Source organism: Enoplosus armatus, chromosome 9, assembly GCF_043641665.1.
Source record: "Enoplosus armatus isolate fEnoArm2 chromosome 9, fEnoArm2.hap1, whole genome shotgun sequence".
NCBI lineage: Eukaryota > Metazoa > Chordata > Actinopteri > Centrarchiformes > Enoplosidae > Enoplosus > Enoplosus armatus.
The window spans coordinates 11,030,443-11,086,863 of NC_092188.1; the positions used below are offsets into that span (position 1 = coordinate 11,030,443).

Here is a 56,421-nt window from a genome sequence, read left to right on the forward strand (position 1 = left end):
GGTGTACATTCTGTAAAAGAGGACAGGGCAGCAACTAACAGTTATTTTGATGATTGATTAATCTGTAATTGTTTTTTTTCTGGTGCACAAAAGGTTTGAAAATTGTGAAAACATTTTCATCACAACTTCCCACAGCCCAGGAAAATGAATCGACAACTATTTTGATTTTAACTGTCATTTTAAGTAGTATTTGCTCCTTTTCTTCGTCCTCTATGATAGTAAACTGACTATCTTTGGGTTTTGGACTGTTGGTTGGACAAAACAAGACGTTTTAAGACCTGTAATGGGCATTTTTTGCTATTTGCTGACATTCTGTAGACCACGCGATTAATCAATTAACTCATTAGTTAGTTGTAGCCCTAGTGATGTCTTCAGATTGATTTTTATCTTCTATCAGCAGTCCAAAAAATACACAATTTACAATTATATAAAGTGGAGAAATCTAGCAAATCCTCACTTTCAAAAAGCTGGAACCAGAATATGTTTGGTATTTTGATAAATGGTTCAAACGATTATCAAAATTACTGCCGGTTAATTTTCTGTTGATCAACAAATTGATCAATTAGTGATTTCAGCACTATAGGAGACAGTAATTCCAAGATTAATATATAAAGCTTGTCTGTCAGTAATTCTCACTCCAATTTTGACTTTAATTTTGGTGAAACAACCTGGTTCGATATTTATTCAAAAGATCAATGCCTTAATCTGGTTGTAACCAAATGATAAACAACATATTCACTCACATTTGCCCACCCAGCTACAGTATGAATCCATCTATTATATTACTGGAATGCCAGGCATTTAGTGTGCAGTTAATCCTAGTCAAATATCGGCAAAGCACTAATTGTTGAGTCTCTCACAAGTGTTTCCTTTCATTGCTGAACAACTTCCCCTACTAAATCACAACGGGATGTCAGCTGAGTGTATTAATGTGCATTATTGCTACCCTATACATATTACATAAGTGCATAATTACTTATACCATAAGATATTCCATGTGTTCCTTCACGCAGCTTTTGGATTCATCAAGTGCGTGGTTATGATATATTTCATCATGCTGACCCAGTTTTATTTCATTGTATCTGACAGGGGCTGTAAATCATCTTGGAAGATGCAATCTCAGGGGACTCCTCTGTCTTTACTTCACACATGCGCTGCCAGGACCTCGGTGTGTGCATCAGTGTGAGTGCACGTGCAAATCCAAAATCGTCCACCAAGATTTTTAGCTTTTATCTCTTACTTTTCTCTCATTCATAACCCGCTCTGTTTGCCAGCTCTGCCATCTTTATACACCTTTCTTTTTTCCGCCCTCAGTATATTCTATGTGGTGTTTCCCTTTCACTCACTGTACATTAATAATTGAGCAGTCGTGTAGGATGGCGTCATCACGAGCAGGCTCCCGAGAACACATTCAGGCCAAAGAAACTGATGAGGATGTTATTTGCCTGTAGCTCGCCCGTGCCCCAAATATCACCACACAATGTCACGAGATACACGTGCGTCCTTGAAAATGTAGTCCTGGTGTCTCTGTCTTTACCGTGTCCCCTGTTGGTGACATCACGGTGATGGGGACCACAGATGGTGGGCAGAGCGGCATCTTCAACCCCACACACATCAAGGCCCGACATCACCGTGAGCTCCAGCAAGGCAGAAATGACTTAGAAGTAGCTCAGATTTCCATCACAGGGCTGACCACTGTGCAATTTTAATGAGCATCGAGGCTGTTTTGGGACTAGTCGGCACTAATATCCCCCGAGGACTTGGGGTGAGTAAGAGCAAGTGTGTGAGTGTGCGTGTAGTTGTAAAGTCACAGTGTGGCTTCAACTCACGTGAGTTTTACTGGAGTGCAGGGAGTGAATTATGGGGGAGGGGAGTTTAGAATAAGTGAATAAGCACCTCATTGTGTCGTTCCCTTCGGTACGCACAAAGCACACGCAGCAGAACTGGACAGACACCTTTAAATCATTAACTTGTTAAAGCCAATAAGGGGATGTGAAACCACAATTAAAACCTACACAGTGAAGGATAAGAGGGGCAGTAAGTTCATTATGTGCAATCCTATTGATGCACAGACACACGTGGTCAATTAATCCAACACATGCTCGTTGTGTGAAAACAACTGAGAACATTTATGATGCAATAATAATGACTGATTTTTCTCAACCATAGGGTTAAGGATACATGTGGTGTAATATAGACTACTGTAAATTCAGCATGTTAAATTGGTAAAATAAAACTTTTTTCAAAACAAAATTGTAGAAGGCAAAATGAAAAACACATAAACACAAAACAAATGGGTGGAGCTAATGAAATTTTTTTTATTGAAAACAAGTGGGAAAAACAACAAATGTCCTTCATTCTCCCCAAAACTGAGTGAGGTCTCCTCCCTGTGCCCTCCACACATCCTCTTCCCGTCCTTTTCCGCTTGCCCCTCATTTCCATCCTCCAGAGGAGGAAGGGGGGGGTGGGGTAGTGGCGGAGGGGGGAGATGGAGGGCAAGGGCTTCTCTGCTAAAAACTGCATGGATACAAGGGGGGGTCGGTCGGGAGGGAGGCAGAGGGGAGGAGGGAGGGAGGGCGGTCTCTTGTTGTTGTAACGTAGCACAGTCAGTGTGTCAGAGACAGGCCCATCACAAAATCAGCCAGTCAGTGTGTCAGAGCGTGCGGCGGGGAGTGGCACACGCGTGTGCATCTGTGTTTATGACTGTGGGTATGTTTGTGTGTGTGGGTGTGTGTGTGTGTATGTGCGGCATGGCTGGTATCATCCTGTCTGAGCAGGGAGAAATCAAACCACACCCTCTTAAAATTTGCCACTCTTGTGTCCATGTGCATGCAGTATCCATGGATGTGATGCCGGAGAGGAGAGAAAATGGTGAATGTTTCAGCATTTTTGGAATTTGAGTCAAATGATTTAATTTAATATTTAATATTTGGTGAAATATATGAAATCACAGCTGCAACCAATTATTATTTTCATTATCAAGTAATCTGTTTTTTTGTTATTTCTTGATTAAATGATAAATCGTTTAGTCTATTAAAGGTCAGATATGGTGAAACATTTCCATTCCATCTTTCATCTTAGACCATCAGTCTAAAACCCAAAGACATTCAGTTTATAATGATATAAAACAGCAAATCCTCATATTAATGAAGCTGAAGAGTATATTTGGATTTATTTTTTAAGCAAAAACAACTTAAACAGTCACTTGATTAATCAAAATAGTTGCAGATTAATTTTCTGACTGTCTACTAATCGTTTTGACCAATGACTTACAGTATATTGCATATTCTTTTATGTTACATAATATTACAGTTAACTGGCAGATTTCATCTCTTGTGTTTTGGGTAGAAAATACACCACGATTTTTGAACTTTTATGGGCTTCAACAGGAGCACAGGACACCTTGGTGAGTGATCAGTGAGGGCAACTTTTGACTCTCACCCTTTGATATTTTTAGCAGAGATCAGACCTGAGCCCCCAGTTTGACTTCTGTCTGTTACAGTACCAGGAATGCACTAGAAACACATGGCAGGCTCTTCACTACTACCTATAGGATGTGTTCACTCGTTGTGAGCTCGTGAAATAAACAACCGACCCACATGAACACACATATAAGCTACAGTAGTGTTCGTGCTCTGTAGAAGCAGCTGGTTGGAGGATCAGCCAGCCCCCCCACTACTGCCAGTCAGATTACTGAGGCTGTAGTCTCACACCCTGCAACCCCTCCTTCCCTTCGTAAGCCCCCCCCCCCCCCCCCACACGCGCACGCACACACACACACACACACACACACACACACACACACACTTCTAAATGTACACTCTGTAAATCTGCACCCCATTGAGTCACACATCTGTTTAGTGAGAGCTGCTTTCCAAAACACAAGTCTTACTCACGTCGTTGCATTATATATGAAAAATAGAATAAAATCCAAATGTGTGAAGACCAATAAATGTACAAAAACTCAACAAAATTGAGCACAAAGATACAGGCAGACAGTTTAGTTTTCAAAAATGTGTCATTTATTAAAAGATTTTTTTCCATTTCATCATTGTTGAAAAAGTAGCCAGAGGAGTAATATTGTGTAAAGATGGGGTGAGAGAAAGACAGAGTTTAGTTTAGAAAGAAAACATACTAACGGGATTGAGGGAGATGAAGGAGAGAGGGCAAGGGCAGACGAATGCAGCAGAGTGGGGGAGGGGAGGCGAGGCGAGGGGGGGGGGGGACTACAGTCAGGTTTTATAATTTAAGAAGAAAAAAGGCAGCTAAAATAAACGAGACATATTATTTCTGACCAATCAGCAGTGGTCGCTGCAGTAGAAAACATACATGAAAAAAGGACATAAACAATAAAAAATAAGTGCAATTGGTTTCTCTGTCATACCACAACCGTATCAAAAAGGAGAGCGGTGGAGGACACCCCCAGCCTCTGATCAGCGCCTGGCACATCATACCGTCAGGATGGGGTAAGACGGTCTGACTCTGGGTCTGTGACTGAGGGTTTGAACACTCTTTGCTCCACAAACAGAGGCGGTAACATGGAGGCTGCCAGTGGCTCTGTGTTCACACGTGGTGCTTTTTGGAGGAGTCTCCGGTACATGGATATCCCTCCTCTCCATTTATGTGAATAACGGATGAACCACTCTTACCAATTTAAAAATATTTTAGTCTAAATATTTACAATACTCTTGAAATATAGGTAAATCCAATCACATCGCTAAAACCCCTCATACATTTAGAATATTGTAAGTAGATTTCCAAATAAACAGAGAGCCTCCTATCACACTTCTAAATTAGATCTGGAATTAGAATAACAATAGCAGCAGTAGAGGGTGGTACAAATAAAGATTTCCTCCCTTACAGTTTATATTTTCTCTGTTTTTTCAAGTTTTCAAGAGCACCAGCTCTAAGTGCAGTTCAGTCTGTTCCTCTGTTGATCAGAACCAAAAGAAAAGCCCCAAATGAAGGCTAAACCTTTAAACACTACATGACAAATAGTAGCCACTGCTGTTGGTGTAAAAGTTGGAGATGTGGGATGTTTGGATTAACTGTAGATGTCAGAATAGTAGAGCTGGACGCCGGGTTTTTAAGCAGTAGATAAATGGCTGATGATACTGTTGGTTTGGATGCTGTGTGGAACTTCAGAAGCAAGATGAAAATGACTAAATGTCGGCTTTCTTGATTGTAAATGTACTGGTTTTGTGAAATAAAAGCAAACAATCACAATGCCGTATGAATGCACTGAAAGCACCAAATGCTTTTCTGAACACATCCTATTTGGTAAAAGGCACAGTAGTCCAATCGTAAGATTTCACTTCCTTTGTTTTTTTTTCCTCCTTTATGATAGCAATAAAAACCACAAACAAACTGTCAACAGCATCTTCTCAATCGCCTTGAAAAATTGTAGGCCAAACTATGCGAGAGCACAGCAGGCGATATTCAGCTGCCCAATAAATAAATACAAACAATAAATAAATGCAGTGTCCGATCTACACATGAATAAATTAACTGTGGAACTCGAGAGTCATTTGTCTTTGAGTGGTCCTTGTTTTTTCCCTCCGGCTGGTCTTTTAAAAGTCTTTCTTGGATTTTCATGACACTGACCGCCCGTCAGTTTGCAGAGGAGGACCGGGCAGAGACATCTGATCCACGGCATGACAAGAAAAGTTACGTGACCTCTGATCGCTGTGATGTCACTCCTCTTGGTGCCCTGCCGCAGATCTGCCAGCCAAGTGCCCAATCAGTTCTTGGATTACATTCGTGAGTTGATGACATCGTTTTTTCCATAGTCTCCAATGACTCTCAACACACCACACGTACAGTATAATGCTGTACAATAGCTACGAGATTTTCAATGACTTCCATGCCACTTTTTTCTCTTCAAGCCAGATGCCTCAATTCTATCTACAAGTGAATGTAAGTTCAAACACGTCTCCTGCCGTAAGACTAGAAATCAAATTCATCTCACCCTGTGTTACTCATTCCGGACTCGAGTTACCTCATCACAATAAACTTTGGGGGCTGTCATTCTGAATATTGACATCAGCTTTCCCAATTTCAGATCGAGCGTGTCCCTCAAGTTAGATGTCTGTCGAAACAGTCATCCCTGAATATATTGATTGCTTTCATACTGAGGAGAAACTACTATTCGCTTCTCAAAATTCTTCAAACTCTCCCCTATGGATCATTACTCAATAAGCTGTAAATAGCCTTTCAGGTGTTCTTTCCTATCCCCCTCAACCACGACTGCTTTTGTGCACATATTTAATTATTATGTAATGGTGATTAGCGACTCTGATAGATTTGATTCATTTAAAACACATTATGTCCTGTTGTTTGAAATAGCCGTTGTATTTGTGGTCTTGAAGAGGGGTTATGTATGACCCATCATTTGTCTTCAATATCTATCACCTATAACACCCCCCCCCCCATCCCTCCTCTCTTTGATGCATCTCTCATCACTCCCTTCTTCCTCTCACAGCAGCTTTTAGCCCAGTGGTGTAACAAAGCAAGGCTGCCGGCTCTTTGCTTGATCACTGCATCAGGTCTCTAAGGGGGTGGGGCACACCCCGGGCAAGGGCTTAAGTGTGACCTGAAGAGATTGATTTTGACCCTCACAGGCCTTGATGGTCTCACTCTCACTCTGTTGTCCAGCAACAGGCTGGCTTTGGCACCGGTTTGGCTTCTTCAGATTTTTGGGGTGCTTGGAGGGTGTGGTAGAAGAGATGGAGCTGTCTTGTGTAGCTGGACTGCCCCTCCTGCTGGGTGGGAGGACGGCAGTGACAGGCTGGTTTTCAATGTTACCTGCCACTGTTGAGCCCTCATGTGAAGGGCAGGCCTTTCGGGGGGACAGGATGGGGGCAACGTGAACCCACGTCAGGCTCGGCTCAGAGCTTTGACCTGCTTTGTATTTTGGTAGCTTGCCTAGTTCCTCGCCGTCACTGTCCTTTCCCTTTGTGTCCTGATTTAGCTGGCTGTTACTGGCCACATCTGGTGAATTTTGGTTTGCATCAGATGCCAGTAATGGAGGAGGAGGGCCGCCCCTTTCATCGCGGTCTTGCTTCACCCTCTTCTCTTCTGCACTGATACGAGGGCACTTGAGAAGCACAGGGGAAGGCGTGGGGGAGTCAGTGCCTGTCCAGCTGAGTCTGCGCTTCTGGAAATTGAGCAGGAGAATAATTAACAAGTGAATATAGAGCTCAATTTGTAGTGGTGTTGGCGGGGGGAAGTAGGCTCTTGTACACACAGGAATGCGTGTGTTCTCACCTTGACGGGAATGTGTAACTGATCCCTGTGCTTGTGTGGCGGGGTGGAGCTGGAAGTGTCTTGGAGGGAGCGAGCGGGGGACGTGGCGACGCTGGAAGCTGCAGAAACCGGCTGAGTGGCGATCTGAGGAAACCAAAGCTTCAGCATCATCTCCACCTGCAGCAGAGTGTTCAGGTACTTCTCCCTACAAAAAATAGAGAAATCAAAGCAAAGATGAAATTTTAAAGCAAGGAACAGATGGCAATGCAATTGTGTCACTGCATAGGAAAACATCTGGACATTTATGGTCCTGCATACAGATCAAGATAACTTTTCTGAAGTTTGGTGTTTGTCTGCAACGCCGGTGAATGCTGTAACTCTACCTACCCCAAGGACTGTTTAATAAAACATTAAACGGGAGATGAGGCTTGAAATGGAAGACTACCTCACTGGTCCCTTCTTGTTATAACTCTAATTTAACTTCAACTAAGATGTAGTGTCAAGTGATGCAGAGGCAAGAATGAGTAACAGATAGTTAGAAACACTGAGGTTGGATGGTGCAACAATGTGGATGACATCTTACCCGCTGTTAGGTCTCTGTAAAACCCCCACAATCCTCTGGATTCGATCCATAGCAACGCTCTGCTGGAAACTACTCAAACCTGTCAATCAAAAACATAATCCCCCAGTCAGCATTCTAACACTTCATAGTCACGAATAAATGCATGCACATGTAAACACGCACAGTCTCTCTTTCTGTCTGACTCACACCACTTTCACTTTGTGATATCGGCAAACTCTCGAGAGCTGATGAGTCAGCCACAAGACTGTCGCTTCACACACACTGCACTTTGGACTACATCAATAGGCTGCGTCAATACAGACTGCTGCACAAAGGAACACTCTCTAATGCAATGGACTGAGGCCACTGAGATCATATAAACCTGTGTTCAGCATCTACAACTTTAGCAGCCAGTCTTAACACATGCTTATCTGGAAGCAGTGAAGTAAGGATGCTTACCACGTTCGAATCGGCCCCTCTTCAGTCCGTTCAGCAGCTCCAGCAGGGGCCTAACAAAACCCTGTAGCTCAGCACACTGACAGAGGAAGAGGGAGAGAAGATAGATTACTACTGAGTTTGGGTTAGGCCGCGCTGTCTGAATCAGTCTGCTGGGCTTTCCTCTGCACACACTGCGCTGTCATCCCTCTTATCATCACTCTCCTTTTCTTGGCCCTCCACCCGGTCCCTTACCTTCTGAGCAAACAGTAGGTCGCCCTGTGATTTTGGGATCTGGCTTGTGGGATCCGTCTTGTCCAAGCTGATGTGAGCCGCCTTGCTGCCGCTCCCGGACCTGTATGACTCCTCCTCTTCCTCTTTCTCGGGGAAGCCATCGCACGTCCACTGGGACCCGGGACTCTCCGATCCTCTGTCTCCACTGGCCACAGCCCCGCCCACGCCACCGATGATGACAGAGGAAGAGCCGTCTGTCAGGAAGACGTCTGTGTCGTCCTCTGCCTGCTCCGAGTCGCTGAACAAGAGGCTGTCACTGGAGCTCAGGGAATCGAAGGAGGGCTGAGAGGAAGTGCTGCCCTGGGACTGCATTGCTGTTGGGGCAGCAGCAGATGATTAGGGTTATTATGAAGAAACTAAAAAAAAGGCTTGGCTGAAAACTCAAAACCAGCATGTTTTAAAGTTGTTACTAGAGTGAGGGGCAGGCGAAAGGCACTGAAACAAAATCATCCTAACAGATCTCCTTTCCATTTGGCAACACTCCATTTTTTCCTATCTCTCTCCCAAAAATAATAACCCCAATTACTCAAAATGGTGGGTATGCCAGTGCCCTAGTTTAACATGGTGCAGAGTGGGACTGGGGGTAGGCAGTAGGCACACAATGGTAGAGCATGTCTGGCTCCCATTGAGGAGATTGGAGACTGGAGAGGAGAGTAAAATGTGAGGGGGATGGGAGCTTGTAGAGTAGTGAAATCAGAATAGGCAGTCTCTCTCTCTCTCTCTCCCACTGCCTCCGGTGCTCTCTCTAGCCCCTCCTCTCTGTCTCGGGCTTGCTCTCCATCCCCCCTTGGATTCTCACACACACACACACACACACACACACACACACACACACACACACACACACACACACAAACCCCTCTCCTTCCTCTAAAGGCTGCGTTTCTGTATGCCTCTCATTTCTCTCTGCTCTCCCTTCAGCTCATCCTGTTCGTTATGCACACAAGCCTGGTGCTCCTCTTCCCCAGACCAGCCCTCCTCCTCCTCCTCCTCCTCCTCCTCATCTTCCTCTCTTACTCACATTTTACATTCTGTATCTCTGGCCATGTGCCTCTCTCTCTCTCATCTGTCTTTCCCTTTCTTTCTCTCTCTGTGTGTAATCTTTGCTGCTGGTCTCTGATCCCACCAACACAGAAGGAAAAATTAAGAGGGGTCACAGAAATACACTCTACACACACCAACACAGCTTTTATTACTATGTGAAATAAAGTCAAAACTCGCTCACAGACAAAGGAGAGGGATACAGATTTTTGCAGTGTGCCCACACAGACGAAAAAGAGTCTACTGAGTTCACACAATGTCTCAATTTCAGGAATATAGAAACATTTTAAAGAGGACTGTCCAGTTTTTATTCACGTTTTATTTGTGTCTGATGACTGGCTTCCCTTGACGCTAGTTGCTTCCTCTTAAAACCAAATGTCACGTTGTTTACATGCATCTGCATGAGTCAAGTGAACATATAGTGGAAGAACACAATAATTGAACTGCTTCCTTAATCCTATTTTTTCCACGCACTCTGTGGTTCGGTTCACAGCCTATGTTGGATGGGATGGGGATGGAGGTAACAGAGTGGGTGGGGTGGAGGTGGTGCTGTCGGTACAGTCTGCACAGGTAGGCATGGACCATGGGGCTGCGTCTCAGGTGTTGGCTGCCTGTCTGTGTCTGCGCACCGAGATGCCCACAACCGGAACTAACACACCGCATATGTCTATACAAAATGTTCCGCACGTTTGAACCAAAACTACGTCATTTAAATATCACAAATCAATCAGGGTGACATGACAACAAGTAAATATGATATATGAGAGAAATATGATTTACCAATTTAATGTTCTGGCAATATAAAAGCAATCGCACAGCACCGAATGTTAATGGACTATTAACAAAAATAGATGGAGCAAAGCCACACGAGGAAAAAATAGCTTTTGGCTATTTTAACAAATTGTACCGGGAGCTCATACAGGATACAGCGGGACAGGAAATTCCTTTGGGCTAGCCTGCCAACTTCGGGAAACGTTAGCCATAAAACAAAAAAACCGTTGGAGATACTCACCTTCAGTAATGTGAGATCAAAACAGCAGCTGCCCGGAACAAACGTTAACGGCTCTATCTCCTGCTTTGATACGACAGATCCGTCAATACACACTCCGTAGCTGGAGCAGCATCGGGGCACCCAGCCTCAGCTCTGTCACACACACACACGCCGTTCGGCCGTTCATCGGTTTGTGTCTAGCTCTTTCTCTCGGCAGTTTACGAGCGTCAACATGTGCGAGGATCCACGTGCCCACGTTTTGCGCGTATTCTATTGGCTGCCGTCCCGGCGGTGGCGTACGCCATTGGCCGATCCTTCTAGCCAGTGATTGCTTTACTAGCCGTTGATTGGACAGCGGCCCGGGCACTCACGGTCCTGCCCACTCATGTGTCGCTCGTGTGTATGGTGTCGGGCAGGGCTGCTCTACTACAGCGATCGGGTGTAAACACACGCACGCACTACGGCGCCGGCACGAGAGATGCACAATATGTTCTATGCATCTGATGTACACAGTATTTATGACCCCGCCTCCTCACACTCACCCCCCAAAATAAAAGCACGCGCATTCTGAACGCACCAGAAAATAAGAAACCTTATGCAACCCAAATGACTTAGGTTTAATTGAATAAGTGCATGCAGAACTGACGAACAGCGGCTAAGCACAGATGACTTTACCCCTCACTGTTGAACATGACGGACCTCTAAACAGAGGAGAAGAAGCCTATAATTCAGACGGAGAAATACTTTTTTTTTTGGATTATTGGGATGTAAAATTCATGACGGCACAATAAACCACTCCTCATGTGTAGTCAACAGAAAATATAATTTAAAGACTGACATCTTTTCCAATAACTCGGTCCAGCCACACCTCACCACACAGAACATGTCACATCATCATGTCACATTATAGTGGAATTTAGCACTTTGTAGTGCAGAGTCTCAAAGCAACACCAATAACCCCCTTTTTGATTCAATGACACGATTCAACTGTCACAACCAACTGATGCTAATATACCTCCATGGCTCCCTCCTCCTTTCTTCAGCCTTTCTAATAGTAAAGTCACCAATACTTGAATATCCTATAGGAGCAAATGCCTATAGTTATAGTGCCTGTATGTTTGCTCCAGGAATAGGGGCAGGAAAATCAGAATTTGTAATGGTTGGGGGTACCCAACATTGCCAGGAATAGGTCTACTTATTATACCAACATAATTCTTTAACCCTTCCTGAGATATCTTGGTCACTGTAAATGTGTTATTGTTATATTGTTTTAGTTTTCCATCAAGAGATGTGAATTTTCCACGTTTTCTTGAGTTGTCTTACAAGTTAAACTGACAAACAGGCTCTGCGACTCCAATATTTAGTGTCACAAACATCCCTAAACATAGCATTCTCTTAAAACAAGAGTTGACATTGTTCAGGTTACACAACTCAAAAAACATGTTTAAAGTTGAAACAATTAAATGAAAACAATGTAAGAACGTAATCTTATATTCCATGTTGTGTCATTGTGGCTCTATTGTTAAATTAAGATCATTAATATATCAAAATGTAAGTCATAGGGATTTCACCATAATGCAGCAAGTCAGTTTCCAGGTCCATGAATGTGTGGCCATGTAGCAGCCTCCCCCACTCCTAGGTTACTACAAAGTGAACTCAATGACCCCCGCTTGAAACATGCAGTGCAGTATATAAATGTATAGACCACAAACACACACATTATCTGTCCCATATTCATCATATGTATTTGTATTTTCTATCCTCATAAGACTTTAATTTTAGGTCTGTTATTATGCTGGATTTACTGGTATTTTTAGATGTGAGATTCCAGGTTAAAGTATGAGGAGTGGTGGATGCCTCTAAGCGCCTTGCTTGTCAGGGTCGAAGGGGCTGCCCATCCCCCGCTATACATACAACATCCACATGAACCCACTGAACTCTCTCCTCAACACATACATACACAACAGACTGTGTCCTTGTGTGATTGACAATACCTGTCTTTGAGCCTTGTAACTATGCACTTGGTAACCTCAACACCAGGTGAGCAAGCCACCCCCTCTTATTGTCAAAACACTATAATAGTTAACCTTTGGTAATAGTAAACCAAAGGTAAGGTACTTGTTTGTGTATACTTAGCAGGGACCAGGTCGATAGAAAAAGCTTTCCACCCCCCCACAGCATTCCTCTGCAACACATGAACCCAATGAACCTCCTCTGAGTTCATGGGTGTTGAAGACCACCCCCATCATTTCCATCCTTACATCTCCCTTTCCCCGTTCGTCCCATCCCCCTCCTGGTTTCTGTGTTTTTCTCTCTCCGTGCTCTTCTACTTATGGTCCCTTATATTGACATGCTTGAGAATTCAATAGGAGTGACCATGTTAAGCCTAACCCCATGGATGGTGCTTTGGTTAGTGGGCCAAAGTGCAAAGCCTCAAATTGGTCCCTAATAACGAAAATACAGCCTTCCTCAGTTGGGTTACTCAAGGAGGAAATTGAGTAATTGCACATCTAGAATAAAATCAGTTATTTTGCCTTTGAAGTACTGAGGCTTATGTCCTTAGGTGATATGTAGGCCGGCGCAGCAGATGATCCTGTGGTTTATGTCAGGACGAGGCTGAGAGAGCTTGATCATTTTCGGCCATATTGAATATCATATTGTTAATGTTCCTTTAATAATACTTCTCTTCAAGTCTTGCCCATTGTGAAAGCACGCAGGAGTTCAGGTAGTGAAAGCATGCAGGAGTTCCTGTGAGGCCAGGTGTGGTGAGAGCGAGTCACCACAGCAGAAATCTGACCTGCCTGAGGGAAGACGGAGGTCTAAAGAGAGACTAAATTGTAAACCGTCTCCGCTCTCGTTGCAGAGGCTGAGCAACAGATCACGTTTCACCTGGAAACCAGGACAGCTGGGAAACAATTACACACTGCTGCTGTTGTGTCCTCTCTGCACTGCACCTGTCTGCCTGTCGTCTTCTTCCGCACTCTCCTCTCAAATCAAAGAATTTTGGCATATTACAGTTAAACAACTCTGACATAGGAAAAAAAAAAGATATATATATTCCTTTTCTACTGTTTTGGTGCATATGCCTCATACCTGGACAGGACAGTTCATGTTTCATGGCATGACAAGCAGGAATAGTACAGTTAAATGATTGTTGTTCAAATTTAAAGCATTCATTATTGGATTTAAAGCAGACCAGTAGCATACATAGTGATCATTTGGTTGAGCAATATCATAAACCACTATCTGTCTTTCAGTCACACACTGGTCCTTTAGAGATATTGATACTAATAAATTCTGCATTGCCACTTTCATAAGCTTATCAAGTGTCGAGAATTAAACGGCGCCATAGCCCTTCAGAACAATATATGTTAACATATAATTTGACCATAAATCACATTAACAAGCATTAACGTCTATTGAAAGCCAGAGGAAGTCATTCTTCTGCAGAGGCTGCAGCGTTTCTCCCCCGCTCACATTTGCGGAGCCGGGGCATGTGTTGATCAGTATAAACAGAGGGCTATTCACATGTCGGAGAGACGCACCGCTGGTAGATTTGTGAATGAAATCAGCTGACACGCCCCCTGCGGAGACGCGGCCAATAGTGTATACAAATAGTCTAACCACGCCCCCTCAATGGAACGCTGAGCGACCAATTGGAGGCCGGCGAAGGTAGTCGCTGTTGCATAATTTGGCTGAAGCGCTTCACGTTTGAGCAAGCCGCTACACAGCGTGAAAAGATGGAGCTGAGAGACAGACAGAAGAGATGGAGAATAAATAAAACAGTGGTTTTAGAGCCAGAGACTTGAGCTCATGTCAGAAATATTCGTCACCACTGAAACAGATGACTGTATATATACCTGTTAGCAGTTATTAGAGAGTAATACAGTCTACGTTGAGGTCGCCTTGTGATGCGATTACAAAAATTAGCCTATAACGAAAATAAATAGATTTATTTTTAGGTTACTCACAGAAAATAATCCAGATATAGACAACAGAGAGCACAAGATGTTTAATACTTCTTGGAATAATCCTGACCATTCAGATCACAAGTGGAAACAACAATTTCTTTCAATTAATTCTGGGAAAAAATAATAATAATACCAGTTTGACAATATCTAATAATAACCATAGGCTAATCAATACTTTTACATGAGGACTACAAATTGGAGAAAATAAAATAATAGCAAATTAAATAAGTCATAGGCTATAGGCAAAATAGTTTTACTATTGCTAATCTATCAGTCTATATATCTAGCCTATCTCTCAGTTATTTAAAGTCAAGATAATGGCTCTTCTGAGTTACCATACTCAATGCAGTAAATGATGTAACCTTTGCAGTTTTATTTTAATGTTTTAAGTTTATCCTTGACTCCAGCATGTGATGTAATCTGGATCAGAAGACTCTTGGCTGGATTGGCTTTGATTTTTTGAAGGGAAAATCCACCCTAAAAATACAATTTGGATCAATATTTTAATGCTTTTGCCACCCAACTTCAATTTATACAGCAAATCAGTGCATCAAAACTTTAATTGGTGGCAGTTTGCAGTTGTTCCATTGACAATTAAATAGTGATGGACTCATAACGTGTAGCGTGGGTGTTACATCCACGTTTTTTCTGATGTTGCTGTGAATAACCATTTCCCATCAGAATGATCACCGTCGTTCCGTTATTCACTGTCTATGGAGCAGTTTCAGGATTGTGTCAAACCTTTACAATATTGTAGGCAAGAATGACACAAGGTAAATTCTGTTTTAGGGTGGATCTTCCATTTAAAGACTCACCCACAATATGTCACGTGGAGAGGGCTCCCCCTTGTGTTCAAAACTGAACAAGTCGTCCGATGAAGTTCTGTCCTGAACAGTGTGTTCAGTTTATGTAACCTTTTTAATAGAGACATACCGAAACATAACATTTCTAAACTTAATTCATAGCGACAAGGAATTAGGCTATTGTTAGCTATGCAGGTAATTGATGATTAAAATAATTCACAGCAGACATTTTAACCATTTTAAAAGCACAGGTGTTACTAATAATGTTAATGATGACTCTGTTCAAGTGTCCCAGTAAGTCATGACAGTGTGGCAGTGAGCCAGTATGAACAACACCATCTCATCTCATTCATTACATTACAAATTATTCTTATACTACACACTATATAGTACCACATACAGTATTCATACTTTAGTAGTAGTATGTTTCGCACATGAAATACAAAACACTTCACATACAAAATATATATGGGCTGGGGGTCAACATATATTGCATAAAATGATAAAACATGTAAATATAATCTTGCATAACATTGTGAAAATAAAGATACCCTACGTAAATGCAGAGACTAGCCTACATATTAAACAATTATAAAGTCAATCATTTAAAATAACCATTACCAAGCCCAGTGGTTCCCAACAAGCAGGAAGGGACCCCACAAGGGGTCGTGAGATGAGTCTAAGTGGTCGCGTGATGATTACTGGGGTAGGAAACTCCAAAAAATAATGTCTCTTCAGGCCTCTAAATATTATTCAAATCAAACAATCTAAAGAGGGCAAATCAGCCTTGAATTGGATTGCTTACAAATCACAGACATGAAACCTGTAACAAGGGGTCCAAAGTATATACTGCTAGTATTTTGTCCATTTTAGAAAGTTTAGCAAGTCAGACGCCTCCTCTCAGGCGGACACATTTCCATTTCTCCCCTGTGATCAGTGCATGTTTGCATCATATGGCCGCTCTGTCTCTCTTTTATTCACTTTCCTTTTACCCCCTGTCCTATCTTTTTGTACCTCATTGTTCCCACGCAGTAACCTCCTTTCCTCAGTCTACCTCCCTCTGTCCTCTCACCCTGTTGTATCACCCTTTTTTTTTTCCAGCAACGAACACTGAATTAATTCTCACTCACTGGTCCCTCTTTGCGGTCCTGTCTCTCCATGATTTCTCTCCACCTCTGCCCACTCTTTCTCTCTCTTCTTTTCATACTTTCTCTCCATCTGTCTCTTGCTGAGACCTGTTCTGGGTCCCCTGTAAGCCAGAGTGGAGCCAGCATGTAATATCTACACTCTGGCAGTTGAACAGAGCAGTGGCAGGTGGGATTGCTGGACCCAGTCAGTCCCCCCCTCCTCTCTCTCTCTCTCTCTCTCTCTCTCTCTCTCTCTCTCTCTCACTTGCTCCTCATCTCTCGTCCACTTTTATTCATTTCTGTGTATGGGCAAGGAGGGTAACATGGACTCTTTGGGTCTTTTTATCCTTCTAATGCTTCTGTGTTTCCAGTGGACAGCTGCCCCTGCTGCTGGTAAGGTCTTGAATTAACATAATAATCAGCATCATGTGAGATTTGAGCTCTAGTAGTGGAGCAGTAGTAAGATCCAGACACAACAATTGGATTTGAGGACTACTGTAGTACCACTGTAGTTAGGCATTAACAACTTGTTGTTCAGAATTGTACTGGGATGATATTAGAAACAGCAGTAGGTTGATAAGTGATGAAAACATAACAACAGATTTAAGTGAATTATATAAAATCTAATCTCACAGATATGATGTTTTTAACATAGTGAGTGTTTGTTGAAAATCAAATTTAAAGCCACTGTGAATATAAAGAACAAGAACAGGCTAAAAATAAGTGAGTTTTTCCTCTTTTATTCTTTTTCAGAGGAAATTTCCTGGAGCTACACTGGTAAGTTCAAGTTCAAGTTTTTTTGTAGAGCAAAATTGCATGCAGAAGCAATTCAAAGTGTTGCAGAGAGTAATAAAAACATACACAGAGGGTGGATAATAATCTGGAGATGTTTTACGTATGACAGATATGATTTTTAATCTGGGGCCAGACTATTACGATCTTTATAGATCAGGGTCCTGTAATAAATAGACATTTGATGTGATTTAATTGTTTTGTCCTGGTCAAGCAGTTTAATGTCTAATACAAGATGACTTGTGGTAATCTAGTCTGGCAATAATGGCATGGACAAGTTTTCATGAAAATAGGAGCAACTACTTCGCTGCACATGTTAAATGTTTACCTCTAAAACATTAGCACTGTCATGAAAGCTTCTGTAAATTGGGTAGGATTTGTCTCTCAACCCCCCACCTCATATTTCTCAACCCTTCTCCCTCTGTTTTCCTCTACTTCCCTCTCTGTCTGTATTAGTTACAGTTCAACAAGCTGGCATGAGCACAGCAGTCACACAGAGATGATGAAGGGGTGGTGGGAGATAGAGAGGAAGAAAGCAAGAAAAAGGCCGATAGAGAGGCAGGCGGAGGGAAGCAGGTGCACAAGGATGAGGGTGCTGGACAGAGAGAGGGAGATGGGACGGGATGAAGCAAAAGCATACCAAATTGTGCCCTTATTGTTGCAGCGCACAATAACCTATGTGTTTATTGTGTTGTGGACACACACTGGCTGCTTATGCCGTGGACAATGACATTGTGGGAATGAATGGGGCGCACAGACCACCACTCTCTGCATGTATTCAGGAGGGCAACACCAATGTACAGTACATACAGAATACACAGCAAGCTGTAGAAGCTGTGCCTGGAGCAAACTGGTATCTACCCTTAGCCATTTAGACATTATTATAATACGTATGGAGGCTAAACATCTGGCGTAATCTTAGACTAGTAGCCAATATGTAGAATGATCAGTGTCTTGCATTCAGATGCGTTTAATTTGTTGTTTTTGTCAAGACTTTTCAAAATGCAAGTCACTGGGATTCATCCACAGTCCTTTAAAAGTGCTTGAATGAGTGTGAGTGAGGCATGTTGTGTGACACAGCATTGCATGATGTGGCCACTGCTGAGCTGTTAGCTGAAGCTGAAAGTCAGTTTTGTTTGCGCGCAACATTTTGTCACATGAAAGAGAGAGTTACATGCTTTCAGAGATGCTTCTTACCACAGGAGATGAGAGACGGGGCAGAATCTGCATATGTGTGTGTGTGTCTTTGTTCCTGGCTGTATTGAGGACAGGGGTAGCATGCTAGGGGAGAGGTAGAGCAGGCGCAGAGGGTCAGAATTTTCGGCCTCCGGTTGCCATGGAGACCTCCATGACGACCAATGGCGGGGCCGCAGGACTCACTTTTGAAGTTAGGTCGTGGTGTGGGGCTTTGCTGTGGAAAAGAAGTGAGGGGTAGGGGGCAGATTAGAGGTGTAAGGTGGGGGGTTGCAGGCAGCGGGAGAGGAGATGTGGTATGTGTTTACATTGCTGATGTTAAGTCCCCTCCTCACATTTTGTGTGTGTGTGTGTGTGTGTGTGTGTGCATGAGGGAGAGAGATGACTGAGGGGAAGACTGGGTGCAACCTATTGTGTTGTTGTAGCAGAAGTTGTTGACTTGAATGTGTTGAGAAGATTGTGTTACAACCAAACCATAATCCATATTTTACAAACGTGGTACAGGACCAACCGCAAATATATGATTGGATATTCTTTTTTTGCACACTGACAAATGTCTTTGTGAGTAAAAAGTGTCAGTGGTGTGCCCGTTTTCTAAAGCATTCCTCTCCTTGCAATTGAAATTCAGATTCTTCGACTCACATGTCACTCTTTTCTTTCAGACTCCTTTTTCTTACTTTCTTTTATTATGCAATTGGGGAGACCAAATTCTTTTTTAGTCAGTCAACCAGAGCCTAAATCACTCTCCTCTCCTTCAATTACTTTCTCAATATTTCCATGTATCTTTTAAGTAAATTATTCTTATTTTTTACATGCCAATTGTTGTATGATAATGAAGTGTTTATAAGAATTTGAAATATAGAGCCTATTTAACTACATAAGTATACAGTAAACACTGAAGTACATGAGCTGATATTAGACATTAGCAGTATATAGCAGAGGATGCTTACAGTAACCCAACTGTTCATTGTTACATACTACCAATCTTGTTACAGATCATCTTTCTAAAAGTAAAACGTTTCTAAACCTTTGAAATTATTGTCCTTTTATTACAAATCAGGCTTTAATTATGTTCAAATGCTGAATTTGTCATTCAGGAATCAGTTTTTCATTTTTACATTTTTTTTTTAAAGATGTTTCAGAACCACGTAAAACTGTGATGGTGGGTTCATCCTCTGTGCTATGACCACAAAACATTTCCAAAAATGTAGCTATTTTCATGTTTTTGCCTGCCATGAAAAATAAAACAGTTATTACAAGTCAATATTCAGTCGTAAGATCTGGCTTTGGGTTTGCAACGACTGTTTTATAGTTTACTCTAAATAAGACCAGAGTTATATGTTAAAAGTAAATAATTTTACTGGCATGAAGAAAGGGACACAATTCAAGAATAATCTTAAAATTTTTATTAGCTCATCTAAACGTCAGGCTTAGAAAAAACATTTCATATTACTTAACGAAAGATCAAATCCATTTTAATTTTTAAAAACGATTGTTTTAGAGACCTGTTAATTTTGCATTAATTGTGAACAAATCTTTTAGGTGTTCATTAAGCTCAACAGCATTTTAGTTTAATCAAGACACCTTTCAGATCTATATCTTACGAGGCTTATCTATTTCTGAGCTGTCTTAACTACAATGATACAGAGGATATCAGGACACCTGGATAATACTGAGGTTGGAAGAGGTAAAATAAGGCTCAAGTGATATTGTATGTTGATTATGTTGTGGTTGTTATCAGTGGACATTTCTTATTCACTGAAGTGCCAAAATCACCTCCGTTTGTCAGCATGTTGTTGGTAGCATGTCTGCGTAACTTCTTTTTGTTTCATGGGACGTAAACATGTCTCCTGTATTTGAGTCTGGTTTCAGTTTTAGTGTCGATAAGCTGGTCCAGAGCAGAATTCATTCAGGACGACAAAAGGTTTCAGCTGTGGTTAAAACTTATGTAGACGGTGATATCTGTTGTTATGGATACACACACCCCTCCATGTGTTCTCTCATGGAGACCAGTGTTGACTGACAGAAGATAGCACCTTCTATATCACTGAAGAAAAAACTTTGTGGCTAAATGTTGGCAAGAAAAGATGTAACCAAGGTTCATACCGGATAGTGGAATCTATATCAATGGTTCTCAGTGCAGGTTCAGGGATAGGGATTTGAGTTTGTCCTGTGCCATCAAAAGCAAAGCGAGCATGGTTCCCTCCTTTATAGCCCTAATGGCTCAAACATAAAAAAATGTGTAGTCACACATATGTTGTATGTATAAAAGGCCTTTTAAGACCATTGTTAAACCCTCAAACTTTAAACCATGCTTATACATTCAGTATGTTTTTTAAAATGTATTATGTTTTATTCACATCACCACCATGAGGCTGTGAACCTGAAGAGAACATCGAGGAATAATTGTCTTGTATAATTAGAGACCGATCAATGGAAGCTCTTCACTGGATGACTGGCAGCCAGTGAACTGTGTGATTGGGTGACATCATTGTTTCTGTCTTTTCTCCTGTCAAAGGCCCGGTGGGTCAGTCTGAGTGGTCGCAGTATTTCCCTGACTGCGGTGGTACTTCTCAGTCACCCGTTGACGTGGTGACCACCCAGACTAAATACGACACCAGTTTGATCCCACTGACCCCACTGGGCTACAGTCAGCACGGCAACAAGCCCTTCACTCTTTACAATAATGGACACACAGGTAACTATGGCAGCCAGCTGATTTCCAGCTCCCAGGTATCCGAGCAGCCTTACGGTTGATCTGTTTATACTGCACCATCCTCAATCGTAACCTGGCAGCAAACTTTTTACTCCCTATTAAAAAAATTCAGGAGATGAGCTAAAATTGAATTCTTATGTTAACTTTGAAGAAGAATTGCACTCTCATCACATCCCTACCTAATATTTCTTATCAGTTATCTGTTGAACTCAGAGAGTCAACTCTTGTTTTGCTCTTCTCTCCATCAGCGGTGATTGAGCTGCCAGACTGGATGGGACTGGGGGGGCTGCCCTGGCTCTTCACCGCTGTGCAACTGCACCTCCACTGGGGCAGCGGCGGCTCGAGTCACAGGGGCAGCGAACACACCATAAACGGACTGAGTGCAGATGCAGAGGTACGTTTAAACACAGCTCACTGTAAACAGTCAAATCTCCAAATGAGTGCAAGACAAATCACAGCCAAGCTGAGTCGTGCCTCAAGTAAAGGTCAAGTAAGATGATAATAGTAGTTTTCTAAGAAGGTCAAGATTTTATACAAAAATATGAAGTGAGAGTGTACCTCTGGTGATTATGTCAAGTCTGATATATTTATCATTTAAATGGATGGGAAAACAATTGATTTACCACAATGTACATGTAAAAGAATTAGGATGAACCTTTGCTAAAACATGGAATAATATTTTGTGGAAGAAAATGTGTAATAGACAAGTCCAGTAAGAGAGCTTAGGGAGCGTATATGTTTACTCTCAATTAACTGTCTAAGTTTTGCAGATAAGTGAGATTTGATTGAGGCTTTATAATAATACAAATAATAAGAAATAACAGCAGATTAAAAATGGATTACACTACAGGTTTTAGTAGTGTATGAATACATGTCTACAGGACACACACACACACACACACACACACACACACACACACACACACACACACACACACACACACACACACACACCCCTTCACACAAGGTGGAGAAAAAGTATCAGGAGGAAGCTTCTGTTGAACTGACATGAAAGCTTACATTGATGCAAAGTAAGTTGGTCAGCAAGCAAAACTGTGTGAAAGTCTGTCGGTAGATATGTCTCTTAACTTTATGTTCACATTATTGTGCACACAATACGTGATCGAATACAAACTCACTAGTGAACCAAATGTGTATTAATCCACATCCAACAGTCCCCCACAAATGCACTATTTACTCCTGTTTAAGTAACATCTGCTAAAAGCTGCAGTGCCCAGGAAATTACTTTAAATTGAATTAATTTTTTTTTACCAAACATTCCCTGGTTCCAGCTCCTCAAATGTGATGACTGGCTGTTTTTCTTGGTCATATATGACAATTAAAAAAAAGGAATTGTGCATCTATTTTTTTTTTTTTTTTTACATTTCATGTTAAAAAATGATGAATCGCTTGATTGAGACAATATTATTTGATAATAAAAATAAAATAGTTGTGGCTGTAGGAACCCCGCTTTTTCAAGATTTATGTGCTCAGTCGGAGCAAATGGGCTCTCCACAGACAGGATAGTTGCAAAGAGAGACATGAACTAATGCATTGCTGGTTTTTGTCTTTATACCTTGGGGTTACAGTGGAAGTTTGAGTCCCTTTCTTTCTTTCTTGCTCTACTTCTCTTCTCTTCTGTGACTATATCCCTCCTGTTACCTCATATTTTCTTGCCCTTCCTGTCTCTCTCTGTCTCTCACACACACACAAATCTGTTATAGCTGAGTGAGCTTGGATCCCTATTCTGGTTTAGTGTGTGATAGGGACGGAAATACTGAACACACTGAACTCATGTCCTCTAGAGTAGCTGAGACAGGCGTGCAGAGACAGAAGAGCAACAGACGAGAAAGTTTTGGGATGGATTGCCAACGAGTCCCAAATAAGAGGAGGACATCAAACTTGTAAGCGACTGAATAACCTTTGGAGGGAGGAGAAAAAGATGGAGAAAGAGTAAGGAGGGAAAGTAAGCCGTCTCAGTTCCTGTCCGTCTGTCAGTGTCCAGGTATGCCAACACACCAGTTTCTTCAGGGGTGAGCGGTTGGAGAGGAAGAGGCATAAGCAGATTAAAAAGCCAACAATCCTGCAGAGTCCATGAAATAATAAGAAAGAACACAAACAAAATGAAGGAGAGGACAAATATTAGTCCAAAAAAAAGAGAAAGGAACCTGTCATGCGTGAGCAGTCTTATTACATAATGAGACAATTAAGCTCTTTCTCATTCACATCAGTCTCCTCGTCGCTCTTTATTTTTCTTCGGTCATACTCTCAGAAGGAAAAACTGAGCTTGCACGCAGCTTTCCCTCTCTTTCTCTTTTTTAACCCTCAGCTGTCACGAGGAGAAACCAGGATGTCTTCCTCGCTCTAACAGTGTCCTCCCTCTCTCTCCAGCTGCATGTGGTGCACTACAACTCTGAGCTCTACCCAAACATGTCCACAGCAATGACGCAGAGCGACGGCTTGGCTGTTTTAGGAATCCTCATTGTGGTAATAAAACAGCAGGAGTACACAACATTATGAAAGAAGAAGAAGAGTAATTGTTTTACATTTTAGCTGCAGGATTCTGAGCAATGTAATAAACATTTAAGTTTTGGTTTCCCAGACAGGTGAGAAGACCAACCCGGCATTTAACAACATCCTCAACTACCTGAGCCGCGTCAGACATGCTGGTAAGTCTACTTAAAATGTATAAAAACACTCTTCCTTTACATCTTCTTTATAATGGAGTGACCTATGAAAGCAGTAGTATCTATAAGACCTCACATACCTTTTTTTTTTTTTTTGCTCGTCCTTACACCGACTGGCAGATCAGAAGGTGTCCATCCCGGCCTTTGACATCCAGTTGCTGCTCCCTAACGATCTGGGACGCTACTATCGCTACAACGGCTCCCTGACGACACCGCCCTGCTACCAGAGTGTGATCTGGACACTGTTCCACGAGAGGGTTCAAATCTCAAAGGCTCAGGTGAAGCCGAGACACTGCGACTCATCTAAAGTGTACAGGAGTAGATCCTGCATGCCTCAACTTAATGTTCACCTTTCATGCAGACAGTGATTTTGATCCGTCAATAAAAACTGATGCATGCAACAACATGCACTGAAATGCTGTCTAATGCCTAAATAAAAGATGAACACAGCCTGGATACTTTACTTTGTTTTGGCCTCACACAGTCTACATCAATCGACTAACTTACTTTGTTTTACGTTTGTTGCCTCAGGACTGTAACTGTTTTTTCCCCCTCACCTCTCCACTCCAGCTGCTGAGGATGGAGACGATACTTTACTCCAGTAAAGCTGAAAATCTGGACAGGATGCCGCTGCAGGACAACTACCGCACAACACAGCCGCTCAACCACAGGGTCGTCTTCACCTCCTTCAGTGCAGGTCAGACACACAGAGCATGCAGGAAGTATGACACCCACTCTCCAATGTTGACGGCTGACATGAAAGATAAGCACACGCCTGTGAATGATAAATATTACCTGATTAGTGTAATATATACTGTGGTGGACGAAGTATTCAGATCCTTCACTCAACTAAAAATACTCTCTTACAAGTAAAAGTCCTGCATTGAAAATATTACTTAAACAAAAGTATAAAAGTGTAATCAAGAAAATTTACTTAAAGTTTTAAATGTAAAAGTACTCAATGCAGAAAAAGGGCCCCTGTGACTGTTGTATTATCATATCATTAGATAACAGGATTTTACTTATGTAGTTGGTTGAGGTGAAGCTAATTTTTAACTGTTTTGTAGAGGACTGTGACTAATGATTACTTTCTTTATGGATTAATCTGCTGATTATTTTCTCAATTAATCGATTGATTGTTTGGTTTGTAAAGATTCGGACTATCCCCCGAGCACAAAGTGACACCTTCACAATGACTGTTTTGTCCAACGAATAGTACAAAATTCACAACTATTGTAAATTAACATTATTAACAATATGGAATAATGTTATTATCATATAAATATATAATTACGATTATCAAAGTAGTTGTCAATTAATTTTCGGTAACTGTTTTGTTTCAGCTCTACTTGTATAAACTGTATAAAAAACATCATATTTTATAAACTTTTTTTCTTAATTTGTAAAGCAACTAGCAACTAAAGCGTCAGATAATTGTAGTGAGGTAAAACGTTCCCTCTGAAATGTAGTAAAGTAGAAGTATAAAATGGCATGAAAAAACATTTTTACCTCAGATTTGTACTTAAGTGCAGTACTTGAGTAAATGTACTTAGTTATATTCCACCACTGAGTTTCAGATTGCACAAATGTGAAGTTGCAGAAGGTCACAGACAAACTGCTGTGAACTCCAGTGTTTTACCTCAACAGCATGCTGCTCATAATGCAAAGCACAATAACAAGTCAGTGGGCGGCCATGTGGACCAAAGCTAGCAATTAGCACAATCCATGCAGAGAGTGAAAAGTGGAATGTGGGAATATTAAGGATTACTCGTGACTTTGTCTGAGGGAAAGAGCCTTTGGATAGAGAGAGACAGAAATAAAGGGGAAGTGGTGGAAAAGCAAGGGCGAGCAGTGTTTGTTTGCGAGCTGATTAGAGAAAAGGATTTGCAAAAAAAACGAAACACTGACTCCATTGTTATCACGCGAGTCTAACTGAGAAAAAGGCAGAGGGAAAAAAGAGACACAGAGAAGTGAAAGAGGGAGACAGAGTGGTAGACAAAGACAAAGGAGAAAGAATTTGTGTGAAGTGCTCATTGTAGAGAGTGACTGAACTGGAAGGCCTGTGATATCAGCATTGCTGTCAAAGGCAGCAAGACTGACTAGACATAACATTTTCAAACAGCTGAACAGCAGATTCTGCTGAGATAAACCAACAAATCAATGTGTTTGAACTGTGAGACAGAAAGATGAAATCCACTGTGACTTTCCTAATAATTTATTCAATCTTGTATTTGTTGCAGAATCAGGGAAGGAGCTCTCCTCTGGTAAGACTACTTCTGATTTTCCTGCACGTTTTTGCAAAAAGCAAAGTAACTGGCCAATGATCACATCGATAGTTTAAATAATTTAACTGCTCTGTTTTATTGCTGTATTTTTGGAAGTTTTCCTTCACCTGTCATGCCTCTTTGTGTTTTTTTCCCCTCTGCAGGTGAAGTCACAGCTATAGTGATAGGAGTGATGTGTGGCTGTGTAGGTCTGGCAGTCATCATTCGCTTCATCGTGAAGACGATACGGTAAGGAGCTTTTGCTGCGTTGCTTTGCCGCAGCAGACTCTGGTTACCAGTCTGCTGTTGTTCTGGTTTAACTGGGCCACCTGCAGAAACTGTGGGAGCCGTCACTGTGGAAACATCCGGTCTCTTCTCATTCTCCATCTCCTATCTCTCGGCAGATTTTTTACACTCCTCCACCGTGAAACAGTCGCGGTAAACAGGTGGTTTACCTGATCTCATTACTGACAAGGATGCACAACTCGCACTGACTGTGTTGTTTCTGTGATTTCTTCCTCTTCTTGTGCTTGTCAGATATCCTTTAGCGCTGACCTTGGATCAACACCATGATAAACAAAGGATTACTGAAGAAAACTGGGAATATAATATAACACTTGTACAAACTGAAGTTGAAGAAGAGCCCTGTGTACCCACAGTCCTGTGAGGCACATTTTGAGATTTATGAAAACCTGGCCGATGTAACTGGCTGATTTTGGCTTGATACAGATATATATATATTGGTGTTGGCCTCGTGTTGGTTGGGCTCAGATGGAATTGTCAGTAAACGTATAATCCTCTTTGTGAGGTTTCACCATAAAAGATTAAAGCAACCCCTAAGATCAGCGCTAAGGATAATCTGATTCTCTGACCTCTGCTGCAATAACATGGCTGTTTCCCAATACATACTATAATTTATATATAATCATATTATTTTCTCTCATAATTACCACTGATTAATGACAATATGTGGTGGGTTTCCCCTTGTGTCCCACCAGTCTGTGATTTAACCTTTCTACTGCTTTGATCAGGGGTTCCCAAAGTTCCCATATACTATATGTTTTATCCCAGAGTCTTGAGTCTTGAGGACACAAAAATTATTTTCATTGTTGTTGGATATGTTGCTGTATAGAACCGAATTTATGTTTAAAGAGATCACAGTGAGATTGGGATACAGGAGCCTTCCCACTTTGGGAACCACTGGCTTTCATAATGTCAGCCATGTGCAAGTACTTTAAAATGTCACCTCCAATCTTTCTATCCAATGAGAGCGGAGGAGGGGGGAGGGAGGGAGTTTTGAAATTTTTGCACACAGCCTCTTTGAAATGTTAAATCCAAGATTTCTCTCTCTGTTTCTGGTCATGTGATTCTGACAGCTCTACCTCTAGCTGGGACGTCCTGCACAGTAACCGGCCTGCTCCCATGCCAAGGTCACCATTCAAAATCATAACCTTTGACCTTGAAACCTTAACTCTGACTTCTGAGAGTTAGACTCCTGACCACATCTCTTTGCTTTAACCACCCATTCATAGTGACTCCTCCTCTTCAGCTAGACTTTAACACCTCTCTTAGAGTATTAGTGCTCAAAGAAACTCCACAGACTGTTAGGAAAACAGTATTATACATTTATTATTAACTTTCAGGGAAATTCCTCAAATTCTTCAACATAACTCAATACTAGGCAGAATAATCCTTTAATCCGGAAGTTTTAGGTGTTTATGAGTTTTGTCAGCTGGCTGTTGATGCAGTGCAGCTACAGTGTAACCCGCAATGTTCACTGGATACAGATGTGACACATTCGAACTCCGTCGCAGCAGAAAAATGTCTACTATATATTAGAAAAGTGGCTGCTGAAGGACAGATGCTCTACTTTTGGAATGCCTCCAGTGGACATTCAAACCCAAATGGAGACGTGACGCAGCCACGTGGACATCCATGTTAACACATGTCTTCCCTCTTGTACTTATTCTTCCACTTAATTATCATATAACATGTCTCAGTGTTGGTGGACAACATTTAGGGCTCTGCTAGTTATTTTCTACTTTACTGGAGCCCTAAACTCATGCACAACCTTCCATGTATTCTTTAACAAATGAGGACCTCTGCTGGATAACATAACAAACTACACTGACAGCGTTTGGGATGACTCAGGAGGAATGACTCTTCCCTTTGATGTTTCAGGATTAAGGAGCCAGAGAAAGGGAAGGAGAAAAAACAAGACATGGCACTGAACACGACCTCTGACGGAGAAAAGAAAGAAGAACCCTCACCGTCTCCTCAGACGGAGCCCTGAGCTGACAGCACGGTCCACTTCAGGTCTCGTCCAGACAAAAACACTCTTGGCAATGATTTTCATCACTGATTCATGTCTCCACAGGGGACATAAAACAAAACACAGTTACAAAAGGCGACAGTAAAAAAAAAAACATTTTACATAGTAAACTGGACAAATCACCTGCTGCCCTGATCACTTGTTCTCAGTATTTTTCTTTCCCACATAAATTCAGTGACGTTGGCAGTCTTGGTATCAGTTCGCACGTGAAGCACTTGGTTTAATTATCTGTCGGTCTGCTGAGTCGTATGTTTGCTCTTGCAATGCTTGGGATGCATGAGTGGTTGATGTAAATACTCTGTATGATATATTTGTTTTATTTTTGTTTCACATTATTTCCTCTTGTTCATCCTGCCTTGAAACACAAGCATAGTGCACTGTATGAAATGTAATAGACTTGTTCATACCCACTGTAATATTATTCTTTTCTTTTGCCCCAAGACTTTAGCATTGACACAAGTTGGACATTTTGGTATAAAAGTTCTTGAGAGATTTCAAGTGTTTAGTATAAACGGATGCTGTCCGAACATTACGGCTCTGAACTCACTTTAGCACATTATGTTGTAAATGGATGAGTTATATTTATGTACATCTGTTCATTCTGTTGGAAAATTATTTGTGGTGCCATACATCATCTTTGCCTGATTGATTTTTTGCTGTATATAACTCGTCAACATGGGCACCTCATTAAAATACTTGAATGGTAAGCTCACCTGCTTTGATTTCTTCATTGTGTGTGCGACAATGTCTGGATCATGTTACATTCACAAATCACTGCCTCCATCTTCCCCAAAAACGCTTGGGTGAATCCTCTACAGCTGCAAAAAGGTTTAAAGTAAGTAGCTTGAATTTTGCTTCGGACCACATTTCCCAACAGTTATTTCAAAGTGGGGAAATATTGAACGGCAACAATGCAATGTTTAGTCTGATGCAAAGAAAAACAGCAATCTTACGAAAATGTTGACAGAACCCAAAATAATTCAACAAGGAGAAGAAGACAATAAACCATTAAACTTCGAAGATCTACTCATGTTTCCTGTCTTCTTGTTGTGATACTTTGTGGCAGGAATGTCTTAAGATCTTTTGCCAAGTATCTGTCCAGGATATCTGAATTATCTCAAGCAATCTGTAACCTCTGGATAATAATTTTAAAGGTTAAAGACAGTTATTGTCTTGTTTCTGTTTGCAGCAATTTAGTCACACATGAATTTGATTAGGCCGTTTCATAAGACTTCCAACTCGACTGTGACTTTAACACCAATGACTTGCGACGACACTTGGACATGAGACTTGAAACTTTTGGCAGACTCTCACTTCATGTATGAGTCAACAGAGAAAGGGGTGCAGAGAGAGAGAGATAAGGGGGATGGGTTAGGCTACTTGGGGATTCAGTTCAGTTCAGTGGCACTCACATTGTTTGTTGTAAACCGTCTTCGTCTTATTTAATGAGTCAAATTTGCTGAAGAACAGATTATGTTTTGTATACAGTGACAGTTGATTGTGAAGACATAAAGAATATATATTCATACACAATCTATCTGTCAGACTCTAATTTTGGAGTAGATACCTGCGTCTGTCCATGTGTTTTCCTGCTTCATGATCTCCTCTGTGTTGCAGTGTGAGGCTCCTCTCTGCCTGCCTTTCTTTCCACATGGCTGAGACCAACTCTTTTCCCTGTGAGCCACCTCAGCTCTTCAACGTCTACGTGCACTTACTGAAGCGCCACGTAGCCTCTGATACCTGGGCCAGCCTAAACCAAGCCGTCTAGGAGGCTTTCCTCAAACAGTCCACAGGCTGCGACAGATCTCTCCAGTCCTTCAGAAACGGAGTGAAGGACGTTTACACATCTTTCTGCAGGGAAGATAGAGACAGAAGAGGGACATTTGACACTGAATTCCACAGTGAGTTCATTATGGTCTGGACTGATGCAGAAACCAGGACCACAACAGTGCACAGTAGTAGTTCACATGTTGTCTGTTAAGTTTTTAACAGAGTGAGAACTACTGCATCAGTAAAAACAAACCGACCTTCTCTCTCTAAGCAGTGAATTGGGCACCTGCAGAAACTCAGCACATCATTGTCATCATCAATTCTCAGTTTGAATGTGGGTGTTCCTGCTGTATTTTAACCTTCAATATGCAACTCAAGGCGCAACCTAATTAATTTAACCATGCAGACTGTGGGGACATTAAGCAAAGTCTTTGACTTGTCCCAGAATCGTGATTGGCTTATCAAAATTAAAATAAATTCATTTACGGGTTTGAAAAATACTAAATCAGGGCATCTTATTAATTGCAAAGTGAAAGAAAAATCAGGCCAGCAGAAGGAAGAGACAGTACAAGATGTAATAAATGATGTATAATTAACCTATTATGCATTTATATATTTATTTCTCAGTTTTATGTGTGTTAATAATATTTCTTTATGTGTTTACGAAGCAATAGGACTCCAGAGGACTGATGGTTGTTTCACATCACTGACGTCTGCACAGAACGAACAAGTGTAAGAGAGACGGAGTTGGACAGACAGAGAAATCAGAAATGAGGCAAGACAATGAGGAAGCTCTCTATAGCTATATTTTACTTATGAAAGCAGATCTTTTTTAGTGGTTTTCTTTTTTAGCACAGACGTCTACCGCACTATTTTTCTGTTTTAAGTGATGACTTCACTTAAAGGTCATATTAATGTTAATGAATCAATCCATATTTATTCAGATTGAACATAATAAAATGACCATACAAACAGTGTGTATGCATGTATCAAAACTGCCTGTTTTTGATCACTTGGCCTTTTTAATTAAATCTGAAGTATCCTGATTAGAGAATATAAAAACAGGAGTGTACGAAGATGAATGTAGATCTAACTGAAAATTATAATTTCTATTTTTTGATCTCTATTTAGGCATATCTAGAAGACCATATACTATATATATATTTCTATTTATATTGTAGTAGTAGATAGGTAGAAAGGTTGAGCCTGTACATGCTAATAAAACATAGACAGCGATAGCATCAAAAGACGATATCGTTGTCTGCTCCTGTTGCCTAATTCAATCAACAACTTGATCATTTCCTATCAGAATTAGACTTTAAGACACATCTTATTGTCTTTTTTGAAGCCCTGAGGACCAAAACAAGGTCAAATATACCTTAAATGTTACCACATACACACACACACACACACACACACACACACATACACACAGTGGCCATCCAAAAACAGCTCCCTGGACCTTTAATCGGTATTTATAGCTGTAACTGAATCACGTCTCACCATGGCCTCTGCTCTAAAGCACAACCATGTGGACGGATTTAAGTAATGCGCATGCAGTTTAGGCCACCCCCACTCACACGGACCGGAAGTGAAATGTGGAACTGCAACTGACGGACAGAAGAAAGATCTCACATCTGGAGCTTTTAGATCACTTGTAGCTCACAGAGGCCTCCACTGCTGCCAAAACAAGGTAGGGAAGTTCTCTTATCAAGCAGCTGATTTCCACATCCTTTTCTGGTTTCATGTTTTAAGAAAACTACACGGTCAGAAAGTCAGACAGCTGTGGCTTTGTCAAACTCTGCTCTTGTGCACACACTGTTTACATTATTACGTGCCATGTCACCTATTTGGTAGGTGTGGTGCGGCGTAAAGTATGGAGTTTGTTCACACTGTTATAACTTTATACTCTTTGTTCCACTCTAGGACTGCTGGGTAATTGCTGCTCTCATGGCTTATCTGACTCTTGCCGTCTGTCTACTGCTGGGTCATCAAACGTTTGCCAAAAACGATGCTCCCTGCCAGCTCTCCAAATGGAACAACGGCTACGACACCTTCATCAGACGCCACGTTCGCCACGGCACTCCCACTTCTCTGGACCAGAACGAATGGGAGAATTACATCAAGAATAACGGGGGCTGTGTCAGACCCACCCAGTCCTTCCTCGATCCAAAAGACCTGGACCGGGTGAGGGACGTGTGCACGAGCAGAGGGGGAAAGGCGCACATGGACAACCTGTGCATCAGCAAGCAGCCTTTCACTTTTGTCACGGTGAGGAGCGAGATGGGGACGTGCAGCATCAGGAGCATCCGACAGGAAACCAAACATCTGATCCTGGCCTGTGAAGTGCTGAGCAATCAGTGCCTGCCAGTCCATTTTGAGGGAAACCCTGACAGTTCAAAGCCAAATAACAACGCCAGAGGCTGCCAGGACTCACAAAGTAGAGATCATGCTTCCAGCTTTAAAATGACGTGGCTCTGGTTGTTATCTGCACTTCTTGTTGGCCTTTTTATTTATAGCTATTAACTTTTTTTTAAATTGAGAAACTACATAAGTTTTTTATCCGAGGACATTTTACCCTTTGGAGTCGTCTCACAAACACATTTGAGCAAAAGTCGTGAAATTTCAGTTGAAAAGTTTTTGATATTAAAACAGTATTAAAGAACTTCAATTTTTAAGAAAATGTATTTTTGTAACGAAAGTTCCTACTATTATAAGCTTTGTGCCTCTGTATCTGTGAGTTTGCTTTTAATAGTTGTGCATGCATCTCTAAATGAAATGAAATGCCATTAGAGCACCGACTCTCATTATCTCTCAGTCGCAGGCACGGATGGCCCATATATGAAGCTAAATTCAAGTCATGTACTGTGTTGTGTGTACATACATAAAAGTGCCATACAAAAGGGAGTTAATTGCATTTCATCAATGTATTGTATGATTTCATAAACAGAATTCATTCATAAACATTTATACTAAGATTTGGAATTCGTCTACAGTCATTTCCACACCGGTTCCTTTTTGGTACGTTGAACAGATAAACAGGATGCTAAACTCTCAAGCTGCCAACTATAATCAATGTAAGACACATTTTAGTGCTTGGCTTGATGTCTGGATCATAAAAGTTTGTACTGAAATTCGGCACTCACCTGAATAAGTTGTTTAAATAGAAACTCAGTCGGGATCACCAAAACCACTTCTTCTTGTCAGAGCGTCTAAGTTTCCAGAACAGAACAAAACCATCATTCACAGCGAGTGACTCATGTGCCATATGCACACTAGCAATGCCACAGGGACCACAGGGGAAAAAAGGTGAAAAGAGACAAAAGACCCAGTCGTGCTTTACTGGATGCTCTTATAAGAACCAAAACCAATACCACAAAAGAAGAATTGACTTTGACAAGTTTTTCAAAGACTGAAGTGAACCCCTGACATTTAATGGCATAAGGCTGCAGCACTATAATAGTTTATGCACTGAGCCCAAATGTAGGCCTTAACTTATTCTGCACTGATTAAAGTAACAGCAGCTTATCGAGCAGAGTAGACAAAGGCATGTGGAATATTAGACCATTTCACACACACTATTATTAGATCATTTATTATCAATGCACAGATTTGCTGTTTATCAACCAAAAGAGGTCAAAGAAAAAGAGAGTCACTTTTCAATTATCTTAGAATTTGTACGTGTAAACTGTGTTTTAAGATTCATGTGTCAACTGTGGATGTAGGCTGAAGTTCAATAGATAAGATTGTACTTGTTTATAAAGAGGGACATTGTTGTGGAGCAGTTTCAGTACAAGTAGGAAATATATATATATATATGCAATATATAGAGTGCAAATATAAACAAATAAACAAAATATAAGAATAAAGATTATCAGTAAGGGTCAAAAACCAAATGTACACAAAGCCAGAAATGTAACTGGTTAACAGTATCATAAATATAACTTTAAACTGGTTAACGGTAGGTATAGATCCAAAATAAGCACAGTGCAATTCCCATTTCCTGTACATTGTCTATGTATTAGTTAGTAATTAGGGATTTGTTTGTGGTAAGTTGATTAAGCACTGATTTATGTAGTAAATGCACCATGTAAGCACAATATGCCTGCAGTAATGAAGGCTTTAAAACCAGATTTTAATTCAGGATTCAAGATGGGGCCTCAAGACTATGTAATAATCACTAGTGTCCTCCTCCATTTTTATTAATTAGCTTAGTTTACTGAATGGTCTGTGAGGCTTGCAATAGATCAAGCTGATCATAAATTTTAAGAGCTCCCTCTGCTGGACCACAAATCAAACTACTTCAAATGGTCTGTTACACTTTGAAATTGTAAACTGTCACACAGATCATTACAGTTTGAATATTGAATTTTTTCCCCCCACTTTTGAACAAAAGTTTGAATAAAAAGTGACAGCTCCAGTATGCAGTATTAACAAACATGAAGTGAACCCCTGACAGTGTAGGGCCCTGGTTGAACACTAAACACCCTGGAACAACTGGAAGCCTCTGATAAACTGTTTCAACTGTCACTCTGTAGGTCTCACAGTAAAATTGGTTCTCACAGAGACAGAAAAACAAACACAGTTTTCCAGCAGTTTTCTGGACAAACTTGTCGTGTCTTCTGACTACACCCGTCCCTGAGGGGATTTGAGTGGGTCTCTGTGTGCAGTTACGCAAAGCTGTGTGCACCAAACAGAAACAAACACTATCAACAATAAATGCAGTAGGTCACCGTAGCTGCACGTGCCCAGACATCTCCCAAATAACTGAGCCAAAAAGTTCCAGGTCAGTCAGTTGACGTGACAATAGCTCTTTTTCACCACTAGATGGCAGAAGAGTTACTTATAACTCACCACAGGAGTCCCAAGACCAGACCAGAGATCAGAGACCAGAGCCTGAGCAACCTGATCTTAACGAGACCTGTCCAACAACTTTCTTGGATTTTGGACTTGGTGTGCAAACATTGCATTACTGTGGTATTATTTTTTTTATTAACACTTCCCCACAGAGCATCAGGAGATATGGAACCCGATCACCTGTGCTTTTTCTGAGGCCTTGAACCTGCCTGTCTTTGCTTCCAAAGCTCATTCAAGACAAAGATGAGAGATGGAACTTCAGAGTCCAAAGCCACCAACAAGCTCTTCTTTTTGATGCAGGATATTAGTGTGCAGTTGCAGCTTAAAATTCAATACACCAAAACAGATGATGCTGCTTACAGATGATACCTTCTGAAAGAAATGCAGTCCTGATGCAGTCCTAAAACTTCCACAGTGAATCATTTTACATCCTTTCCTTTTCTCTGCTGTCAGCTTCTGTAATTTTCTCCCTTGTGATTCTGTTGCCCAGACAGAGACATACAAGTGGGTTTTTTTTGGTTTATAATTCAGCCTTCTGATTGATTTTATTTATCCTGTTTTTTTTCTCACAGGCTGTTGGCAAAGTCAGAGGATCCTTAAGAAGTCACAGGACGCACCTAAACGTTTTTTAAACTATTTGTCAGTTTGCTGCCCTGAGGCACCAGGGAATGATATGTCTACTGAGTGCTATTCAAGACAATTAGAAAACAATAAAGCACATAAATATGTCACCATTTCGTCAGCTAATTCTGGAGACTTTAGGGACCCACACTGGTCACATACAGTAACAGTGACCAGAGGTTGACCTCCAGTAGAGCATTTAACTATGCCCATTCCTAATCCATGACATCATCATAGAGTCACACACACACACACACAGACACACATAGCTGTGCAGTCACGTGTACAAGTGCACACATTCAGACACATATGGATCAACAAGTACACATGCACAGTCACACATACAAGAGTAGCGTCTCCTCAACACACACACACACACACACACACACACAATCATGGCTGAGGAAAAAGCAACGACGAACAACAATCGTTGACTCGGGTCAAAGAGGAAAGGCTACGGGAGAATAAAAGAATGAGTGCAGAGTGAGTGGCGGCGTGAGGGTGGAGGGGCAGAGCAGTAGGATGCAAGATGAAGGGAGGAGTAACGCGATAAAAACCAGGGCTGCACTTTTATTGAACTTATTTTGGGGGGGGGGGGGGGGGGGGGGTTCCGAAAAACAAAACACATGCACATAAAATAAGGTGAAAGGCAGTGAAAGCATGAGAAGCAGCGCTTGTTTTTCTTCTCAGCTTTCCTTCGTTCCCCCATCATCTTTGCCTCACTGTACTTCATGCAACCGTCCTCATGAGCATCTCTATCTGCTTCACTCCTTTTCAACACATATTTGACCTCCTTTTTCTCCTCTCCTCCTCTCAATCCCTCCCTCCTGTTTTCCTCCATCTTCCTGTTGAGCGTAAAGCAATTCAGCATCATTCAGGCCATACAGTGCTGTTTTACAGTGCTGTTGTCATGTAGCACCTCAGAGGGGCCCATGGGCTCATTAAACTGTAGGTGGCAGCGACAGAGTGGACAAAAACATAAGGGAAGTTTGGAAGAGACGGATAAAATATATTCCACAAAATAAACTTTTTTAAAAAGATTGTTGGGATTCAGTCTTCAGCTCTCACTCTCCCTCTGTCCAGACCTACTCATAACAAATGAGCGCGATAATTACAACCACAAAGACTAGAGGGGGGAGGGAGGACAGGGTTTAGGAGATGGGGGGGGGGGGGTGCTGAAGGACAAAAGGAATAGAGTGTGAGTAATACAGGCGTCTGGGTGCAACTGCCCAGGCATCTGGAGGTTTAGTCTCATGTACACAAGGAGACTCAGCTTGACTCATGCACACACACACACACACACACACACACACACACACACACACACACACACACAGACACACACACACACACACACACACACACACACACACACACACACACACAATACAAAAATTCCCTGGTACAGTGACGTGATGTGTGTGGGCAGGATATTGAGCGATGATTTGTGTCTTACTCTTTCTGTTTGAAAGATTCCTGTAAGATTCAATTTTACCCAAGAAGAAGAATAAATGAGTAACAAACGTCTGATAGGGGAAGATTTCAACACTGTGGAGGCTCACAGTAGCATGCATGAGCATGCACACACACACATATTTATGTAGACAAGGCAGAGGCGTCCCGTACTCAGCATTCACACAAGGCTGGCCTCGTCTTGCCGTGAAACAAGGAACTTGTGGCCTCAGTTTTTTTTGAAGATTTTGACAAGCTGCGATTACACACATTTCTGTAAATGCACAATATCACAAACACACAAGGACACACTCCTGCACATGTAAACTCACTGACTTTCAGTCTCCATTCTCTTTCTCAGGTCCTTATCTTTTCCTCTTTGGTCTCCCTCATTCTCTGCCTCTCTTTTCCACGTACGTAGTTAAATGCTGCCACCTCCTCTGCTCTAATCAAACCCACATGGTTTGGCGGGGTCAGCATGCCAGCAGCCCACAGTGCTGCACACACTTTTGGCTGCGAACGTGCGTGTCACTGTGGCTGTTTGTTGTGCAACTGTTGTGCAAATCGCACGGAGCAGCGGCTCACAAACTTTTTGCCTTGTGACCCCTTAAAATGAAACGTCCTATTGCAAACTCTGGGTGTCACGCTGTATGTGTCTATGAGCCGTGAGTGATCCTTGCATGTCAGACTGTAATATTTAGAGGCCAGAGGAAGTAAAAGTGTCCAGTATTTCACAAGAAAGGAGCAAAGATTAAAGAAAGGTACACCACTTTGTGTCACTGATCTGTTTTTTTCTCTTTCCTGCCCAGTTAATCTTCTCTTAACCCTTCAGATTTATTTTACAACCACTTGGGGAGGTCCTAACCCCCCATTGACACAGAGCTAAATCATAACAGAAAGATACCATAATTCGTGGCACTTTTGTCTGCGTGCATGTGCACATTTTGCCCAGTGGCTTCCTCTGAGGGTAAAGGCCAGTGATAATGACTTCCAGGAGTTGGCAGTGGGGGAGGCCAGGGTCAAGTTCACATTTGGGATTACCAGAGTCGCTGGGGTGAGCGGTTTTTACTGGAGGTCATCTGGATGATAAAGTGGAGAATGCCACTGAAGTGCGACTTTACTGTGGGCTGATCACACACACTCTCACACGCACAAGCTCCAGCTCGTGCAAACAAGTGGCTCCTCTTCAAAACATTGGGATCGCAACATGAACGTGACCACAACTGCAACAGGACACCGCTACATACGAATACCATACTATTATGACGTGTAAAGTGCATGCAGTTTCCCATTCCACAGTCAGATAAGCTCTCTTTGGGATAATAAACAGTCTGTAGACAGCCGGGATGTTCCGCAGATATGGTTAAAATCTGTGTCATTTGAATGAGGAGAGGAAATAGGAAACAATAAGCAGCACAAGAGGAAGTGAGCGTGGAGATATCGTACAGTTCTTCCTGGTGAGAGTGTTGATACAAGGCTCAGCCTGATATGAATGAGACCGAGGCCCCAAAAACCAAAGAGAGACAGAGAGGGGAATACAGTCGATCACGGTCTCTACTGCTACTGATACAACTACATGTCAACTTCAGACTGCATGCTTTTAAAAAAACGATATATTTCAAATTGTCAGTTTAAATTATTGTGACAGAAAAACATGAAGATAAAAACATTAAACAGACAGATATAAAACATTTTGATTCATCGTTCAGTCTATAAAATGTCAGGAAATAGTGAGAAATGCCCAACACAATTTTCCAGACACCTTTAAATTGTTTGTTTTTTCCAACCAACATTTTAAAAACCAAACATATTCGATTTAAAATGACATAAAACAGAGAAAAGCAGCAAATCCTCACAGTAGAGAAGCAAACATTTGGACTGCCTGATAAAGGAGGATCATTTACCAAAATAGTTGCAGTTTTATTTTCTGTTGATCGATTAATCAACTAATTCAGCGCTTTTCAAGTATGACAATTTCCAAAAGAGAAACTATATTGCTGTTTATTTCTTTCTGGTTTTGTCGAGTGTGTTTTTGCCGTGACCTCAGGCTGATACGAGTCAAACATTTCTGTAAACAAGTCACAATCCACTTTGTTTTGCGTGCACGTGGTGCAGCCTGTGAATCTCTGCATTGGCAGTTGGCGATATCAGTTACCAACATGGTCTTTGGTATGAGAGAGAACACAGAAAGACGAAGATGACAGAACAAAAGAAGTGAACAGTATACAGGCGGATAATAGTTGGAAGGGAACATAAGGAAATGAAGATGAGTGAAATAAAGTTGGCAACGGAGGAGCAAACTAATACTTCTTCCACCTCCGAAGACAGAAGAGTCTCTCTTTACATATCCTTCATTCTTTCACTGTTTCTCAACCTCTCCATCTCTGTCACTGTCTGTTTGCCTTTGATCTCTCGCTCTCTCTCAGTATCTGTGTCTCTTTGCTGACTCACACTCCCTATCCTTTTCTCCACAACAATGAGATAACAAATGACCTGCACTCTAGTCTCTAACTTTCACACTAACTTTTTCCCCCTTTCCTTTCTTCTCCTCTCCATCCTCTCCCCTTGCTGTTTCCCCCCTTCTCCCTCTCTTCAACGTGCTTGAGGAATGTGTCAGAGCAGCACAAAAGAACAAAAGCTTGACAGGAGGAGGAGGAAGAAACGGAGAAGGGAGGGGAGGGAGAAAGTTGCGTGAGGTAAAGGAGAGGCAGAAAGGAAAAAGGGGGAATGAAGGGAAGGAATGAGCGGAGAGAGAAAGGTTGAGAGGAGCCGAGTACGGTTGAGTGGATCTGAATGCTGAGCGGTGCTTTGTCATCACGTGCTGACATGCAGCATCACACACATTTCAGAGCTCTTTATCAAGCCCCCTCTGCACAGCTCGCACACAAGATGGGTGAGGCTGTCGCTGTGCTGTGCTACACTGCACGGCTGCCCGTTTGGCCTTTGATGCATTTCTTGTTGTGTCATGGTAATATGCTAATAGCCTGCGGCGAGGCCGAAGATGAATTTTCCCAACACCAGACAGCTCTCTATTGTAACCTTTGTGTTTGCATCAGTCACCTTCTAACTGGGGGCATGATCAACTCCCTGTTCCTGAACAGACCGTGTTCGACAGACCACCATAGCAGCTGAGGCCGACTGAGGCTGTGCTTTAATATATATATTCTTGTATTAGATGAGGACCCATCTCGCCTTTAAACAGTACTTTTCTACTTTACTGAGAGGTTGTTTTATGTTGGCAGAGCAAGCCCTTAAAGTGTTAACAAATTAAAATCAGCTACAGTGAATGACAGAAAAGAAAATGCGAGGATGGAAGATTGGAGAGGAAATTACAGCTCTGATATGGCTACAGACTCACCTCTGTTGTTTGGACCAGGAGTAACTTGTGAGGACATGCTGTGATTGTGGCATGGTGTGTGGCCAATGAAGTGTGTGTGTGTGTGTGTGTGTGTGTGTGTGCTAGGATGAGAAGAGAACAATGTGAGCGAGCTTTGTTCACATCAGACAGAGCCGCTGGGCCCCGATGCAAGGCGCTGGATTTGGACGCAGGTCTGCGCGTAAAAGCGCATATCGCGTTACCAAATATCAATCCGAGGCTGTGATTCACCTTTGTTAGTCAGTGTGTCTTTGTTATAAGTCTGACAGCTGAGCCGGTGTATTAGCGGGGTGTGTACGTGTAGTCTATGGTTTGTTGGAGAGCCCCCCCCCCCCCCCCCCCCCCCGCCCCTTCCTCCAAATCACCCGGTTTACCTCGCGCTAATTCGCCGTGCAGTGTAGCGGATGGGATCATCCATCAAGAGTCAATAGTTAACGTCGGCTTTGTCCCGTTGCCATCCATCATCAGCCCGTGCGTGCGTGCATGTGCGCATACGTACAGCGTGTGTGTGAGTGTGCGTGCTCTTTATAGGACTACCTCCGACCCCGCGGGCCCCTGACCCTGCACCATGGCCCGTCTGACGCGCTGTTCCAAATGCCCCCGCGTCTCCTCCTCTCTCCCCTTTCTTCCGTCTGAGCAGCGGGGGGGCGAAAAGCTCTGAGGAGACGCCGCCGACCTGCGCCAATCCCACCTCTTATTTTAATCTCTGCCTCTCTCTCTCAGTGCCTCACTCTTGGGTTCGGGGTGTTTTTTGCTCTGACGCAGGCCCCGTTAAATGGATAGCCCACCAGCCGAGGCCAGAAGCTGTATCCCATTACCACCGCTTTTATTTTTATGACACAGCGCCGTGGCTCACAGGAGGCTGGGGGTGAACTTGGCCTCTCTGTCTCTCTCCTCACACACACACACACACACACACACACACACTCACACAGCTCTGCCATCCATTCAGTCTGCCAGTTGACTGGTTCTTCCTTCGCACCGCCCTGCCAAGACGACATGTTCTGTCAACAGACTGGCCTGGCTGACATCCTCCCTGTTTTGCACTAATAATATTCACCGCAATGAAGTCATTCATTCAACCGTGCCATTACCGGCTGCATCACAAGGGGAATAACACATCATACACCTCAACATTTTAAATAATATTGTATCAAGTCTGCAGAGGTGTCTCCAGAGCGCACAGGACCATCAGGGCGCGGTCACTTTGGCTGATTCGAGGTACGAGCGTGGATGAGATGCGTCTTCAAATGCTGGCTGCTTGGGAAGCTGTGAAGTGCACATGTTGCCTGCAGGGGCGTGGTCAGGTCGAGGCACTGTGGACCTTTGCCTGTAATCTGCTGGCCTGCGGGGCGTGTCTGTATAGAAAGGGGCGTGTGCATCCCTACACAAGTATCGTTGCTTTCCGTGCCATTCATTTGCAGCGCAGCCGCTTATAACGTGCACTGGCACATAGGTAAGATAAGAGCTCCGACAGTCGGTCACTCATCCCTGGAAGAGGGCAGAAGTAACTGGACAGGCAGAGTAAAAACCATCCGGCGCGCCCACACACCCAGACCAGATTCAGAAGGGACAGTTGGAGCAGTTTTGGCACAAGACGCGCAAGGACAGAGGCGCACCGGCCACACTTGGACCTGACAGTTCACCTACATTAACCCGCAAACTACCTGCAGCCGAACATGGAGCGCAAAATCCCTAATTTCGCTGGCACCTGGGATATGAAGAGTTCTGAAAACTTCGAGGAACTCTTGAAAGAGTTGGGTAAGTGATAGCAATGATGATTAAAAAAACTCATCATGACCTAATGTGGCAGCTTGACGCAATGTTTGCGCGAGAGTGGTTTCTTATGAAGCTTTTATTTCTGTGCGTAATGACACTAATCAGATGTGTCAGCTCAAACTGTGGCTTTCTCAGCACATTGTAGGTCAAATCTTCCTCTGTGTCCGTGCGCCAGCGAGGATCACCCTCTAGAGCGAGTGTGTGTTCTGGCCTTTTCTACACCCTCTGTGCCGCATGGGTGGGGGGTCTTTGTCATTCTGCAGAACCCAAAATTCAGTGCTTGGCCCCCAGCCAGCCTCACCCCTCTTCCTCTCCTCTCCCCCTTTGGCCTCCCCTGCTAACACAATAGAGACAAACGGCGGCACATCTGTCTGTGTCACAGCCTCAGATTGTGTTGAAGAGGACCGTTATGGCTCGATACAGTGCCGGACAGTCGCATCATTATCTGAAGTGACAGTCGGGGAAAAGGACAAACACCTGCTGCTGAGATCCACAGTTTTGGTGCGTTTGGAGTCTGGGCAAGGCGTCAGCGCTTGTGTGCGCGCGCGTATGTGCGTGTGCGCGTGTGGGGTCAGAGCCGTCTGTCGTTAGTAGCCAATTCCCATTAGATGATTTGCCAGTGCACACCTGGAATTCATATCATCACGAAAGCGCACGGAGAGATGAGATGACTGCACCAAACAACACCGCCTTTTCTCTCTCTCTCTCTCTCACTCACACACACGCGCATATGGAGGTTATTGATATAGCTGTCAGATGGCACTATTGTTAGGAATACAGACACATCACCGCTGTGCGAGAGCGCGAATTCCAACTTCCCTGTTAGGCTGACGCACCAATTAGCGTTTAATAGGTCTCTATCTCAGTCTATTTATTCCCACCTCCTTCTGTCTGTCTCACACACACACACACACACACACACACACACACACACACACAGAGCGAGACATGTATCAGGCATGTGTTCCTATAATGTCCTTCTGCATTGGCATGACTGACAGAGAGGAATGGCCCTTGGTTTCATTGGGGGGCCAAGCGCAGCTGGACGCAGCCTGTCAGCACCCAGCACCCTCCTCCTTCCCTCCATCCTCTCTTCCTTTCCTCACTCCTGCTCCCCTCGTCCCTCATCTCCCCGTGTCCCAAATGCTTCCTCTGCCCTCTGCTCTTTGACCTCTGACCCTGACCGTCTGTCTATCTCTGTGTGTATGTGTGTCCTCATGTGGCCACATCTGTGTGAATTTAAGCATTTTGGTCACAGGTTTGCTAAAGTCTGTTCAGGTAATTTCTAACTTCTAACAACTGGCAGTTACTTGAGAGGCTTTAGCCCCCTCTGTGGCTCCCAAATGGTCCACAAGCCAGCATTTGACTCCCGTGTCTGAGCCAACAGGCTGAAGAGACGCAGAGGTCAGTTAGTGTCTGCAGGTTCTTCTCAAGCATTTATATTTTCAACCGAAGTTCCTGGAGCTATAAAGGCATGTGTAAAGGCTTAATAAATTACTATTATCCACATTGGTGGTCATTAATATTCTATTAATTAATCAACCCATCATTTCTGCACTACCCGCCTTTGCCACCACATTACTGTATGCAGTAGTGGAAGAAGTAGTTATATCCTTTACTTAAATAAAAGTTTCAATGCCACGGTGTAAAAATACTCCATTAAGTAAGGATCCTGCAATAAAAACTTTTCTTCAGTAAAAGTTCATAGGTATTGTCAGCAAAATGTATTATTGTTAAGTATCAGCAGAATGAGTCCTTTTCAGGGCCTTATTAGGAGCAAATTTCAATTTATTCACATACTGTTATATAATCTATGACGATGCATCATATTTTTGTAAGATATGTTTTTTTTAATCTCATGTGTCACCGGTAGCAATAACTGTCACACAGTAGAAATGTAGTGCAGTAAAAAGTACCATATTTCCCCTTGAAATACAGTAGATTATCAGTATAATGTAGCATAACACTGAAAAAGTTTGAGTCCAGCAAAAATTTGTACTTAAGTACAGAAATTGGTACAGAATATATGAAAATGACTTTAATAAGCAGTGCCTCGGGTACAATGTACAGTCCGTTACAAGAGGTTCAGTTATGACTTAAGATATTTAATATTTATTAAATAATCTGTGCAATAAAAATAAAAACAGAAAAGAAAGCCCCTGCTAACCCTGCTGCCATTACACACTGAGACAATGACAATGCACAAACACACTGTGCTGTGTCTGTGTGTGCGTGTGTGTGTGTGTGTGTGTGTGTGTGTGTGTGTGTGTGTGTGTGTGTAGTACATACAGTGCATACAGTCTGGCCATCCTGATGCATACTGAATGACTGTGCATTTCTCAGTATGTATATATTTACCCTTGGTGACAGGTGGGAATGTGTGAGAGGTGAGAAGTGCGAAACCCAACTCGACGGCAGATACACACTGGACGACGTACACACACACGTCCCCTCACACTTGGACAGAGATCTTTACACACCACACACAGACCACTGCCCCTCGTCTGTCTGCCCCCCCCCCTTACCTCCCTCCCTCCCTCCCTCCCTCCACACCGGTCTGCCCGTCGTTCCCTCTCTTTTCCCACGCTGTATCATCAGTTTAACTGCAACACACTATGGGAATATGAGTGTGCTATCTCTCTGTGGTTCCGCGAGGTTGAAGTGAGGAGAATAATGTAGATTACATTGCAGAAAGTACAAATCACCATATTAGTCTGTATGTTTGAGTCTGTGAGTGTGTGCAAGGATGATTAAGTATGGGGGGAATGCAGATGTGCTGAGCATGCTTTGCCATTATGACCTCATTGTTTCCTCTGTCATCATTATTGGACAGAGCTGTGCAATGCTAGGCTGCTCCTAGCAAGCAGCAACACCACACCACTCAAACACAAACACACCGGGCCTAAGGCCTGTGGTTTGCTCCTTAGAGCTGCATCCTATAAACCTCAAACACCTGTCCTCATGTTTACCCCTTGTAGGTGTGTACTGCTGAGAATATTACCTCAAAGTAGCAGTAACAGTTGGTGCCTTTGTTTGTGTTGTCCTTTATATGAACTCCCCAAATCTAGTTTTGCCATCATCTCCTTGTCTTATGTGTGTGTGTGTGTGTGTGTGTTTTTGTTTTTTTTAGGTGTGAACATGATGCTGCGTATGATTGCGGTGAAGGCAGCCTCCAAGCCACTGGTGGAGATCACGCAGGACGGAGAGACGTTGTCCATTAAAACCTCCACCACAGTCCGCACCACCCACATCACCTTCACTGTGGGGCAGGAGTTCAATGAGGCCACGGTGGATGGACGTCCCTGCACGGTACACAACACACGGACACAAACAAATCCCTAAATGCTCCCTTACTTCTACTTTCTCTGCATATCCACACGCACATGCACACACACACAGGAGAAAAGGGGCGTATGGGAATGGAGCTGTCCAGATTACATCAATCTGTTTAATTTGGCTTTTCATCATATTTGGACTGATAGCATATCTTTACCCCTCCCTTGGTCTCTGAAGGCCTATCATGCTACGCCGCGCTCCTTCACACTCTTTACGACCCCTTTCAACTTCCCTCCGTCCCCCCTTCTTGCCCTTTCCTGCCGTCCGTTCCTCCCTAATTCTCCCGTTGCTTTCCCCATTTTCCCATAGATGGCCTCTGTTTGGCCGTCTCCAAAGCAAACACATGCAACCATCCAGCGCTTCCCTCTAGTAACGATGAGCGCATCACAAGTTCATCACCTCTCAGTGATCCCTCTGCTCCACCTTTCTTGTTTTCTCTCTCCATTAGCCACTCCCTCATTATCTCCCTTTGCCTCTGAATGGTGTTGTTTACATCTGTGCATCCCTTCATCTACACAACCAACAATTAATATGATGTGTTTAAGGGTTTTTCTCCTCCTCTCCTTCTCTGTCCTCAGAGTTCTCCACGTTGGGAAACCGACAGTAAGATCAGCTGTGAGCAGACTCTGCAGAAAGGAGAAGGGCTTAAGACATCCTGGACCCGAGAGATCACCAATGACGGAAAGCTGATCCTGGTAAATCACACAAACAAGTTTAGATTTAGAACCAACAAGGGCAACGTTTTAGATAACGGAGCAAAACTTACAGTGTAATTTTGTTGTACATATGAGGTATCAATAAAATTCTTAACCATATCTACCTGTAGTGTTATGGACTCAAGTCACATGACTTTGACTTTAATCACTCGACTTAAATTGGACTTTTGCATTTGCCTTGAACTTTACTTGACTCCTCCCGGAGCCAAAATCTGTAATTATGAGTGAAAGTTCATTCTTGACCTTTCAAGCTTTCAAGCCCATCTAACAGTCTTCATCAGCAGATGGAGTTTACTCAGTTGTTATGGAGATTACTGTTGTCATCACATGACCTAAGTGTGGTCACATTATAATAGATGCCAACTGATGCTAACTCTATTGTTTATAAAATAGATACTTTGACAGCACATAAAAGCTGGTTGTTAAGAGGACACACCCAAATTCTTGTTCAGCTGTGTCTTCCTACCCCAAAACGACATAACTATGCCCCAATCTTTTTAGTAAATAGCTATATAATCATTATAAAAACATCCGAGGTAGTGAATTGAATGAACCCTTTAGTTATTTAATACCCTGAGCACCATTTTTAAAACTTCTTAAGGTGTAATGTTTGTTTTGTAACCCAACTGCACCCCAGGATTTCTTATATAAGTATAAGTATATTCTACGTTTAAAATTTATTATACAGTAAAAAAAAAACTTGAAATCCTTAAACTAAAACATAAAAAAAACAACAACAACAATAATTCCTCAGAATATCAGTATTGTTACTCCATTTTTCCAACACTTCCGACTTTGTTACCTAGGAACGACATTATTGTATCTTCTGTCTCATATTCAATAAATACCTGGTAATTAGAACATACTTGCAGGGCATTTTTCTCTATGGCCCTCTTAAATGCAATTATTTTTTCACTAACTGTGGTCTTCCTCCCTTGTGCTGACATTTTTGTATTGGTAGTTACCAGTTCGTATTTTATTAGCACTCCATTTGAACAACAAAATTACACTGTAATTTGCAGGCTGTAATCTAAAGTGTTGCCTTTAGATTATAAACCATATAATTGTGCTTAGAGTATCACGATGCCAGTCTAATTATTCTCCTGGCTGAGGATCAAAGGGCTTCTGTCGAGATTACAAATGTAAGGACAGGCTTCAGCTTGAAGTCAGGAAAGCAAGTGTGCGAACAAAATCAAAAACAGAACAGGGTAAATGAATAATTATGATGTTAGTGACTTGTGCAGTGAAAGCTGATAATGAAACACTAAACCGCTCTGGGTCAAATATGATTTTTTTTTTTACTAGTTTGTTGACAACTACCCACAAACAGAGCAGTACTTAACAAGAAACCCCACCCAGCTGGCACTTTAGGCATGATAAACATTTCAAATAATGATTTCACCCAAGTCAACCGGTAAACCAGTCCAACCGGAGATGATACAGTCCTGTCTGTATAACTGTTTTTGAATTGAACGAACTGTAAACAGAGCAGGTATTTATGGGGCAATGGTTGCTTGAGGGTTGGCAGTAAGTTCAAATCTAAGACTCCTGATGTGCTCTTAAGCACCAAACCCACAAATGCTGTTTTAGAAGCCAGCGGTAATATAACCGTGTCAGTGTTTTGCACGAGGTTGCTGAGCACAACATGTTTGCTTCAACAACTTTCCGTAAATAATGTTTGTTCAAAACAGTTTGGCACAGTGAGATTATGTTGGTCATTACTGTTGGAGACATTAAAAAATAACTCAATTTTGAGGTTTAGAGAGAATCTACAGTAATGGCTTGTTCCATTAAATACTTAACTTTTAATATGAATTCACATTTAACTGTATATAACTGTGCCAGCTTTTTTGCCGCAGTGCGTGCAAGTGTCCCCATTAAACGTCCATATTCCCCTCTCTTTTCAGACCATGAGAGCTAATGATGTGGTATGCACCAGAGTCTACGAACGACAATGAACAACAGCACTTCTCACTTTTCGTCCTTCTAGCACCCGTCTCCTGCATCACCACTTGCATCACTACTCCCCTTTGTTAAGGCAGCGCTGGGAGATAGCAGTCTGTAGTTTTATTCCAGTATCTCTGTTAGCTTCACTATGTAATAAGTGTGGTAATTGTATCTAGTATGTCACATATCTACACGATGGTCTTAGCTCCTCAGTTAGCCGCCTGCCTCTCCAGCTCCATCAAACATGACCAGCTGGGTTTTAAACATGAAAATGTAAGTTACATTGTATGTGGGATTTGCTGAGTGACAGCTCATTTATTTGGCATTGTATGTGAGTGTGTGTGAGAGTGTGTGTGTGTGTGTGTGTGTGTGTGTGTGTGTGTGTGTGTGTGGCAGCAGAAGAGGTGTGAGACTATATTTGTAGATGTGTAAACCAATCTATGAGCTCTTCCAGTTTCAGGTCAGTTTTGATGTGTCCCCCCTCTGTTCCTTTAGTCCCGCCCCACAACTTTAACCTTTTCTATTTCACAACGACATTTTATATTTATTACTATACTAGGAATCTGATAAAGTACTGCTAAAATTTTTACTTTGTGTCTCTTTTATATGAAATGTGATCATAGGAAACAACACTTTCTATGGGAAAACAATAAAGCACGATATTAACTCAGCCTGGCGTCGACTCTTGGCCCTCCTGCACTGAAAACCATTAGGAGCATAAAAGCATTTAACAGGGCATATGTTTTATGGTTTGTGAGTGTAGCTGCAGAATATGTGCACATCAGATGGCTCCATCTTATTTTAGGCTTTCTGTCAGCTGTCTGCAACTAGAATAACTTGTCTGTCCCCTCCCTTCCAGTCTCTCTTGCTCCCTCTCAGTTTTTCTGTCTTCCCATCTCTCCCACCGTTCTCTCTCTGCCACATGCCCTCAATATGAGTCAAGGCTGAAAATGTTTCCATTTGACCTTTTTTTTCTCTCTCCGTCTGCTCACTTTTATCACACATTTCATGAGGATCTGCTCATCCTGCAATTTCCCCTGGCATGTGAAGCGACACACAGAGAGCCAGCTGCGGGAATGCCACCATTAGACTCTGCTCGGTTTTTCCATTTCTTTTGCCAGTTGGTTAAATTTGGTTCATATTTCTCTGGAAAGTTTTTAAAGGCTGCTCAACTTAAAGGAATAGTTCAACATTTTGGGAAATTTTGGGCATTTAACTTTCTTGACGAGAATTAGATGAGAAGATTGATCCTGACGTCTGTACTGTAAATTTGAAGCTTGAGCCAGCAACTGGTGAGCTTAGCTTACGACAAAGACTGTAGACGGGGGGACAACTACCCTGTCACAGTCTGAAGGTAACAAAACTGGCCTACCAGCACCTCTAATGCTCACTAATCAATGCATTATATATTGTTTGTGTAATTCATACAAAAACTAAAGATGTAAAAATGGCAATTCACCATTTTATGGGGGGGTGATGTGCCAGACTATTTCTTGGCTAGGACCAATAACTTCATGGAGTCTTTGCTGGTTGCCTGGCAACTGTTCCTGGCTAAGAAATAGTTCAGTGCATAAAAATAGTGAATTTCTAGACTTTACACTTCTGTTTTTATGCGGATTAAACAAACAAGATATAACGTGTTTTGAGGTGCGGGTAGGTGGATTTTGCTACCTTTGTACAGATCCAGACTCGCTGTTTCCTGCTGCTCCTGTCTTGATGCTAAGCTATGCTAAGCTAATGCTGGTTTTAACAACATATTCTCCATAGTGATTGTACAAACATAAGAGTGGTATTAATCTTCTCATCTACCTCTCAGTAAGAAAGCGATTAAGCGTATTTCCCAAAATGTGGACCTATTCCTTTAAACGTCCTAATTTATGCAACATCTGTTGTTATGGTAACCAAGGAGGGTGGTAAGACAAATAGAGGTCAACTTAAGAGTATTTTGGGTCGGACAGCGAACTACCAAACCAATCATCAAATGGTCAGAGAGTGAAGGTCAGGGGGCGTGTCTCCAACGGCAGGAAATGCCAATTGTATTACAGGGTACAGCTGATTGACAGCAGATGTGCTTAACAAGGAGTGGGCTGTTAAGAGACCTGGAAATGAAAAAGGGGCTGGGAAGAAAGATGGATGACCCCGGGTTCACACACCCATACACACACATGTACTGTACATACAACATACAACAAGTAAAAACTAGATAGGGAGAGATTCCTGAGGGAGGAATTTTGAGATGCTAGAACTGCTCTTTTTCTTTACAAACTATATCTTCTTTATTTCACTTCTTGCCCTGCAGCTGTGTGTAGTTACAGTGTGACCTCAATAAAGTCCCCTCCTCTGCCTCCTGCCCTAATAAAAGGGGTAAATAACTACCCCTCCCTCACTGTTTATTACCCCCTGGGGCAGTAAAAGGCAGCTGTCTGGCCCCCTTCAAAACGCCCGGCCTGTACCGGACCCCCGTAAAAAACACACATATACACACTCACATTGACACACGAAACTAAAAACACACATTCTGGGAACTCTTCACACATGCCATCAAACACTCACACTGTACACGCAGCTCATAAAACATTGTCGTGGCTCACCCAAAAGGTGAGGTAAAAACCCTGTGAAAACTCCTCAAAGACGTAGCACCGCAAAGGTCTGGAAAACAAGAACAAACAAAACACGCCGTCTCTGCTGCTGACATCATGACTGCATCGTTATCTCCGCAGGTTGTTGGCTTTGCAGTAAGCGTAACAAGGAACAGAAGACAGTTTGGCAACATCCTAACCTCACTCCTACGCTCCCCATAAGTCAAGAAACAAACGGGGACATACTGCAGAAAGAGTAAAAGACACACACACACATGCATACCCACAAAATAAAAAACACCTGTATGATGAATGAATACACATTAACATTTAACTAATGTGCAACATTAAGTGGAAATCAGATACCCTTTTCACGTGTCTAACAAGTTAACCATAGGCAAACGTTGGTGCTATTGACGCTTGTGTGAGAGCAGGTTAGTTTAGGTGCCCAGAGGCCACGACTGAGGTTGCAGTTTGACGGATGACTTATGTGCAGGGAGGAGTGGAGTGTGTGTCTGCATACTTCAGAGTATGTCACAAAAGTCAAGATGGGTGATTTGTGATGTGGTTGAAGCAATTATTGCCACACGGGTCACGTGCATTCTGGGTTAGATAGTAAAGAAGTGGGAGGGTTCGTGGAAAAATGCCCTGCAGGTGGCTGAGGGGGAGAGCATGATGGGAAAAAAAGAGGCACAAGCCCCCATATTTTCGTGATAATCTGTAATTTCACACACACACACAAATTCATAGAAAGAGCATGCATGTGACAGTGTGATGACAGGTGAGTGTCATTAAACACCCTTGCATACTGTACTGTCTCTGTCCAGGATATTGATTTACACCCACACACACCTGCAAGCCTGCACAAACCGATACACACATCTAACAGTCGCACGCACTGTGGTAAAGTGCACCAATCTCCTGTGGCAAATGCAATTAGACCACCCAGGAACCTTTGAGGCCTCTTGTTAAACTTTGTTCAAGAATAGTACACATGAGGGCATAACACACACACACACACACACACACTGCTGCTCTTTCATCGTTACAGTTTGAATATTTACTGGAGAGAAAGTAGAAACAAGGAGTCACCAAACCACATACAATTTTACACATGTTCACATACAGAAATTAGGTTTTAAATATGATCTAAAATTATCTTAAAATTCCCTTCTTTCTCTGTCAAGATGCAGAGTTAGTAAGCCACAGGAAAGACATGAGAGAGTGGGGAAGGTATTCAGTAAAGGTCATTGGAAGAAGTCTGGAAATCAAGAGTATATGGTTGGCACCTTGGCCCACTGAGCCACACAAGACACTCAACCCAACAATATTCAAAACCTCTTCCCTTTAATGTCTGGCAGAGAATCCTTCCATTAGGGGAAATAAAATCAAAGAGGAGAGAAATGGAGGGACGCGGAGACGGTGAGTCAGAGACTTAAGGAGGGGTGAGGTAAGGTCGAAAGCTTCCTTTTAACTTCCTCTTCTAATTTTATAAAAGATGATTCATTCACTGACAAAGACAAAAAAAGGAGAATCCCCAAACTGCTATCACTGGTCTTCCATGAGCACCATCATCCAAGACAATGGCCTTACAGTATTACCAGAGGTAGGCTGAATGAAGTCTTTGTGGAGATGAAGAATGTAATGATAAATCTGATTACAGACTCTGACCTCTGGATAGACAGAGGGAGATGACGGAAAGATGGAAGATACTGTTTGGAGACACAACAAGAGAGAGAGGCAGAGTGGGGTAGAAGTTAAAGAGAGAGAAGAACTCTTTTATACAAGGAATTTGACCTTGCCTTGATGATATTTTCAGATACACATACTCTACTTGGCTAAAAGTATGTGGACACCAACACACTGCAGAGGAAAGAAAGTGGACAGAATGCACTTTCAAACCCAGTTGGCTACAGATGCAGGACAAAAGCGGCATACAAAGAAAAAGGATACATACAATCTACTGCAGTCTAATACAACTAATAAAACTGAATATGATGCAGTCCAGTACAACAACATCACTACGACCTCAATGCCAAAGCATATAATTCAATCAAAACCTCTATGACAGTGTCAAAAGACCAAATATTACAGGCATTATAAAAGTAGATTTTATGGCAGAACAGTTGCATTGGATTGGATTAGATTGTATATGTGAACCTGATAAAGTGAAAACATATATTGTATGCATGTATGTATATATATATATATATATATATATATATATATATATATATATATATATATATATATGATATCATGTTTTTTGTTCACATAGAAGTTTGCTTGACGAAGTCCTTGAAGGTCGACACATTGCATCATTTAATTTTGAGAGTGCCTCTCCTTTATCACCGCAACAGTACACCCGTATGTTGAACATCTCATTCCAAAACAAAAGGCATTGAGATGCTGCTGTAACAGCCTCCCCTCGTTTCAGGCTTTCCACAACATGTCGATAACGCCTGGCTAACAGTCTGGGCTGAATGGGCTTGAGGTCCGGGCTCTTCCACACCAGACTCAGTAAACTATTTCTGCATGGACCTCGTTTTGTGCATGCTGAAACAGGAAAGGGCCTTCCCCAAACTTTTGCCAAATAGTTGGAAGTACACTGTTGTCTAAAATATAACTGTATTCTGTACACAAATGTATGTGGACACACCTGTCCTTGGTCATACAGTGTAGCATGTACACATGTAGCCAGCAACATAATTATATGCAGAGATTAAGAGTGAGATAGATGGGGTGTGAAGAGAGGCGTCCAGGAGGATCATCAGGCATTACAGGGTGATCAACTGTCCATGACTCATTCCTTTTTTTATAGGAGCAGCTCTACACACACACACACACACACACACACAAACGTGCAAGCAAATGCTCATTTCACCCATGACAAAAGTATCGTCCACAGCTCCTGTGCTTTTGCTTTTGCTTAGACGAGTGTATCAGTCAATACATTAGGCTTCAAGTGATCCAGGGAATCAAAGAGAAGGTCTAAAGAGGTATAAGATTAAGACATCTTAAAAGGAAAAATAATAGCTAGGAGTTAGATATGTGGTACTTTTAAAGAGCCTGCATTTGATTACTGCATACATGAGGTTCAGCTTATCACCCTCTCTCTTTCTTCGCTTCCTCCCTCACTCTCTCCACCTCTTTCCTCTTTTGACCAGCTCCAGACAGCGGGCCAGGCCAAAGCATACCGGAGCCCAGCATGTCATCGCTGGACACAGTGTAATGCTGGCTGAGGGGTGCTGTGGTGTCGTTTGATTGGTAGCATAGGACTGTGATTTGGGAAACAGGGATAGAGGAAGCACACCTTGTAAAAAAACCCAAAAAAAACCTACTGGCTGCTGCACATGCACGCAATCTCACACTAACACACACTGAAACATGTGTGTGCATGAAAAGGAATCCAAATCTGCTACCCACAAGTTGTGCGAGAGAGCAATGCTTTCTGAAATAGCAAAGCCGAGCACTCTTCATGGGAATAAGACCGATGTAAAACGTTGGCACAGCTCCTGCCAAACCAAACCCGAGTGACGTTGCAGGAGCACCTGGTGACAGACTGAAAACAGGCTCGTCTACTAACACTAAACTGTCACTACCGTCCAACTTATCCACAAATCACAGCTACTGTACTGCACTGATAATATGTAACACACTGGTGCTATGGTCTCCTACTGCCCTCCATCTATCCATCTACACAGCCAAGCTCCATGTCTGACGTTGATTTACTGATCAACCAACAGGCACAAATATCCCATGGACATGCCAACTACTGTAGTACGCCCAGCGGACATTCCTTTTGCTCCTCATCCTAAAATGTGCATTTGCTTTGACAGGGAAAAGTCGGCACGCTGAGCATCAGATGTCAGTTCAACATCCAGTCTCTGCTGCCGTCTCTGATACAGCTCACATGCAGTTTAGCATATTTTCTGGTGGTGTATTTCTCAATTTTAGACTATCTTAATATAATATGCACAATCAGGAGTAATCATCAAATGTGCATCACATGACTAGTCTAAGACACTGAAGTCTAATTAATCTTCACTTTTTAAGTCTGTGTAGAAAATCTAGAAATATTAAGACAACTCTTAAAGCTAGTCAATGTCAAATTCCTTAGTGGGAACACAGAGAACAAAGCATGCTGTTCACCTGTATTTAAATATTCTACAATGCAGCAGTGGTTTGTAAAAGCTGTAAAATGTATCTACTGTGCATTGATTCAAGTTGTGTTGTTACAGCAGCGTGAGTCTGCCATGTTCGATTTTATGCTTGACGTTAATGGGCTCTTGCATAGTCTCCACTGGTGTGAAACAGTCTCTATGTGTGTGTGTTCTGGCTCTGACTCCAGTTCCACCTCTATGTAGGAATCTGTGGTTGTGTACAGTGAGGTTTGGTTGCATGTGAGCTAGCGCATCTGATTTTACATACTGCTGCCAGTCAGCATGACTATGTTGCCAGACGAGTTACAGTAACAGCCACCTGCCAAGAAAATGTGGGTCACTGCTAACGTAAATAGGTGTTTTTCTTCCAGTCATTGTACATTGTTATCTTGGGACTATGCCATCAAAATAAAGCCTCTCGCTAACTTCCCTGTGTGGCTGTGATGAAGGAGGACATGAGATGAAGAGAGGAAGACAGAAGGTGGAGAAAGAGGAAGATAAAGACGAAGAAGAGGAAGCAATAATGGCAAGGACACTGATGGAGACCAATGTCAATTAAGCAGTAACTGTAAGAGCAATGATGGAGAGACCGAGGTCAATTATCTAATAATCATTATCTTTCCCCCGACTGGATTCATAAATCAAAGCTAATGAAGTTCTTCTCATTTCAAGATGTGTTGGCCACTTATGAGTTTACTCTCCAAACCCATTGCACTCTCTGTCCTCCTCCTGGCAGACATCCATCACCACGTGATGAGTCTCGACTGGGGAAGCTGATTTACAAGAGACAGAAAAAGATATTCAGTAACATTACAACAAACGTGAAAGGAGGAATTCAGCATAATATGAATGCATCATCAGCTGACCATCATGAGTCTCAGCACTCACAATCAGAAGACAAACTAGCCTTGGATGATCTTTGCAGAAATGGCCAGTTGTATTCAAGCACACCATGTGGCTGCTCAGCCAGGGTTGGAAAATACATAAGTTGAAACAGAGCGACACCAGGTGGTGACAAGTGAAAATTGTTTTAGCAGCAGCCAACAGTTGCACATTTAGCGGAACTGCTTGAAATAATGCCACATTTTTCAAAATCTGTAAGCACAACACCAAAAAGCTCACCTGCTGAACCTCAGACTGAAGCAAAACATTAAATAAAAATTTCCAACCTTCAGATGATACATAAACAACATCAAATACGCTGCTAAATACCATTACAAACTAGTGACAGAAATATAGAAAAACACCAATGCAGGCAACTAAAAAAGTTGTTGATAAATCAGTAACAATACATTTTTTCTCAATATTTCTTTACCTTTTAAATTTTGCAACATGTTACTGTGAACAGTATAAAATGTCAGCGGTTTCATT

At 42.3% G+C, this 56,421-nt stretch overlaps 4 protein-coding genes across 4 annotated transcripts; 3 read left to right on the plus strand and 1 right to left on the minus strand.

Annotated features, from left to right (window-relative positions):
• Nucleotides 1-6,541: 6,541 nt before the first annotated feature.
• On the minus strand, nucleotides 6,542-8,848 carry LOC139290139 (uncharacterized). Its single transcript, XM_070911832.1, has 5 exons — nucleotides 8,498-8,848; nucleotides 8,267-8,342; nucleotides 7,829-7,907; nucleotides 7,267-7,450; nucleotides 6,542-7,156 (listed from the first exon to the last, which is right to left on the minus strand). The coding sequence occupies exons 1-5, from the start codon at nucleotides 8,846-8,848 to the stop codon at nucleotides 6,542-6,544; spliced, it is 1,305 nt and encodes a 434-aa protein (XP_070767933.1).
• A 7,926-nt stretch (nucleotides 8,849-16,774) lies between these two features.
• On the plus strand, nucleotides 16,775-28,415 carry ca14 (carbonic anhydrase XIV). The gene is made up of 13 exons (XM_070912641.1): nucleotides 16,775-16,862; nucleotides 17,223-17,246; nucleotides 20,974-21,153; nucleotides 21,420-21,565; nucleotides 23,563-23,658; nucleotides 23,774-23,840; nucleotides 23,979-24,136; nucleotides 24,429-24,555; nucleotides 26,099-26,122; nucleotides 26,287-26,371; nucleotides 26,527-26,568; nucleotides 27,499-27,552; nucleotides 28,304-28,415. Exons 1-13 carry the CDS (start codon nucleotides 16,775-16,777, stop codon nucleotides 28,413-28,415), a joined length of 1,203 nt encoding a protein of 400 aa, XP_070768742.1.
• Nucleotides 28,416-30,105: 1,690 nt separating this feature from the next.
• LOC139290140 (uncharacterized) lies at nucleotides 30,106-33,202 on the plus strand. The gene is made up of 3 exons (XM_070911833.1): nucleotides 30,106-30,180; nucleotides 31,846-31,917; nucleotides 32,151-33,202. The coding sequence occupies exons 1-3, from the start codon at nucleotides 30,106-30,108 to the stop codon at nucleotides 32,748-32,750; spliced, it is 747 nt and encodes a 248-aa protein (XP_070767934.1). The 3' UTR covers nucleotides 32,751-33,202.
• An 8,758-nt stretch (nucleotides 33,203-41,960) lies between these two features.
• Nucleotides 41,961-48,978, plus strand: crabp2a (cellular retinoic acid binding protein 2, a). The gene is made up of 4 exons (XM_070911704.1): nucleotides 41,961-42,291; nucleotides 45,440-45,618; nucleotides 46,224-46,340; nucleotides 48,269-48,978. Exons 1-4 carry the CDS (start codon nucleotides 42,210-42,212, stop codon nucleotides 48,317-48,319), a joined length of 429 nt encoding a protein of 142 aa, XP_070767805.1. The 5' UTR covers nucleotides 41,961-42,209; the 3' UTR covers nucleotides 48,320-48,978.
• The last annotated feature ends 7,443 nt before the right edge of the window (nucleotides 48,979-56,421 follow it).

Bases quoted from the DNA above. Each gene is read 5' to 3' on its own strand.
- LOC139290139 (XM_070911832.1), bottom strand. From the start codon at position 8,848: ATGCAGTCCCAGGGCAGCACTTCCTCTCAGCCCTCCTTCGATTCCCTG. The intron at 8,343-8,497 runs GTAAGGGACCGG...TTCCTCTGTCAG, and splicing joins ACCTACTGTTTGCTCAGAAG to TGTGCTGAGCTACAGGGTTT. The intron at 7,157-7,266 runs GTGAGAACACAC...CTCAATTTCCAG, and splicing joins AGTTACACATTCCCGTCAAG to AAGCGCAGACTCAGCTGGAC.
- ca14 (XM_070912641.1), top strand. From the start codon at position 16,775: ATGGGCAAGGAGGGTAACATGGACTCTTTGGGTCTTTTTATCCTTCTA. The intron at 16,863-17,222 runs GTAAGGTCTTGA...ATTCTTTTTCAG, and splicing joins GACAGCTGCCCCTGCTGCTG to AGGAAATTTCCTGGAGCTAC. The intron at 17,247-20,973 runs GTAAGTTCAAGT...CTCCTGTCAAAG, and splicing joins AATTTCCTGGAGCTACACTG to GCCCGGTGGGTCAGTCTGAG.
- LOC139290140 (XM_070911833.1), top strand. From the start codon at position 30,106: ATGGCTGAGACCAACTCTTTTCCCTGTGAGCCACCTCAGCTCTTCAAC. The intron at 30,181-31,845 runs GTAGCCTCTGAT...ACTGACGGACAG, and splicing joins TGCACTTACTGAAGCGCCAC to AAGAAAGATCTCACATCTGG. The intron at 31,918-32,150 runs GTAGGGAAGTTC...GTTCCACTCTAG, and splicing joins TCCACTGCTGCCAAAACAAG to GACTGCTGGGTAATTGCTGC.
- crabp2a (XM_070911704.1), top strand. From the start codon at position 42,210: ATGGAGCGCAAAATCCCTAATTTCGCTGGCACCTGGGATATGAAGAGT. The intron at 42,292-45,439 runs GTAAGTGATAGC...TGTTTTTTTTAG, and splicing joins GGAACTCTTGAAAGAGTTGG to GTGTGAACATGATGCTGCGT. The intron at 45,619-46,223 runs GTACACAACACA...CTCTGTCCTCAG, and splicing joins TGGATGGACGTCCCTGCACG to AGTTCTCCACGTTGGGAAAC.